Source organism: Myotis myotis, unplaced genomic scaffold, assembly GCF_014108235.1.
Source record: "Myotis myotis isolate mMyoMyo1 unplaced genomic scaffold, mMyoMyo1.p scaffold_m19_p_29, whole genome shotgun sequence".
Classification (NCBI taxonomy): domain Eukaryota; kingdom Metazoa; phylum Chordata; class Mammalia; order Chiroptera; family Vespertilionidae; genus Myotis; species Myotis myotis.
The window spans coordinates 75,042-144,662 of record NW_023416334.1 but is presented as its reverse complement, the minus strand read 5'-3'; the positions used below and the strand labels follow the sequence as shown (position 1 = coordinate 144,662).

At 52.6% G+C, this 69,621-nt stretch overlaps 3 protein-coding genes across 7 annotated transcripts in view; 1 reads left to right on the top strand and 2 right to left on the bottom strand.

The window, feature by feature from the left end:
• DHRS7B (dehydrogenase/reductase 7B) overlaps positions 1-31,403 on the top strand; it is an 83,574-nt gene extending 52,171 nt beyond the window's left edge. For 2 of the 3 annotated variants that reach the window (XM_036296452.1, XM_036296454.1), the window contains exons 2-7: positions 3,154-3,332; positions 18,429-18,538; positions 24,845-25,061; positions 25,808-25,900; positions 29,107-29,259; positions 30,984-31,403. In XM_036296452.1, the coding sequence (XP_036152345.1) occupies positions 3,154-3,332; positions 18,429-18,538; positions 24,845-25,061; positions 25,808-25,900; positions 29,107-29,259; positions 30,984-31,189 (958 nt within the window). In that variant the 3' untranslated portion in view covers positions 31,190-31,403. Of the gene's footprint in view, positions 1-3,153; positions 3,333-18,428; positions 18,539-24,844; positions 25,062-25,807; positions 25,901-29,106; positions 29,260-30,983 lie in introns of those variants that run through there. The other variant, XM_036296453.1, reaches the window with a different exon arrangement.
• LOC118649415 (uncharacterized protein C9orf85-like) lies at positions 14,057-14,290 on the bottom strand. The gene has a single exon (XM_036296455.1). It carries the CDS (start codon positions 14,288-14,290, stop codon positions 14,057-14,059), a length of 234 nt encoding a protein of 77 aa, XP_036152348.1.
• Positions 31,404-35,800: 4,397 nt separating the features above from the next.
• On the bottom strand, positions 35,801-49,301 carry TMEM11 (transmembrane protein 11). Of its 3 annotated transcripts, XM_036296379.1 has the most exons (3): positions 48,332-49,100; positions 46,400-46,560; positions 35,801-36,680 (listed from the first exon to the last, which is right to left on the bottom strand). In XM_036296379.1, the coding sequence occupies exons 1-3, from the start codon at positions 48,332-48,334 to the stop codon at positions 36,164-36,166; spliced, it is 681 nt and encodes a 226-aa protein (XP_036152272.1). In that variant the 5' UTR covers positions 48,335-49,100; the 3' UTR covers positions 35,801-36,163. The 3 variants fall into 3 exon arrangements, with proteins under 3 accessions (XP_036152272.1, XP_036152273.1, XP_036152274.1); XM_036296380.1 differs by lacking the exons at positions 46,400-46,560; positions 48,332-49,100 and adding an exon at positions 49,173-49,301; XM_036296381.1 differs by lacking the exon at positions 48,332-49,100 and having other exon boundaries at positions 46,270-46,560.
• Between the last annotated feature and the right edge of the window lie 20,320 nt (positions 49,302-69,621).

Here is a 69,621-nt window from a genome sequence, read left to right as displayed (position 1 = left end):
GTGAGATCCCCCCCAACTCCTTTTTGTACCATTCATCTTACCTTCCCAGTTACATCTGAAGCCAGCAGTTAAAAAGCCTTTTGGTATAAAATGCAACATTTATAAACATATTAAAGTTCTTCTTGTAGCCGTTTTCAGAGAAAACAGGCCCCCTTTGAACTTGCTGCACAAGCAGGTTTATTTCCGTACCTGGACTGTGGTCAGCCCGTACGCAGCGCTTCTTCCACCTGGGAGCTTTGCTGGAGAAGGCCCCCGGGACGCAGCCCAGCAGTGGGCTGAGCCAGCTCTGTGTCTTGCTCTCTTGGCCATGGTGACTGCCAAGGGTGAGACAGGAAGGGTTGGCACGGCTGCCTCTAATTGTCTAGGGAGGCCCAGTGGTCCTGGGCACATTGGGGTGACCACAAGCACTGCAGAGGGGAATAAAAGTTGGTCCATAAGAGTTGGAAAAACTCCCAGAAAGAGTTGACATTGCTAATATGACCAGCTTCACCTGGTCAGGAAGGTTACCCTGAAATTGAACATGATTCTCTCAAATTAATGGCTTGCTCTCGAGTGTCTTCCCACCATGCATCCTCATCTTGAGGGAGCTGGCACGTCTGTGCTGATTTCCAGCTTCCTTGGCCTTCTGATTCTGTGACCCTTTGTCAGCCTGAAGGCAGATGTGTGCTGTCCCCATAGGAAGCTGGCCTGTGGGCGAGGTGGATCCTACTCGGCCTGGGTGCCCCGTTGGCCGGTGCCAGGAGGTTCTGGCTGGAGGCACTGTGGGCAGGTGCCCAGGGAACCTGGAAGTGGACACACTGTGTGCAGCTTCTCCTTCCCTTGTGTTGGAGATGGTTGGCTTGGGTGCAGACACGGCAGGTGCATGCAGTGCCGTTCGCTAGCTTTGCCGCTGCTCCAGCGGGAGCCTTGCTGGGGGTTTGTCTTCCTCCCGCTCCGCCCTGGCGAGGAGGAGGTAGCAGAGGCAGGTCACAGCTGGTCTGCCCTCCTGCCTGTTGGCCTTAGTGGCTTCACAGCAGCCCAGTTTCTGGAACAAACCTTGGGACATGGGATCCTGACGTTTGACAAGTTGTGTTTTTCCCCTATTTGTTGATGTAATTAAAGGTGTAAAGGTATGAGATGTAATTAAAACCACAGAAAAGTATATGAGTTCCCTTTATTGAGAAGAAACCAGTGTTCATAAACTAGGGACTCGTGGACAAGCTTCAGATGGGCTGCTCTGAAACCGGTGCCTGGGCCAGGACTGAGTGAGGCGGTGGGATGATGTGACAGCAGCTCCGCTTCCTGGCATCACCTGCACCAGGGCCGGGCACACCTTTTCGTGAGCCAGCTCCTCGGACTCACAGCAAACCTGCGAGTGGGACACGCACCCTCATTCACAGGTGAGGGTCCTCAGGCTCCGAGCCGTGGAGTCCCTCACCTGGTGGGTAGTGGCTGAGCCTCCTGTGGCCCTGCACTGCCTTCCCTCACACAGAGTGCTGCTTCCAGGTGGGCTCTGACACCTCTGAGTTTCAGGAGGCAACAGGCTTGTTATCCTCCCCCCACACCTTTCAGTACAACACACACACACACACACACACACACACACACACACAGCCTTCCATGGAGCTTGCTCAGCCCCAGGCTGCAGGTGGGAGCAGGCAGACCCTGGGCCTGTGGTGGGGAGCAGGTGTAGTTTGTCGCACCTGCTGACCTAGTGGAGCTCTGGTTCCTTTCGTGAGCAGTGTCCCCACCCCCTGGGTATCCAGGCCATAGCTGGCCCCCAGCTGGTTCTGGGCCAGGCAGGGTGGTTCCCTTTGGGACCTGCCTCACATGAGGACCTGGGTTGCAGTGTGGAAAAAGCTCTTCCCAAATAGCTACCCACTGGGTTGGAATCCTGTCCCATCCCCTCTCTCCACGTTTATTACCTAAAACTTCGGAGCTACGATTGCCTTGGGGCCTACCTGTGTTTTCTGTCAGTTGCCATCATTTTCTGGTGAAGTGACACCAACAAACTGGCCCAGCAGTCGCTCCTCTGCTCCCAGGTGCCAGAGGGAGGGGGCTCAGCGCTACCCTGGGAGTCAGACTCCTGGCCTGTGCCTCCTGTTGGGGCGGGGTGCCCTCAGTGCCCAGGTGAAGAGTTTGACACCTTGGAAACCACTTCAGTGACCAGCTGGAGGCTTGACACAATGGAGGGTGAGAGCGAAACGCAGCCATGTAGCCGACAGTGGCTGGGGGTCTTTCAGAAGCAGATGAAGTGAGTGGATGGGAGTCGTTTTTACAGGTGTTTATGGTACCTGGGAATTGAAGTGCATTGGGAAAGCAAGTGAAAAATGAACACTAAACTAGCTGGGTTCACAGCTGAAGGTGGAGCGGAACCCTTTGCCGAAGAGCAGGTTCGTTCTGACAGGACGGCCCACCCCGACCCGGACTAGAGCAGCTGGGGGAGTGGGTCGCGCGGGCGCAGTGGGCGTCACAGGGCTGGCGTCCGGGGCAGGGAGCACAAGCGTTACGTCTGAGGAGCTGCCGGCGTTGGGAGGGGAGGGTGTTCCATGGTCACTCCCGGCGTGCTGAGTGAGCGGAAGCTCCAGGCGGTCACAGGAGCTGCCCCGGGCTTCCGGCCTCGTCCCTGGGGGGCTCCCGGCGCTCCTGCCGCCGCGTCCTGGAGGCGGGCTGCGGGGCCTCTGTGACAGACGCGGGTCCACCTGACAGGCGGCCCAACGGCATTGCTTTCAAAGTGACCAACACAGTGTTGGTGCCACTCACTCAGCCTTGACCGCTAAGTACCTCGTGTCTCCCCTCTTAGCTGTTGCTTTGGGCATAGGGGGTGGGTGAGTGACGGGGGAGCCTGAGGAGTAAGGACATTGGAGGCAGCTGTGGGGGAAACAGATATGGTTCCTCAGAATGGCCAGCACACCGTTCCCAAAGCAGCTGTGAGGAGAACCGGTGCGTCTGCCATGCTGGTGCCTCCTGGCACCGCCAGACCGTGGTCCTGTCACCTCAGCAGCATGCTCCAGGCCGGACACGAGGCCGGACCACAGGCCAGCAGGTGTCTGCTGGACGCCGAGCCCCAGTCCTCCCAGGAGAGCTCTGGGCCCTCGTCCGGCCGGGGCAGGAGGGTGGCAGGTTTCCCATTTCCCACGTTGCCACTCGTTGACTTGGTTTTGGTCCTTCCAGGAAGAGCTCGCTGACGGTGCGGGCCATGGACTGTGTCACCTCCACGGCCGTCCTGTCCCTGCTGCTCGGCTGCGTGGGCGTCTTCAGCCTCTTCAAGCTGCTGCGGTGCCTGCGGATGAAGGCCCGCCTCCAGGACGCTGTGGTGGTCATCACGGGCGCGACCTCGGGCCTGGGGCGAGGTGGGTCCCGGGGGCAGGGCTGTCGGGCGTGGAAGGTGGCCTGGCTGGAGGAGCCGCTCGGCGCCACGGGACAGAGCACAGGTGCACGTAGGAGGAGCTCTGGGGACTTGGGAACAAAGTCTGTCCCTGTGCTCAGTCCAGTGCCTAAAAGCAAGAGCTTCAGTGCAGGAGACTTCCGCCTCAGTGTGGGAGCAAAGGCTTGTGAGGAAGACCGTGGCCCCTGGAGGCGCATGTCCACCCAGCGGGCAGCCTTGCTCAGCTCCATGCTGGTTGAAATAGGGCTTTTTATGTAAAGACCTCCGATTTTCAAATATGGACAATTCAGGGCCTCTGTGAGGGCCACACAGAGAACCCCTGGTTTATAGCCTTTCTGTTGTTGTTGTTAATCCTCATCTGAGGGTATTTTTTCCATTGATTTTAGAGAGAGGGAGAGAGCAATAGAGAAACATTGCTGTGAGAGAGACACATCGGTTGGTTGCCTCCCACATGTGCCCCAACTGGGGCCAGGGATTGAACCTGCAAACCAGGTACGTGCCCTTGACTGGGAATTGAACCCATGACCCTTTGGTGCTAAGGCGAATGCTCTAACCACTGAGCATGCTGGCCAGGGCTCCGCATCTTTTCTTGCCTGGAGATGTACCCGACATAGCTTGGCAGGGCTGGAACCAGGATGTGTGATGCCTCAGCTCCCCAGTTTCCTCAGTCTAATCCCATTCTAGTTCAGTGAGCACCCTGAGCTGCTGGATCCGTCAGCCACCGCCCCCGCCGCCCCCCCCCCCCCCCAAGCAGGTGAGTTTGTGGAGCTGTCACTGGTTCCCTTCCAAACATGTGAAGGGGGCAATATATGTCACCCCTAATTCACGCGCACCCCATGTGTCTTCATATAGAGATAGTGAGACAGGTAGCATCAGCCTCACACTGCTGGTATTCTGCCCCTTTGACATGGGAGGGACAGGACTCCATGTGTCTTTGTCCTTCCCGCAGGGGAAGTAGCCCAGGTTACTCTGAATGAAAGTTACTTTAGAAACAGCTGGTGCCAGAAGGACAGGCCACTCCGGCCTCCTCCGTGCCCTTGAAAGCAGGAACTACATCTCCCGGTGAGCAGCACCCGCCCTGGCAGTCAGTGATGTGATAGCTGTGTGTGGGGCCGGGTGGGCACTGGTAATATCTGAGAGCTTCATATTTGCGGGGAGGCTCCCGTACGTACAACATTACATTTTCCCCTGTAGCCTGTCTTACATCACGTTAATTACAGGACCAGCCACAGAACTGGGGCGGGCAGAGCGTGCACAGGGCCCCCGGCACGTGGGGAGCCCGGCCTCGTTCTCAGCACCTCACACACACCGCGTCACACAGCCCGTCGGCCACCCTCGCGCTCAGGTCCATGCAGGCTCAGAGGCCCCCACCTGTGGTGGGCCCCCCATTGCTGCCTCTTCAGCCGGTGATAGTGCAGCCGGCACTGATGGGCATCTTCTCCGGGCAAGGTTCTGGCAGGTGCTGGACAGACAGATAGAAGAGGGTCCTGTCCCTCAGGAGGGCGAGGCAGGGACTTGCTCAGGACACTGCCATTTCAGGCGTGGGTGATCCCAGCCAGGCCCGGGAGCGGGAGAGTACACGCATGAGCGCTGGCTGTGCTTTCTGTCTGTGCAGCGGAGTCAGGGAGGTCTGACCAGTCCTAGCACTTCGAGCCCGAAAGGGTGAAGCTGAGATTTAAACCCACATCTCTGACTTCAGAACTCAGTCTTGTCTGACCTGAGGGGGACATGGCTCAGGAAAAGGGAGGGAGGGCAGCGGGGAGGGCACTGCAGGCCAGGCCCAAAGCTGGGCAGTACAGCATGCGGGGCTGTGAGCTCTGGTGCTGCAGGAACACGGGAGCAGGTGGGCCCGTCTGCAGGGTGGGTGGCTGTGGGGCCAGAGGAGGGGGAAGTTGTGGGGGAGGTCCCTCCAGGTGTCTGTGGTGCGGGCGATTCTCTCCGGGGACCCTGGCCTGTCCTGAGATCCGCAGACCTGCACGGGGCCGACTGCCCCCAGGCCCTGGGCCAGCCGGTCCTCTGACCTCCCTCAGCACTATATATAGGCCAGTCAGCAGCTGCTTCTCTCAATCCCAGAGAGAAGCCCTCCTTCCGAGAGTCCTCGAGGAGCATGTGAGGGTTGGGTGGTGCAACTTTACCCTTTACCAGTTGCAGGTGCTCCAGTTCTCATCGTCGTTCTGCACTTCCTCTTCCAGACACCCCGTGAAGGGAGTAGAAAATGTAATTGAAAAAAGCGCCCACCCCGCGTGTATTCATATGGAGATAGTGAGACAGGTAACGCCAGCCTTTTCCGAGTCCCAGCTCACGGTAGGGACGGGACTCCATGTAGCTCTGTCCCTCCAGCCAGGAGAAGTAGGCCCAGATCAGGCCTGGCTGGTGTGCTCAGTGGTTAGAGCGTTGGCTCACACATCAAAGGGTTGCGGGTTTGATTCCCAGTCAAGAGCGCGTGCCTGGGTTGCAGGTTCATCCCTAGCCCCGGTGGGGTCAGTGCAGGAGGCAACCCATCGATGTGTCTCTCTCGCATCACTGTTTCTCTCCCCTGCACCCCCTTGCCACTCTCTTAAAATCAATGGGAAAATATCCTCGGGTGAGGATTAACAACCACAAAATAGGAACCACGTCTCACCCAGGCATCGCAGCCGCTGCGAGGAGGGCCTGCAGCCCTGCGGTGGCTCTGCCCGTGTTAGCCGCTCCGGGCTGCGCCCTGGCCGGGCAGCCTTTTGCTCTGCGTCTCCCATTTGTGTGGTGAGGTTCCACGGGTGTCCTTGTGCCATGGCAGGCGCGGTCCCGAGGGGCAGCGTGTTCTGGAGGCCCCTCGCCAGCCTGAGCCCTGAAGCAGCGAGCTGCCTTCTTGATCTGCAAGCCAGGAGGGCGCCCGAAGCCTAGATACATGGCCCTGAGACTCCCTTTTCCCCCGATGCCCCTGCCTCCCTGGGGCAGCTCTTTCAGACATGAAGATGGAGCCCTTCCGGCTGGCGTCTGCCTCCCTGTCACTCCCTACACGGCTTTATGTCTCCCTGCTCGGCCAGGGCCCTTGTCTGGAACCTCACCCAGCAGGGGCCTCCCTTCCCCTCTGGCTCTGCGTGTCTGTTCCCATGCCTGTGCCCTTCAGTGGCACCTCATAAAGTGTCCGCCGTGTGGGCCAGGCCAGGGCCAGATGGGGCGAGGAAGCCAGCAGAACTGGAAATTCCTCATCTTGGGAATGGTTTGGTAGACTGGGGAGCAGTCCTGGCCTCAGGAATGCTGCCTCCGCATCCCCTAGGCATTGTTGCCTGGTGAGAACAGCGATCATGGAGATGGGCTGTGGCTCTGGCCAGACCTCCCAGGGGCAGGGGCAGGGGCAGGACAGGCTGAGAGGGCTGCTGGCCAGGCCGGGGTAGGCCGGGCAGGGGCTGGCCGGGCAGGGCAGGGCAGGCTGAGAGGGCTGCTGGCCAGGCAGGGGTAGGCCGGGCAGGGGCTGGCCGGGCAGGGCAGGGCAGGCTGAGAGGGCTGCTGGCCAGGCTGGGGTAGGCCGGGCAGGGGCTGGCCGGGGAGGGCAGGGCAGGCTGAGAGGGCTGCTGGCGGCTGGATCTGTGCCCTTTGTCGGGAGGAGCCAGTGAACGACCAGCCGGAGCCTTGCCGGAGAACGTACTGATTTAGTCACTTAGCACCTCCGTCCCTACGGCTCCACCTGTGCAGGAGGCGCAGGCCTGGGTTTGGCAAAGTAAACGCTGAAGAAGCGACAGGAGGGCTGCAGGGCATAAAGGAAGGCTTCGCTCCGGGGCGGTCCAGAGGCCAGCCTCCCTCTTCCCAAGGGCCCTGGCCTTTCTTTGCCGGTGTCTGTGGCCTCTTAGCTGTCAGGAGGGCTTCTCTCTGGGACTAAGAGAAGGGCTGTCAGACCAGTGACCCTGCGTCCCTCCGGAGAGGTGACAGCCTGACCCTCACCCTCTCTGAGCGCCCGCCCCCCGCTGTGAGCAGAGGGCAGAGGACACCCCTGGGCTGCCCGCCTTGGAGCGCTGCCTGACCCGCACAACCAGGGCGGAGGGAGGGCCTGTGCTGACTGGGTGGGCGGCCGCTGAGGGGCACGGACTCGGGGCGCCGTGAGGACAGGCACGGGTGCCTCCTAAACCCAGGCCTTGCAGCTTCACCAGCAGTCGGTTTACTGGAAGAGCGCTTCAGAGGCGGCTGCGGGTGCAGAGCAGTGCTGTCGTACTTTCTAAGGCGTGTTTGTCCCCACCGCGCCATCTCCTTCGCTCCTTCATCTCCAGGGCCGTTTCTGTCTATCTTACATGTGAGGAAAGTGAGACACAGAGGGTATCGCCTAACCCAAGGCCACAGAACCAGGTGAGCACAGCGGGTCAAACACGTCCTCCGGAGCCCTGGGTGGCGGTAGTTTCTAGAAGCTGCTCGTCTTCAGGGTCCTGAGCGTGTAGTTAGAGTGTGTTTGGGGCAGGCCTCGCCCTCTGCCTCCCTCTTCCTCTGCAGGTGGCCTGGGGGGCAGGGGCTGCCCTCCTCTTTGACTCAGGGGAGTATGTGGGACCCCTGCTGGGCCAGTCCTGTGGATGCTGCCCCCCAGGCTGACCACAGCCCTGCGTGCGCGAGACTTTGGCACCAGAGCTCGGAGGAGACCAGTCGGAGCCCCTGCCTGGCAGGGAGCTGTGTGGACGTGGCACAGCTGCCTGGAGCCTGCACAGCTGGTGAGGAGCCGGGCTGCAGAGGGCGAGAGGACGCCAGCCTGAGGGAGCGGCTTCCTGCTGCCACGGCCCTGGCGGCCACCACCCGCCCTCCCCTGTCCCGGCCCTTCAGCTGTAGTGTAGGGGCTGTACTGAGCCTCCTGATGAACCCTCGTGGCTTGGCCCCCGTGGGAGCCATGCCTCTTCTCGCACCGAAAGGATGTGACTAGCAGAGGCACCCACTTGGCTCTGGCTGCGCCTCCCTCGCCCTAGGGGCGTCCTCACCATCGTCACCTGGAAGGGTAGCGGGTGTGGTGCAGTCAGCCTGTCTGGTCTCCTCCCTTCCCCATGAGGAGGAGCCTTTAACATGCAGCCCCTTCCTACTGTGGCTGCTGTAGGCTCTCCAGGCTTCAGCTCTCTCCAGCTGTATCCTTTCCCACCCAGCAGCGGAGGGACTCCCCACTGTCTGCCTCCATCCTGCTCCTCAGTGCTCTGTGTGCTCTGCACCCTGCTCCCCCTGCCCCCATCCCCTCTACCCCCCGTCTGCACCCCTGCCCCCTCTGCTCCCCTGCCCTCCTGCCCCCTCTCCTCCCCCTTCCCCCTCTGCTCCCCTGCCCTCCCACCCCCTCTGCTCCCCTGCCCCCTCTGCTCCCCTGCCCTCCCGCCCCCTCTGCTCCCCCTACCCCATCCCCTCTACCCCCCCCCCCGTCTGCACCCCTGCTCCCTCTGCTCCTCCCGCCCCCTCTGCTCCCCTGCCCCCTCTGCTCCCCCACCCCATCCCCTCTACCCCCCCCCCCATCTGCACCCCTGCTCCCTCTGCTCCCCCTGCTCCCCCTGCCTCCTGTTAGGTGGCCAAAGAGGAAAGCAGGAGGCCAGAAAGGTGAGGGATTTTGAATTTATTTGATCATCTGCACACCAGGTGGCTGAGCTTGGATGGCTCCAGCACCCAGTGACAGGAGTCAGCGGCTTTTAAAGGACTTTGGGTGGCTTTATCTGGGCAGAGAATTCTCTGTGCAGGTCCAGAGGGAGAGATAATGGAATGTGGTCTCAGCAAGTAAAGTGTGGTGTCAGCAAAAGGGAATGTCTGTTGTGAAGTGGCCTAAAGGTCAGCTCCCAGGGGAGGGGTGTCCATTCAATGATCTGATCAGAGCGAACACCCCAGCCTGTCTGTTTTATGAAACAGGGACGAAGAGCATATCTTCCGTATTTACTTCCTGCTGAGGGGGACAGCGAGGTCCCAGGGGAATGGACTTGGACAGTCGGCTGGACGAGGGTCGCAGCAGCATGATCTCCCCGAGAGACTGACGGGTGGTGATGGCTGGAGAGCGTCCTGTTGAGGGACTGGGAGGTGAAGGCTGGTCCTGAGGCTGCCACAGTGTCACTCAGCTTCTCTGAGCCCGGAGCTGAAATACAACTGAGGCCTAGACGTGATCTTTAGGGAGGAAAAGGTCAGGGGTCTAAGGTGCCTGGCTAGTGAAATGAAAGGGAGAATAGACTATCCTGGGGATGAGGATCTTTTTCCCAGCTTTGCCCCTTGCTGGCATCCACATGTGTCCTGTAGGTCTTGAGACAGGGTTTCAAAATAGGTAGAGCAGTGGTTAAGCTCCCGATGGCAGTTCCAGCCCCTGCTGTGATGCCCAGGGTTATGAGGAGAGGGATTATCTGGACTGCCCTTTTGTGTCGGCTGTGATGGGTTATGGGGACAGGTTACATCTACACTGGGTGAGAGATAGACAAGGGTACCGGTTCCTGTCCAGCTGGTGGGAGGCAAATGTCTGTGTTCTCCCCACAGAGGAAGAAGAATCCCTGATCACAGAGTCAAGCTGAGGGGTAGGGAGAAGAGGTGACTAAAGGATGTGAGGGTCCCTTTCCTAGAGGGTCGTCGCCATGGTGCTACCGATAAGGGTGACAGATGAGTGGTTGAGATTCCATTGCAGTGAAAGGGAGGGAACGTGAGGATGGGCTGTTATCCAAGGGAAAAGAGAAAGGGAAGGAAGGGAGCAGTTGAAGCCTGGGGCCTGGATGGTTGGATAAGAAGTAAAAGGACTGGCTGTAGGAAATAACCATTGGCTTCCGGGGAGACCTGGTAGTCAACCCATTGGAATCAATGGCCGTTTGGTAGTTCTAGGTTAACTGTGGGGTTACAAGCTGATGATGGGAGTTGGTCCATTGATACCAGTATATTGCCCTGTGACCTTGTAAAGCATAAAGGGGCTTGGGCAATTGGTGGGGTGTGCAGGGTGTTAGGACCTGTGACGGGAGGGAGGAAGGAGCTGCCTTAGTAGGAGATGGAATATAAGAACAGAAAAGAAGGGAGGCTTGATGCCGGGGCTGCAGGATAATTACCTAGAGCAGGGGTCCTCAAACTTTTTAAACAGGGGGCCAGTTCACTGTCCCTCAGACCGCTGGAGGGCCGGACTGTAGTTTAAAAGAGAACTATGAACAAATTCCTATGCACACTGCACATATATTATTTTGAAATAAAAAACCAAAAACGGGAACAAATACAATATTTGTGTTTGCATGTGGCCCGCGGGCCGTAGTTTGAGGACCCCTGACCTAGAGGGTGTCTGCCTTTTTGAGAAACATAGTTCCCTTTTTATCAGCTAGAGTGATGTCTGCCTGATTCCACGTCTCGATTGGGATAGGGTTGGTGGTGGACGCTGGAGAGGAGGGGAAGGCAGGGCCAGCGGCCCTGGCTCAGGAGGGAATGGGCGAGGATAAGTGTTGGTCGGAGACAGTGGAGGTGGGAAGGTTCCCTATGGGTGGTGGAGAGGAGGGCGGGGATAGGGTGAGAAGGAGAGCTAAGCCCCACTCCAGGGCAGAGATGGTCCCCAGGGGGAAAGGGTATATTTAGGATCTAGAAAGGAGGAAATCTGCCCCATGGGTAATCCAAGTCCCTTTGTAGAAGGCAGTCCCATGGGAAGGTGAGAGCCCTGCTGTGAAGGGAGGGGCAGTAGCTAGGATTTTCCTGGGAGAGGAGGTGGGCTTTCAGGGAAGTCAGAGGTACTGGGGGCACGTGCAGGGGTGCTCACGCATTCGTCCTCTTCTGGGATGCGGGGTCCGGTGGGCCCGACCTGGTGGCTGTAATCTAGGGGACTCCAGCTCCGGTGATGGAGGTGCTCCTGAGGTGGGTTTGGTCTGGGAAGGTGGGACCATGGGGGTGCCCTGAGGGTTCAGCTGCAGGGGGCGGTTAAGAGCACCCGGTAAGGGCCTGCCTCCAGCGCTTGAATTATGATGGGTTTCCTTTAGGAGGAGTAGGGGGATGTCTCCTGTGAAAGGTCGAGGGAGGACCTGATCAGCATGTTCTCCAGTAATTGTCAGATGAGATTTAAAACGCAGACATAGTCTCTGTGGAAGGGAAGTTTCCGAATAAGAAGGGTCTTCCATACAGGAGTTCAAAGGGACTAAGAAAGGAGGGTGCGGGGGAGGGGGGCGGTGTTGCCCTGATGCGCATAAGGGCTAGAGGTAGGAGAGTAGTTTGAGATGCTTTAGTTTCGAGAGTTAATTTAGTGAGGTGGGACTTACTTAAGAATTTGCCTTTTCTACCCGCCTGAAATCGGGGCTGGTGGGGGGTGTAAGTTCCACTGGAGTTCAGAGTGGAGGAGACCTGTGGAGTCATTTGAGATCGGAAAGCAGGTCCATTTTCTGATTGTAATGAGGTGGGTCAGACGCAGTGGGGAATGGCCTCTACCCACCCTGAGACAGTATCTATGAGGGTTCAAAGATATTTGTTCTTTTAATAGGAGGCATGTGAGTGCGGTCAGTCTGCCAGTCCTGTCCAGGGACTTGGCCCCTCGCCTGATGAGCGGGGAAAGGAGGTCTAACCTACCCTGACCCGAGGGAGATGCTGAGTAACAAGTGGAACAGGTTTTGGTATATCTTGCAGTAGGGAGGCCTGGCTAGGATGTGCTGGGGGTTAGGAGTTGTAGAAGCGGTCTGTATCCTATATGTAGGGAATTGTGAATAGGCCGTAAGATACCGCGGGCCTGTCCCTGGGGAAGGATATATTTCCCCGGAAATTTTGACCATGGATCTTCCTGAGTGGCCCCCAGAGCTGCTAGGGACTGAGCTCCTCTGGAGTGTGTTAGGGCGTTATATGGGGTGTAGCTAAGAGTTGGGGAGACGGGGGCTTCCCCGAGCCACTGTCTTGGCCTCCTGGTCTGCTCTGTTATTTCCCTGTATTACAGGATCATTCCTTACTTGGTGTCCTTTGCAGTGTATGACTTTTAAGAAGGCTAGAAAAGGGGAGAGAATTTCCTAGATACCAAGCAGGAAGACCTGTGAGGCTTTCAATGATAGTGTCCAGGACGGAATGAGCGGTGCAAATAAAGAAAGTCTAGGCTCAGGTATAAATAAGGACCTAAGCAACAGGAGAGCCTGCGTGGGGCTACTTTAGCTCACAAGGAGAGAAGGGGTCCCTTCGGAAGTCAGGGGTGACCAGGTTGTGTTGTCCTGACTCACTGGACAGCACAAACCTTCTACCCAGGCACCAGATCACCAGCTGTAGTCAGAGAGTACACAGCTGGCGTTTACATTCATGAACACACTTCCCCACAGCAGCATTGTTTTTAATAGGGAAGCACTGAGATAACTCCAGTGTCCCTCAACATGCGAGTATAAAATAGATGGTGGTATGTAATGCAATAGGGTAAAACAGAGACATGTAAAATGTACTGGTAACAGCTTTTGCAACAACCTGAATCAATCTCACTAGTTTCATAATAATAAAATAGAGAAGAGCTACACAATAACGTGCATAAGTGTCTTCAAAACTAATGCCTGCCATTATTTTTAAATGGTTCAGCAAATAAAAGATATATCCATATCCACCTATTCAGATACAAACAAAACATGGCAACTGTTAATAAATATGGATCTAGGTAGGAGTATACAAAGGTTCATTGTATTATTTTGCTACTTTTCTTTAGGTTTGAGATTTTCCATAATAAGCCCGGCCGGCGTGGCTCAGTGGTTGAGCGTCAACCTGTGAACCAGGAGGTCATAGTTCGATTCCCGGTCAGGGCACATGCCAGCCTGTGCTGGATCCCCAGTGTGGGGCATGCGGGAGGCAGCCAATCATTGGTTCTCTCTCATCATTGATGTTTCTGTCTCTTTCACTTCCTCTCTGAAATCAATAAAAGTTATTTAAAAAAATAATAAAAAAATAAAAAGAAAAAAGTTCAAATATCAGATAAAGCTAATTTATATTGTTTAGGAGTAGTTCTTCATCTGGGATGTATGAGTTTTCTTTATAAGTATTTACTAAACTATACATATATTTTATGCATTTTTGTATGTATATTTTATAAAACAAAAAAGGTTAAAAATGTGATGATATATTTTTAAAAACTGCTACATACTTGTTAGACATTATTATTAAAAAAAATTAACTTTTTGCTTTATAAAGCAACCAAACATTAAGTTAAGGGGGCTTTTGTTTATGGGTCATTTACTTGAGATAAATTTATCAAAAGGTACATACCCGAGGACCAATTTTTGAGTCTAGCAGTAATGTCATATGATTTTTCCCATGAGGTAGTTCTTATAAAACCATCAGTTCTGAATCTTGTTTACTTTGATATTCTAAAATGCTCATTTGGCAGATCTTCTAGCATATGCTACTTGGAAATTTATTGTAAGAAAACTGCATAAGTTTTATAATTGTTCAAATACCATACACAATTTATATTGTTCATGTATAAATGTTATTGTTATTCTAAATTCTTATTAGGATTTCACAGTATTTTTCTGTATAACCCTCAAAGTCTAAAGTTGTTCAGAATTTTATGTTTTCACACTGACTTTTAATATGTTAATCTATGTGATTGTCATCTAAATCAATATCAAAATCTAAATCATCACTTTCTTCTTTATTTCTACTGCAGCTTCTTCTATAATTGGAATGCGGATTATTTTAAATGTTTTCTGTCTTTTCTGGTTCTTTATTAAACGGAGTAACAATGTCTTCTTTCCACATTTTGCACAAACTTCAAGTTCACAGGCACATGGTCTCTACAAATTATGTGAAAAGAACCTTTCACTGTCGTTTGTAAACATTTAACACAGTTTTAGGCTTTGACAATGGTTTGTATTTGCTGTATTTTACACGCCATTTAAGAACTTCTTTGCAGCGCTGACATACTCCATCAAGAAGTTTTGTATTAATTTTCTTGGTCTGAACACTCTTATCAAACTTGTCATTTTTGAAGCTAAACGTATTTTGATGTCTCTGAGGCCTGGAACAGGCCATGTTCCCTCTCTGGGAGCTCATCGCCGAAATCACAATCACCAAACTCTGGGACAAGGAAGATTCCTATGAACGCACTTTAAACACACTCTTACTTTCAAGAAAATATACATTCAACAAAGTACAAGAAACCTCTGTAATAAAATCTAAGAGCAGCCCTAGCCAGTGTGGCTCAGTGGATGGAGCCTTGGCCTGCAGACTGAAGGGTCCGGGTTCGATTCTGGTCAGGGGCACATGCTTGGGTTGCGGGCTCGACCCCCAGTTGGGGGGGCATGCAGGAGGCAGCCAGTCAATGATTCTCTCATCATTGATGTTTCTCTCTCTCTCTCCCTCTCCCTTCCTCTCTGAAATCAATAAAAATATATTTTAAAAAAACAAAAAAAAACTAAGAGCAGGCAAGTTAAAACGTGTCTAGCAATCAATGTTTCAGTATTGTATGCTATTTTAAAATATTTAGATGTTTATTATTTAACTCAGCAACACTCCAAAGTTTTTAAGTTAATACAAACGTTGGAAAATTATGTATAGGCACATGAGGCTGGAGAAAGGTGGTGGGGGGGGGGGAGAGCAGCTCTCTAGCGGCTTGGATTTAAAACTGCCACGTTTTTCCTTAGAGATAACATGCTAAGGTTGGGGAGATAATGAGCTCAGCTTCTGATAGTAGCCGGACTGTTAAGTAAACGTGTGCAGTAAAGAAAGTTGTTCTTTGGGAAAGATGGGGTGGGAGGGTGAGAAGGCGCTGAGTTTTCAGAGCATTAAAGGGGTGAGAATGTTGGCCTTGGGACCTAAAGGCTCAGTGAGGGGCCCCTTTGCCATAGAGGAGCTTTGCAAGAAGACTACAGTTGTGAACCCAGAGGCGAGAGTACCCAGTGAGCCTGAGGAAGGAGAAAATTTCTTGTTCAGAGGAGGGGACAGTCATGGAGGAGATAAGGAGATAAGGCGTTTACAGTTCCAGAATGGCTGGGCCATGTGGGGTGAGACAGTGAAACTGAGGTTGGTGACCGAGGTTTGGGACAACTGGGCTTTATGAGGGGATGCACAGTAGCCCTGGCCGGGCACCGAGGTAGAATAAGAAAAGAGGATAAAGGGGGTGTCTAGTAAGATGCAGTGTAGAGGTGAGGTGGCTCATGGCTGTGAGACTAATCTGTCAACCCCCATAATAGAGACTGAGGAGGGAACAAGGGTCCCAGTGAATTCGGGGACGGCAGAATGAGTGGCCCCAGTGTCACTTAAAAAGGAGATCGGCTTATCTGCCACCACAGTCGTTCCCCGAGGCTCTGTCCTGGTGATGTAAGTCTGTGGGGCCCTGTCAGGGCCTGGGCAGCTTCTTCAGTGCCCAGTCCCAGGAGGTCTGGGAGCCTTAAACCGGATCCAGAGGGCTGCCTTGCTGGACTGGCTGAGGTCCGACCCGGAGGCCCAGACCACAGTCTGATTTCCGGTGGCCTTCCCTTCCACATTTTGGGCAGGGCCCAGGCGGGGGTCTCGGGTTTGAGCAGGACTTGGCCCTGTGTCCTTCCTTGCTGCATTTGAAGCATGGGCCCGGAGGAGGCTTAGCCCTGACTTACCCGCAGTTGGAGGACCGGCACTTCGTTTGGGGTTCATGAGAGCGATGCTAGGAGCTGGAAGGCCTCCTAATGGGCCTCAGCCTTGGCCTGATCACGCTTTTGTTTTTGGATTTGGGTCTCCTCATCTCTATTATTAAAGATCTTAAAGGCCAGGTTAATGAGGTATCTTTGAGGGGTTTGTAGACTTGTGTCTATTTTTTGAAGTTTGCGGCATATATCAGGAGCTGATCCTATATAATAAAAGCCTGATATGCAAATTGTCCCCTCTACCGGGAGTTTGACCACTCACTATGACGTGCGCTGATCACCAGGGGGCAGTGCAGAACATGGCAGGTGTCCAACACGCGGTGCTGGCAGCAGGTGGCAGTGGAGGCACTGCTGGCCCCGGCCAGCTGGGGCCTGCCCTTCCATGCCATCCCTCTGGGGGTGGGGCCTAAGTGGTCAATTTCTGCAAGGCCTCCGTGAGGCGGGAGAGGAGGAGAGCTGGGCTTTCATCAGGGCCCTGAGTGACTTCATTAAGTTTGTCATAATTGACCACAATACCCTCAGTTCCTGCCGCGTCCCTTGGGTAGAATGGGAGTGGGAATAAAAGGCTGTTGAGGGTGGTCTTTGGGTGGCCCGAGAGCGAGTGTATGGTGGGAAAAGGCTGTTTTGGAGCTTGAGTTCTTGGGAGTTGGGCTCTCAGGGGCCGGGAGGTGGCTGCTGGTTAGGAGGGTCTGGGTTTTGGGAATCTGCAGGTGAGGGAGGCGGTGTGTAAGGGGGTGGAGGTCGGTGGTCTGCTGGGTCAAACGTAGATTCAGAATCAGAAGTGTTAGGTGGTGATGTTTTGTGTGAAGGAGAAGGATCTGACGGGTAGAGCAGGACGGAGAGAGAGGGCTGGGACTGAAGGGTGAAAAGGCCTGGATGGAGGGAATCTCTGACCATTTTGCATTGCGGTGACAGCAATTATCTAAGTTGCTCAGTGTGTTAAAATTGAAAGCGCTGTTTTCAGGCCATTGAGACTTATTATCTAGTTTTTGTTGTGGCCAAACAGTGTTACAGAATACAGTGAGGTGGTTGCGCATGATCTCCCCCGTGAGTGTGCAGAGGGAGTGGGCATGGGGCACGAGAGAGGAAGGGTGAGTGACAGACCACAGATCCAAAGGGGACTGTTTAGGGCAGGCGTCCCTGCTGCTAAACAAATCACCATGAGAAACGAGAGGTGACCCTCCAGACTGGGCGTCCCCAATCCAGAAGGACCCAAGTCAAACGGCTGAGGAGGCTTCTGGCCCAGCGCTAGGACTTTTGAGATGAGAGGCTTCCGAAAAGTCAGTGAGAGAGAGTGGGCAGAGGATTCGAGATGAGGAGAATTGTGGGACGTCACTCACCTAGAGGAGACTGGCCGGTGTGGGATGGAGGGTCAGCAATGGAGAAGGAGAGATTCCCCCTCTGCTCCGCCCCCCCTTACCTCTGTTCCCGCTGTCCCCTCTGCTCCCGCTGCCCCCTCTGCTCCCTCTGTCCCCTCTGCTCGCCCTGCCCCTGTTGCACGAGAGAATAATCAGCCGGGCACTCAGAGGATTCAGAAGAGGAGCCTTTCATGCAGAACCGCAGGTGCACTAGTGCGGGGGGGGGGGGGGGGGGAGGACTCAGGGGAATTGGCCTCCAGAGCCTGAGTGATGAGTGTGGAGGAAGCCTTCCTTTCATCCCCTCAGTTTCTTTGCCCCCCACATAGGGACCAGGCTTCCGGTTTTCGCGTGGGCTTCGCAGCCCCCCGTGGGTTGGGATGGGGGAAGTGAGGTTACGCCCAATGGCCTGGCCTGGCCTGGCTGGCCACAGTGCTGACAGCCCTCTGGGGGTGTGTATGGTTCATGGTTTATGGCCTCTGTGAAATGGGAGTGTTCCGGGAGCAGGTTCTGCAAGGCAGGACAGGCAGCCAGGTAAGAATGGAGCTAATTACCAGTAAGAAGGTGCGTCAGAATGCTGATCACTGGCACAGATTCAGAATGCCAGCCTCCCTATTATCTTATGTTCCCCTTCACCCACTGCTTCCCCTGCCCCTTCTGCTCCCCCTGACCCCTCTGCCTTATCCAGAAAAGAGCCCCTCAGGCCTCCAGCCCCTCTCAACAGAGCCCTGTGTCTCTGTGTTTCCACAGACCCGTGTGAGTGCCCCTGGTAGATATATGCCTGTTGCATTAAAATGACTTGGGCAGCATCTGGGTTGTGCTAGAAAGTAGGCCTAGACCAGCACAGCACAGTAGCTGGCACTGCCTGGTTGACCTGCTGAACTTGCTCTGTCGTGAACATGGCGGTGAGCTCACAGGTTCTTCAGAGCTAAAGAAGATGAAGGAAAGTTCTGAGCACAGCACCTAGCAGTCTGTCAGCCAGGCCGGCCTCCCCTCGCCCTGTGATGCCTGTCCCGCCCCAGATGCGAGCTCTCTGGGGCTCCTTCATCACTGGACCCCAGTTCCTGGCTCCATGCTTGGCCCGTCACTGGGGCTAGCACATACATGTTCTATGCGTGTAGAAACAAGACAGATGATGGAACATGGGGTAAGTGGGAGCTGCACGGGGAGGCAGGCTCTGGACTGTCTCAGACATCAGGTTCTCTTCTTCCTCAGAGTGCGCCAAGGTCTTCCACGCCGTGGGCGCGAAGCTGGTGCTCTGCGGCCGGAACAGAGAGGCCCTGGGGCAGCTCGCCAAAGAACTCGCCGCTTCTCGGGCCTCCGAGGTGAGCCCACGGGCGCGTCTTCTGGGGAGAAGGGTCAGACTGTCCTCTGCTGAGATAGTGGCCCCTGGGCTACTGGACGTGGTCCCTGTACAGGTGGCCGCAGGCTGCCACAGCAGCTGCTCCGCAGCCGGCCAAGGCAGGGCTGCCATGGTCAGACCCACCACCGCCTGTTAGCACTGCTGCCTCCCCTTCACCCGCTGGCACCCGCTCGGCTCTTCTGTTGGGCAGGACGAGGGCAGGTTAGTGATGACTTTTACGATTTTAATTATGGAGAAATAGGTATAACACAGTATCAGTTACCCACTTATAAGTGTACCATGAAATACACTCACAATGTACGTAATTATCACCACTGTCTCTACCCAAACCTGTCTCATCATCCCTGACAAAATTTGTACCCATTAAAGTTAATCCGTTCGTACCGCCTCCCCAGCCCCTCTGTGCTGCTTTCTGTCTCTGAATCTGCCTGTTCTAGATCCCTCATGTAAGTGGAAAAAGACAGTATTTGTCCTTTTATGTCTGGCTACTTCACTAAGCATAATGTTTTTAAAGTTCATCCATATTGTAGCATGTATCAACACTTCATCCTTTGCCCTGGCCTGTGCGGTTCAGTTGGTTGGATGTCCCGTGCACCAGAAGGTTGCCGGTTTGATTCCCAGTCAGGGCACATACCTGGAGTGCGGGCTCAGGCCCCGGTAGAGGACAGGCAGCTGATCAGTTTCATTCTCACATTGATGTTTTTCTCTCTCCCTCTCCCTTCTTCTGTCTCTAAAAATCAATTAAAATGTTTTTTTAAATTTCATCACTTTTTATGGCAGAAAAATATTTCATTGTATGTGTACACCACGTTTTGTTTATTGATTTATTTGTTGATGGACACTATGGTTGTTTCTACTTTTTGGCTATTGTGAATGCTACTGTGAACATTGGTGTGCATGTATCTGTTTGAGTCCCTGCTTTCAATTTTTTTGGATATACTAGGTGTACCAGTTAATAATGCGGATTTTTTTCAATAGATGGAGTTACACATATATTGATATATATTATTTGACATATGTTATTTTATTGTATTGACAGCAAGCTTCAAAACTTCATATGTCAAACTTGCTGAAGGTGTTAACATCATAGATATTTTTACGCTTAAAAATGTTGAATTTCATGCCAAAAAAAGAGCATTTGCGGGAAGTTTTAATTCATTACTTTATTTTGAAGAAAAAGTTATTGAATATTTCGGGAAGCTTATGGGGAACATGCTCCATCTCAAGATACCTGTGAGCGCTGGTTTAAACGCTTTAAAAGTGATGATTTCGATGTGAAAGACAAAGAACGTCCAGGTCAACCAAAAAAGTTTGAAGACCAACAATTACAAGCATTATTGGATGAAGATGCGTGTCAAACTCTAAAACAACTTGCAGAAAGATGAAACGTTGCTCAGCAAACAATTTCTGATCGTTTACAAGCAATGGGAACGATCTTAAAGGAAGGAAAATGGTGCCACATCAACTGAACAAAGGACAAATGGAAAACCGAAAAGTCATCAGTAAAATGTTGCTTCAACAGCACGAAAGTCTTTTTTTTCTTTTTTTTTAAAATTAAATCTTTATTGTTCAGATTATTACAGTTGTTCCTCTTTTTCCCCCCTATAGCTCCCCTCCACCTAGTTCCCACCCCACCCTCTGCTCTTACCCCCTCCACCCACTGTCCTCATCTATAGGTATATGATTTTTGTCCAGTCTCTTCCCGCACCCCCCACACACACCCTGCCCCCCCCAACCCCCGTGAATAGTCAGTCCACCCCCTTTCTATGCCCCTGATTCTATTATATTCACCAGTTTACTCTGTTCATCAGATTTTTTATTCACTTGTTTTTTAGATTCACTTGTTGATAGATGTGTATTTGTTGTTCATAATTTGTATCTTTACTTTTTTCTTCTTCTTCCTCTTCTTAAAAGATACCTTTCAGCATTTCATATAATACTGGTTTGGTGGTGATGAACTCCTTTAGCTTTTTCTTATCTGTGAAGCTCTTTATCTGACCTTCAATTCTGAATGATAGCTTTGCTGGGTAAAGTAATCTTGGTTGTAGGTTCTTGCTATTCATCACTTTGAATATTTCTTGCCACTCCCTTCTGGCCTGCATAGTTTCTGTTGAGAAATCAGCTGACAGTCGTATGGATACTCCCTTGTAGGTAACTGACTTTTTTTCTCTTGCTGCTTTTAAGATTCTCTCTTTGTCTTTTGCTCTTGGCATTTTAATTATGATGTGTCTTGGTGTGGTCCTCTTTGGATTCCTTTTGTTTGGGGTTCTGTGCACTTCCTGGACTTGTAAGTCTATTTCTTTCACCAGGTGGGGGAAGTTTTCTGTCATTATTTCTTCAAATAGGTTTTCAATATCTTGCTCTCTCTCTTCTTCTGGCACCCCCATAATTCGGATGTTGGTACGCTTGAAGTTGTCCCAGAGGCTCCTTACACTATCTTCATATTTTTGGATTCTTTTTTCTTTTTGATTTTCCGGTTGGGTGTTTTTTGCTTCTTTGTATTTCAAATCTTTGACTTGATTCTTGTGATCCTCTAGTCTGCTGTTGGAGCTCTGTATAATATTCTTTATTTCAGTCATTGTATGCTTAATTTCTAGTTGGTCCTTTTTCATAACCTCGAGGGTCTCACTAGATTTCTTGAGGGTCTCACTAAATTTATTGGCGGTTTCTAGAAAATTCTTGAAAAACCTTAAAAGTGTGGTTTTGAACTCTATATCCAGTTGTTTGCTTTCCTCCATTTCTGTCATTTGTGACCTGTTTCTTTGTCTCCGTATTTTTTTATGCTTCGCTGTGTTGATAGAGTGGCGTTCTGTGCTAGGTGTCCTATAGGGTCCAGTGTTCCTCCCCAATTACCTGAGGTGGACACTCTTGGTGCACCCCTTTGTGGGCTTTGTGCACAGTCTTGTTGTAGTTAAGCCTTGATTGTTGTAGGTATCACTGGGAGGAATTGACCTCCAGGCCAATTGGCTGTGAGAATCAGCTGTGTCTGCAGTGGGAGAACTTCTGTGCTGGAGACACCCTTATGAGGCAAGACTTGCTTCAGTAGGGCTTTGGTGCTCACTGAGTCTGCCCCCTGAGTGTGTCCCTTATGGATCTGAGGAGTTGTAATCTGGATGGTCCCAATCTGACCACTGGGTACACTGGCTCTAGGATCTCTAAGGAGGTGCTAATTTAACCTCTGCCTGAGGCTACCCAGCAGGAGCTATGGAGAGATCTGCAGGTTCCTCTTCTTTGTTTGGGGTTTGGAGGTGCCTGTATGAGGCCCAGCTGTGCAGCAATGCAAGCTGCTGTGGGGCCTTGGGCCTTCTTTTGGAAGTTCTGTGTCTCTCTGACCCAGCCGCAGTTTGTTAGGTAATTTTAGATCTCAAAGGGCTGGGGCATTCATATGCAAAAGCCTCTGCTCATAGCTTGGGTGGGGTGGGGTCTCAGGGAATCAACAGGGCGGAGCAAACAGCTATGGCTGCTCCTCAGCCCTGCCCTAAGAGGCCCCGGGTCTCAGTGTCCTGTGGTAATCACTACAAGCACCTCTGAGAGAAAGCTACCCTCGATTTCCGCCCGCTGCCAAACAGTCCAGTTTCTCCCCGTATGGGTCTGGGTCCCCAGAGACTCACCTGGAACTGGAGTCAGGGCCATTGGGAGCTTGTGCCTCCCTCCTGATTGCAAAAGACACCGGCGTCCTCCGTTGCCAGCCCCTTTCCGCACGCACTTGAGCCTCCGTACCTCTGCACTTTACTTCCGCACCTCCTGAGTCTCAGTGTGCTTTTCTCTTTCCTTCTAGTTGTAGAATTTCCACTCAGACAGCCTTCCTGTGGTGTGGGTGATGTCTGTTTTGTCTTTTAGTTGTATTTTTGAAGTGGTTGTACGAGGCGGCAATTTCAGGTGTTTACCTATGCTGCCATCTTGGTTTCTCCTTGAAAAGTGGATTTATTTTGAGAATCCCAGATGCACAGAATCATGGGTTGATCCAGGTCAACCATCAACATCGACTGCAAGGCCAAATTGCTTCGGAAAGAAGACATTGCTTTGTGTTTGGTGGGATCAGGAAGGTGTGGTGTATTATGAGCTTCTAAAACCAGGTGAAACTGTTAGTACTGATCGCTACTGACAACAAATAATCAATTTGAACCACGCTTTAATCATGAAACGACCAGAATGTGCCAGAAGACACGGCAAAGTAATTTTGCTTCATGATGACGCACCATACACACCTCAAAAGCAGTTAAAGACACGTTAAAAGATCTTGCCTGGGAAGTATGAACCCACCCGCCGTACTCACCAGACCTTTCTCCTTCAGATTACCACTATGTTGTACTCCTGAAATTAATACAAAATAATACTGAATGTAAACTGTAATTGAAAAATAAAATTTAAAAGAGTAGCAAAAAAATTAAGTTGTCATACCTCTTGGAAAAGTATAATTTTAAAAAACAACAGAAAATAACAAGTGTTGGCAAGTATGTACAGAAATTTGGAAACTTGTGCATTGCTGGTGGAAATATAAAATGGTACAGTTGCTGTGGAAAATAGTTCGGCAGTTCCTCAAAAGGTTAAAAAGAAAACTACTATATCCACACATTCCCACTCCTAGGTGTACCAGTTAATAATGTGGATTTTGTAATCAAAGAAAACACGATAATTTCAAGAGAAACATCAAAAGTGCTTTATTCAAAGTAATGTGCATCGCCAGCTACACATTTCCCCCATCTTTCAGGTAATTTGTGGATACCGTCCCAGTAAAACTTTTCTTGTTTTGAAGCAAACCATTCAGAGACCCAACTTGCCACTTCTTCGTACATCTTGAAGTGCTGCTCAGAAAGTGCGTGTGCCGTCGATCGGAACAAGTGGTAATCTGAAGGAGCAAGGTCTGGTGAATAGGGCGGGTGGGTTCATACTTCCCAGGCAAGATCTTTTAACGTGTCTTTAACTGCTTTTGAGGTGTGTATGGTGCGTCATCATGAAGCAAAATTACTTTGTCGTGTCTTCTGGCACATTCTGGTCGTTTCATGATTACGTTACTCACATGGAGCACAGACACAGCAGTAATGAAGGGAAACAGTAAAAAAAAATTAAAAGAAAGATAACAATTCCTGACCTTTGCTTGTGGTAAATAAATAATAAAAAACAGCCCTGGCCGACTTGGCTCAGTGGATAGAGTGTTGGCCTGCGGACTGAAGGGTCCCAGGTTCGATTCCGGCCAAGGGCACATTCCTGGGTTGCGGGCTCAATCCCCAGTGGGGGGCGTGCAGGAGGCAGCCAATCAATGATTCTCTCTCATCATTGATGTTTCTATCGCTCTCTCCTTCTCCCTTCCTCTCTGAAACCAATAAATACATTTAAAAAGAAAAAAGTTTAAAAAAAAAAACACACATATGTACATATGTCGAAATGACGGAACTTTTTTTTTTTTATAAATAAATGGGAGATGGTGATTTAACCGGGAAACGATGTGCGTCGAGTCTGACGTCACCGGAGGACTGCCTGTCTTCTGTGAGCCCCAGAATGTGGCTCTGCCAGGGCTGTTGTCTCCAGTGGAGCCCCGTTCTCTGAGGTCCTGAGAAGCAGAGTGCATTGGTCCTCGGGCCTCAGGAAAGGGGCGGGGGTCCCATTGGGTGGAACACAGGTGGCCCCAAACCTGGGGGTAGGGCGGGGCAATTTCAGGGGTGGCGCCAGGCGGTGTTCCCTACAGCCAGAGGCCTGGGCGGGTTGAAGTAGCTGCTGAGGCTGCTTCTGCAGCAGGAGGAGGAGAGCTCCTGGCAGGCCTTGGCCGGGCTCCGCTTGATGCCAGAGTCTGTGGTTCTGTCTCTTTTCTTTTCCTTGGGCTGCTTGGGACCTTTCCCATGGCACGTCGCGGTGACAGCCATTGGCCATCAGCTTAAAGGACTTCCCTGCAGCCGTTGCGGCCGCCTACCTTGTGGCAAACTGCTGTCTGCACCACGGCCATCGCCCAGATCTCTCTGAACGGGTTGCGATGACTTCTGCGGTCTGTCTCAGGAATGGATCGCCCAGATCAGCAGTGCGTAGTGGGGACAGGCTTGTCCTCTGGCAGGTCAGACGGGCGCTGTCGAAGCCGCCTGGAAGCTTGGATGCCACAGGGTCGGTCCCGAGGCTCTGATCACTGGGGCCCCCGGGTCCCCAGGCTTCTCATGTCTGTGTGGCTCCTCCTCTCTCAATGCTCCTTCCGCCTGGGCAGGCATGAACTCTGGCAGGGTGCCCCGCGGCCTGTGCTCTGTCACTCTGAGGTGTGTTCGTTTCTGTCATGTCTGACCAGGTGCAGACACACACGCCTCGCATGGTGACCTTCGACCTGGCGGACACCGGGGCCACCGTCGCGGCCGCAGCTGAAATCCTGCAGTGCTTCGGCCACGTGGACGTGCTCATCAACAACGCGGGGGTCAGCTACCGTGGCACCATCCTGGACACCCCCGTGGACGTGGACAGGAGAGTCATGGAGACCAACTACTTCGGCCCCGTCGCTCTGACGAAAGGTAGCGTCTCCGGTGGAAGAGAGAAGCACACGGACATGTTGTTTGTGTGTTTTCACTTGGTTCCTCCTCCATTTCACCCTGGAAACGAGCTGTCATTGACAGCCCGGGGCTGGCTTTCCCAGATGTTAAAAATACCTCTTATGGATTTCAGGGAGGAAGAGAGAGGGAGAGGGAGAGAGAAACATCAATGATGAGAACCCTTGATCGGCTGCCTCCCTCACACTTCCCACTGAGGATCGAGCCCACAACCCGGGCATGTGCCCCTGACCAGAAGTGAACCCTGGACCCTTCGGTCCGCAGGCCAGCGCTCTATCCACTGAGCACACCGGCCAGGGCAGCTTTTTCAGACTTTTATTTGCCTTTCTGGTCTGAAGTCCTGATGGTCTCTGCAGTGGCACTTCATTTGTAGAGCATCGCGCCCTTTCCTCCTGGTGGCGCTGTGAACCCCGCAGAGTGGAGATGTCCTTGTGCCTGGCCTGGGCTCCGGGGGAGGCTCTCCCCTGAAAAGGAGGGTCCACTGCGGTGAGAGGCCGGTGTGCGAGCTCTGTCTCTGCCTCCCTCTGCGGGGTCTGCGGGTGCAGGAGGCCCAGAAGCTCCCGGAACACGCTCCTCCCCACTGAGGGCCTCACCGGGCACCTCCGGGTGCCTGTGAAATCCAATGGGAGGCCGCCTCCTCTCGCGGGGGGCGGGGGGCGGGGGGCGGCGACCAGAGGAAGTCCTCTCCTGAAGCCCCAACTCTCCCGCAGCGCTCCTGCCCTCCATGGTCCAGCGACGGCGGGGCCACGTGGTCGCCATCAGCAGCGTGCAGGGCAAGATCAGCGTTCCCTTCCGGTCTGCCTGTGAGTCTCCGCCCCGCTGGGTGCGCTGTTTGTCCTGAGGCTGGGAGTCCCGCGCTGTCAGCCCAGGACGCAGCCTTGGGAAATGCTCGGTGCACCGTGAGCAGCCTCCGCAGTGCCCTGCTGAGCGGATGCTGGATTCACGCGGGCCCAGCTCTGCTCCTGGCCCCCTCGCCCCCCTGGCTCCATCACCCCCGGCTCCATCACCCTCATCTCCGTGGGGGCGGGGCAGTCAGCCCTGCGAAACCCAGGACTGTGAGCTGCTTAGTGAAGCGGGGCAGCCGCGCAGCGTCCCCACGTCAATTCCATGGCCCCCAGGCCCTGTCACCTCACGTCCCGGGCGTTTATGCCTCCAGACCTACTAAGGCACAGAAGTGGAGTCCTGCTACGCACACTGGTTTGCGGTTTGCTCATTTCACGTGGCAGTTACCTTTTTACAGTAGTGCATAGGGATTTACCTAGTCCTTTTACGTGGATATATAGTAATTCACTGAGTAGATATATGACAATTTAGCCATTTTCCTGGGTATCTCATTTTCTCCCCTTCAGTCTTTGACCATTTACAGTGATGCACTACATAGAACATGGTAAATACTTGTATCTCTAGGCCATGGGTCCTCAAACTTTTTAAACAGGGGGCCAGTTCACTGTCCCTCAGACCGTTAGAGGGCCGGACTATAGTTTTAAAAAAACCTATGAACAAATTCCTATGCACACTGCACATATCTTATTTTGAAGTAAAAAAACAAAATGGGAACAAATACAATATTTGTATTTGCATGTGGCCCGCAGGCCGTAGTTTGAAGACCCCTGCTCTAGGCACTTGGGAGGGTTCGGTGAGATGAATTCCCGAAAGTGGAAACAGGTCAGAACCAAATAATTAAAGCTTCCAAATGACCTCCAGTGCACACTCTCACCTCCGTGTGTGGGCGTGGCTGTGCTGGAAACTTGAGATATCATCTCATTAATCCGTCTGCCATCATGTAGCACCAGCAAGCACACTGAATCTAGTTTTTCAAATTTATTTAAGAAGTATATTTTTATTGATTTCAGAAAAGAAGGGAGAGGGAGAGAGAGATAGAAACATCAATGATGAGAATCATTGACTGGCTGCCTCCTGCACGCCCCCGACTGCGGATGGAGCCCCACCCCGGGTATGTGCCCTGGCCGGGAATCGAATCCGGGACCCTTCAGTCTGCAGGCTGATTCTCTATCCACTGAGCCAAACCAGCTCGGGCAGAATCTAGTTTTCTTAAGTTAAAAGATTTCAGAGGTAATTTCTGTCCTAGTAACTCCTTCCTTTACTCCACCCTCTGGAAGTAAATACTTATAACCGACCCCTCTGCTCTCACCACCTCCCCGCTGGGCTGCGCCCGCCCCGCAGAGCACAGGAGCGGCTGGCAGAGGCTCGCTGTCCTTCTGCACCCAGCTCGCCGCTTGGTTCTAGTTGTCTGTCCTCAGGCAAGTTGTTTAACCCTCGTTTCCCTTCTTATAAAACGAGACTTACAGCCGTGATGTGCCCCGCAAAGCTGTTCTGCAGGGAAATGAGACTTCGATGTGAAAAGGCCCCTGTGAATTTCAAAGCCCTGTTTCCACACTTGCTTCTAGGGTGGTGTTCTGTGTCAGCGCCAGGGACATAGGACAGCCATCTAAGGTTGCTCTGATGGCCCAGGGATGATTATGTACATAAATCGCAAATGGTAAAGCACATGATAAACAGTTAATAACAGGATAACGTCAGAATTAGGATATGCCATGTTCCTGGTACAAAATGATTTCCAAACTTTACTTTGATGTAATCTGAGTTTTGTTCTCCACTTGGCCTGTGACTAACGGAGGGCATAGTGGTTGGTCTGGGCACTGTGTAATGACCAGACTAAATGTGGGGGCTCGGCCCGTCAGTGAACCCCGATGAGTAGCCGTCTCCCCCACTCTGAGCCGCTTTCATGGGGACGAGGTGAGAGGAGCCACGGTGTGCTGAGCAGGTGCCTGTGGGCAGCCTCCTGGAACCACGGCTGGGGAGCGGTTCTCGCCACACCTGCCCGCCGGCTCCTCGGGCAGCCCCAGCCCTGGCCTGCCTCGAAGAATCTGGCCCCGCGGCTTGGGGCAGGTCAGACACTTGAGTTTCTCATGGGACTTGCTGCACCATGTCCTGGGTTTCCCCTCCTGTTTTATTGGCTGATGGATCCCCCTTTCCTAAGGCTGGAGCACGTGGAAGTCTGAGTTGGAGGAAACTGTTTTCAGTGGAGATGCCACGTGCTTCCCGAGACTGTCCAGCAGGGCTCCGTCCCCTTTGGAGGACCTGTCCTCAGGCTTGAGCAGCCGGAGGAGCAGAGGGGCTCCGTGGCGGAGGTGGAGCCAGCTGGGTAGCTCTTCCAGGTGAACGCACTGCGTGGAAGCTCATCAGACAAGATACGTGGGAGAGCCGGCCGCGGCTTTCCTGAGCGCATGCCAGGTGCTCACTGGGAGCCGGCCTCCGTGACAAACTCGGGGCAGCCGTGATGGCGCCCTGGGCCGGCGCCTCGTCAGTGACTTGTGGGGAGCGGGCAGGTCTGCGTGGCCGGCATGAAAGCCGTCTGTCCAGTCTGCTGCCACCAGGTGTAAAAAGCTACTTGCAGGAATAACATGAACAGTATGAGCTCATTCTGTAAAGAAATTACTTACATGTAAAGTCACATGTGTGTACATAGGATATAAAAAATAAGTCCCCAGAGACCATTCGCATCAGCTCCCTCTGGAGAGTGAAATTGGAAGGCAGAGGAAATTATTCATATCCTCTGTCCTATTGAATATTGTACCCATTAGGCATGAAGTGGGGTTTTTCCTTTTAAAGTAGAATAATTTCTGTCTAAGAAAAGTTGCAGGAACAGAATAAAGAGCCCCCGTTGTGCCAGTTGTTAACATTTACATGTTTGCTTCATGTTCACTGTGTGCGCACACATATGTATACATGAAGTTTATACTCTTTCTTTCCTGAACCATTTGGAAAGAGTTGGAGACAGGCTGCTCCTTTCCTCCGAAATACTTGAGGCAGAATCCTGATGGCGGGGGTGCCATCTGGTTCCCTAAGGAAGGGTGTTGCTGTGACACTGCACTGTCTAAGCTTAAATTACAGGGCCAGTTTCCTAAGTAGAGAATGAACCTGTGGTCTCACCCCAGGCCATGCCCCACCCCAACTCACACCCTGCCTCTGGCCACCACCTTTGCAGATGCAGCCTCCAAACATGCAACCCAGGCCTTCTGTGACTGTCTGCGCGCAGAGCTGGAACAGCACGGGGTCGCCGTGACCGTGCTCAGCCCCGGCTACATCCGCACCAACCTCTCCCTCAACGCCATCGCCGCCGACGGCTCCAGATATGGAGGTGAGGCTCCAGTTCCTCTTCTTTTATAGAAAGCTCTTAGCTGATGATTGTTTGCTCACTCATTTGAATGTAATTTTAAAAATGAAGACACACTGGGTGTTGGTCACATGTACTGCCTACCAGGTAACCTTCTTTTAACCCGGACCACCCACTGCGCCATCGGGGCAGGACTTGTCGGCTGGACGGAGGTCCCCAAGCTGAGATGCTGCCAGTCTTCCAGCGAACCCATCTCAGTGCATTGCTTGACCCAAGAGTTCCCTACCCACCATGCTTGAGAAGTAACTGATTTCAGGGCACTCAAAGCAGTGAGCTTCCGGGGTGAGGTGGGCGCATCCCTCAGAACCTCCCTCTGGCTTCAGCCGAAGAGAGCCGAGCTGGCCTGTCACCTCAGTGGCCCAGCTGCGGCCCAGATGCAGGCTCAGGCCAGCAGAGACCCGTGGGTTTTGCCTCTCAGGTATGCTGGCCCATGGGTGTGCTGCTGCGGGAGCCAGCTCTGCTTCCCCCAGCGCGACAGGCCTGCTGGCCCCGAGCGCCCTCCGTGTGCTGCCTCCCTGGCCCTGCACGCTCCCCAGCTGGCCTGAGCCAAGACGGCCCATGCCCGGAGGGCAGTGGCTCTCACTCACGAGGCAAGACGGAGGCATAGACCCAGAGAGATTCATTTTTATATTACTTCTACTTAGAAGAATCTTTTTTAAAAACTCCCCCTGGAATTTGAAAAATAAGCAACAATCAGAAACCTGCTATTCTTCTGTGTTAACAAAAACACAATGAGAACGGATGCTGGTAGGAAGCGCAGGCGGTTTGGACAACGTGCGAGCGGTTTCTAATGGCCTGTGATAGTGGCCTCCTCAGTGCCTGCCCTGGGTCCTACTTTTTTGGCAAAATTGTCATGATGAGGGAAGAAGGAACCAGTTACTGTTAACCAGCCTAACACCCCGGCTCCCACAGCTGTCACTGACCCTAACCCAGATTCCTTCCTGCGCCGCGTGCAGTGAGCACCTGACCCCTGAGTAGTGGGAGTGCATGTGGCCAGGGCCTCCCCCACTGGCTGACCTCAGCAGCCGCCCATGCTGGCTGGCGGCTCACCTTCTGGAGTCATTGGTGCTTTCGAAGGCGCAGATTCTTTTTTTTTTTTTTTTTTCCTTGTATTATTTTTATTTATTTATTATTATTTTTTTTTTTTGGATTTTTTTTTTTTTTTATTAGTTAAGGTATTACAAATGTGTCCTCATCCCCCCCATTAACCCCCAACCTCCCCCCCACACACACTCATGCTCCCATCCCCCCGTTGTCCATGTCCATTGGTTTGGCTTATATACATGTATACAAGTCCTTCGGTTGATCTCTTCCCCTTACCCCCGCCCTCCCCTACTTTCCTTCTGGGGATTGATAGCCTGATCGCTGTTTCTCAGTCTTTGGGTCTGAAGGCGCAGATTCTTAAGGTCGGGAAGCCCTCGGCTGTGGTGAGCGCCTGACTGACTCCACTTGGACTGGCCCTGAGCACTGGCGGGCTCCACCTCCGTCCCACGTCCCGCCCACAGGTCTCTGACCCCGGCTCACACCCTGAGCCACGGAGGGGTCCCCCTGTCCTGGGTGCAGGGGAGCTGGGATGGTGGGTGCACGGTGGAAAGCTGGGGAGCTGGCCGCACCACGGTCTGGTCCACACAGCTCAGCCGGGAGGGACTTGTGCTTTCAAGCTCACGGGTTTCTTTTGTCCACTTTAGTTATGGACGAGACCACCGCCCAGGGCCGAGTGCCTGCGGACGTGGCCCGAGACGTCCTGGCTGCCGTGGCGAAGAAGAAGGAGGACGTGGTCCTGGCCAGCCTGGCGCCTTCCTTGGCCATTTACCTGCGAACGCTGGCCCCCGCGCTCTTCTTCCGCCTCATGGCCTCCCGGGCCCGGAAGGAGCAGAAGCCCAAGGACTCCTAGTGCCACCGCAGGGCTATTGTCCTGGGTGCTTGTCGGGGTGGAGGCCGGAGGCACTTCCCCTGCAGAGCCCTGGCCGGCCTGCTGGGCGAGACCGGAACACAGCGGCAACAGGCCTCCCGCCGCGAGGCTGGCCCTGAGGAGTAAGGAGCTGGGTTTTAATGCTGAGAACATGAAATAAACAAATGGACACATGAGCCCTAGTCCTTGAGGGCTAGATAACTGTGCCTCCTTCAGTTCCCAGCTTCCGCCAGCTCCCAGAACGGGTTTCCGTCTGGAAACCAGCAGACATCCTGACGGCGCCTCGGCCTCGCTGTCCACGTCTGATTCACCAGGACCACTCTCCTAATGGCTCGGCCCCAAGGGAGAAGCCTGTGTGTAAGAGCCGTCCTTCCCTCCGCCCCAGGCCCTGCAGTGTCCCCTTCAGCCCAGCGGGGGCTAATGTGACCATCACTGACCTCCCAGTGGCACCAGCTCTAGGACCAGAAAAGGGTTCCCATTTCCCTACTGACCACCCCACCCCCCGCCCGCCCCCCAGCCCTGCAGGACCAGGCACCACTCCCAGAGGAGACGCACTAAGGAGACCGCGTCTACGGGAAAAGGACACGTGGTCCACGTGTCCTCTGGTGTGAGGCTCAGAATCCGGTCGGGGCAGGGACTCTTTTTAAAAAAATATTTTTGGCCGAAGCCGGTTTGGCTCAGTGGATAGAGCGTCGGCCTGCGGACTGGAGGGTCCCGGGTTCGATTCCAGTCAAGGGCATGTGCCTGGGTTGCGGGCACATCCCCAGTGGGAGATGTGCAGGAGGCAGCTGATCGATGTTTCTCTCTCATCGATGTTTCTGACTTTCTGTCTCTTTCCCTTCCTTTCTGTGAAAAATCAATAAAATATATTTAAAAATATATATATATATTTTTGATTTCAGAGAGAAAGGGGGAGGGAGAGAGATAGAAACACCAATGATGGGAGAGAATCATGGATCGGCTACGTCCTGCACTTTCCCCACTGGGGATCGAGCCCGCAACCCAGGCATGTGCCCTGACGGAATGAACTGTGGTCTCCTGGTTCACAGGTCGACGCTCAGCCTCTGAGCCACGTGGCCGGGCTGGGGGCGCTCTCTGCAGCAGCGTCTGCTCCCTGGTGGAAGCAGCCACTTCTTGGCTGTGACGGTTGAGAGTAGCCAGAGAGGGTGCCTGTGGCAGACTTACTAACACTCCACGGTTGAGGTTCCTTCGGTCAGCTTCACACCTCAGTTCAGAACGAAACTTCCCCCTATTGGAGCTGACAGTGGAAATGGGGGTCCACTGTATAGGCTTCCCCGCCTTGGAGTAAGTCCCTCGCACGTCACACTGTACCCTGCCCTCCGTCCTAACTGGACTATGGAGCTTGCCGTTTCAGCTGCTACTCCCCAATGACAACGGCCAGAGCAGCCTGTGAGTCGGTGTTCAAGGCTCGCAAGTTTCCTGAAAGTTGGAGGATGTGCTGACCTACCCCAGGGCCCACGCGCCCACACATCCATCCTAGGACCCGTGGCTGGAATGTGACACATGGCTTTTCACTTTCCTCAGAAACCAGCTCCCTCCCTCCTGGTGTCGGGAAAGGCTCCTTCCATACGAGGAAAGAGTGGACTAGAGTGGACTAGAGCCGGCAGTGGCGCCACGCTGGTCAGACATGCCAACGCCAGCATCCCTCAGAGGCAGCCAGGAAGCTGTCTCTGTAGATGGGATGACAACAGCTCTCCCTGGACACTGCTTGGCTGGTACTTTCTAAAGGGCCCTGTCTGGGTGCTGTCCTTTCCTCTCCATTAAGTAAATGGCCAGCAGCTGGGGCCAATGGGGTGCACTGCCCTCCAGGCGGCGGCCATGGTGGTGGCTGTGTGTGGAGGTGAGTGGTTTGGGAGCAGCTGCAACAGTGGCCTCAGGTGTAGGCTGGGAAGCAGCTTGGAGCAGACAAAAAGGGTCTCAACCTATATATGACACGTGAATCACATTGAATATCACTGAGTGTTTACTTGCCTAACGTTCTTCTATGGTTTTTAAAATATATTTTTATTGATTTCAGAGAGAGGGGGAGAGAAACATTGAAAAGAGTCATTGATCAGCTGCCTTCTGCACCCCTCACACTGGGGATGGAACCTGCAACCCGCATATGTGCTGACTGGGGCATCAAGCCTCCTGGCTCATAGGTCAGTGCTCAACCACTGAGCCCCATGGGCTCAGCTGCCTAACATTTTTTTACATATGCAGCTCACTGTCTAAGGCTTATTATAGAAACTTTGTATTCTGCCGCATAAATAGATAGAATACAAACAAATCCATTAAACTAGCTAGGTCCACCGTCTGCCTGGCTCTCGGGTCGGCAGGGTCTGAGGTACCACAGGTGTGCTCGCACCACAGATGCTCTGCCCTCAGCAACTAGGAAGCGGACTAAGGGGCCAGTGGCTCAGAGCTCTCTGATGCCCAGGTTGCACCTAAGCCCTCCTGGGTGCCGCTCCCTGGAGAGCAGGTTTGGTAAAGGTGGGGCCTGTGGAGCTGTGACGTGGATGGCAGTGAGCACCTGTCTGAGGGTGAGTGCACCCCGCACAAGAGCATCCCAAAGAGGGGAGCTGGGCCAGGCATGGCCTCTGGCTCAAACCCACGTTTGAATGTCTGCCCCAGGGGTAGTGGTGTCCAGTTTCTCTCTTCCATCCTTGAAGGTGGTTTTCCCATCTTTTATTCTTGCTTCTGATGGGTAGGTTGGAAAAGCACATTCTTAGTTCTGCCTTCAGATAAAGTTCAAAGACACCTTCCACTTTACAAGATTCTTGGTGTTTCACTGTCCTATGCTTTATGCCAAAATCAGAGTCTGAAAAACAAAACCGAATGAGTTTTTCCCGACAGAGGCTGTGCACACCTGTGCCGAGGGATAGCGCTCGTGCGAGGTGCAGAGGGCGCAGCTGCCGGACACTCGGCCTGGCTACCAGCAGCACTGAGCAGAGAGCTTCCCTTCTCCCCCTCAGGGACTGACAGCTGCCGAACCAGATGTGCACACTGCTCTGGAGGGAGCTGACAGACGGGACCAAGGAGAGAGACTGTCCAAGTTTGCTCTTCTCTGAAATTGGAGGGAGGCAGGTAGTTAAAACCAGACTTGGGTACTAGGTCAACGGCATGACCCAGTCACAAGCACACACACGGGGCTCCTGCCTGTGGACTCGGCAGAGGAGGCCCACCTCACCTGGCCTCTGCTTCCTCTCAGGTGGCAGCGACTTCGTTTCTTCAAGAGCGCTGTGGCCTGGTAACTTGAGCATGACCCGTGTCAGCCGTGTCTAGGTGGAAGGTGGCAGAATAGGTACGTCGGGCACCAGCAGAGGGCCGGACACCCAATGTGGGAGGTGGCTCTGCGGCTCCTTCCCTGCCTGGGGCACCGCTCAGCTAGAGTCTGTGCTCACTCCGCACGGACAGTTAAGGTGGCGTTTCAGACCCGGGGCTGGTCCACCGACAGCCATCACTGTGCCGCGCACCTGGCCTCCGTTTCTGGCGAGGGCTGCTGCTCAGCAGGCCTGGGATGGCACTGCTTGTCTGCGTCGTCTATCTGCCTCCCCCATGAGACCTGATTTGCAGGCAGGACATGGGGCTCCCTGTCCAAATCTGGGCTATTACACCACCTACCCTTCCCGCCCAGCAGGCTCAGGGGCCAGCAGTCAGGCACCCCAGTCGTGGGCATCGCACAGTTGGGCTGAGGTCTGTCTGGGATCACTGCCAGTTTGCCGGGTTCCAGTGACCAGACCACCATGGAAACAGTAGTGTTTACCCAACGTGGTTTCTGGCCCCTGGCACTCAACCGAGTGATTAGCGTCTCCAGGGCCCTTAGAGTTCAAGCAGTCTCTCCAGCTGGTGGCCATGGGCTCCTTGTTTTGTTTTTGAATTTCTGTGAGTTTATCTGATCCAGGCTGCCCAGGACCAAGACCTCAAGGGCTTGCCCCACCATGGGTCCCTTTCACCTTTAAAGCTCTGGGTCTAGAAAAAATGTCCGTCGCCCGAGGCCTTCGTACAGATCGGCATTGCTCTCCAGGACGACCTTGCGGATGGGCCCTGACCCTTCCGTAGCTCAAGGATGGCTGAGAGCAGGTCTTGGGAAAGCTGCCGTTAAGGCAGGGGCCCAACTTCTTCGCGGAGGGGTAAGTCCACTTACGCAAAGGCTTAGAGGGAAGGTGGTGCCCACAGGCCTTTCGATGTGCAAGCAGCACAGGACTCAATGCCTGCGGAACAGGCCTGCTCGGGGCACGTGAAGAACAGCTCCAGTGCTTAAACAGGTGCAGACGTGAGCTTCTCGGGTCCTAAATCCAAGCCTGGGCCAGACGTCAGACCCCAGTTGTGCACATGCACCAGGGGCCCGGCGACCTCCAGGCCTGTCACCTCCCCGCCCCGTCCCTGCACGGCGCTGAGCAGTCTAGCCTGGGAAGCAGGGCCGGGTGAGACAGGAGATGTCCTGGGTGGGTCTAAGCCTGCCCTGTCCAGGGCCTGCTCTACTCACACGCCAACACCGGCTGCAGCCAGACACAGGGTGGCCTCTGGTGCCACCCACAGGCCGACTGCAGCAGCTACTGGCACAGCCACGAAAAGCAAAGACACCTGGAGTTGAAATTCTCATCATTTTAATGGTCAATTGCTTCTGGTTGGCTCTGGAAGGTAGTTAAACAATAAACTTCAAGACCCCACCCCAGCACACTCACCCCCCTCAGCTCCCATCAACATTCTATGCCCAGTCAGAATCCCATGGCCTCAGACTCCCTGTGGGTTGCAGAAATCCACAGCTTAGTGTGGCGAGTTGAAAAAACCCTTGGTACATTTGTGATCTGTGTTATTTTTAAAAAATAACAACTATTAAACCAAACACCTTCCCGGGCTCCATTGCCTCATGGAGCAAAAAAATGTTCCTGTGCGACCTGCATACTCTGCTGTCTCCTGTGGGCCGGCTGCCTGCTCCCTCGGGGCGTGCGATCATACGGCGTAGAGCTCGTACACCTTCTTTACACAGTACACCAGGGCGGCGAGCGCTATCGTGTTGTGCAGTCTCTTTCTGTGCAAGTCGTCCTTCCGGACCAGCACCACGGGGGTGGAGGAGGTGAGTGTGTGCAGGGGCAGGCGGGACAGTTTATAGGCGTCGTACTCCACTTGGTACTTGCAGCAGGGGTCAAACTGCCAGGAGATGCCGTAGAGGGTGCAGCAGGCCAGGCTCAGCACGCCCGCGGGCAGGGAGATGTAGTGGGAGTAATCTAGGGGCAGTGCCAGTGGGGTGAAGAGGCAAGCGGTGCCCGCCAGCACGGTGGTCTTGTGCAGACAGTTGCCCACGGTGATCCAGCGTGCGGTCTCATCGCCGATGCGGGTGGGCTCGATCACGATGTACTTGTACTGGGCTTCCAGGGCCTGCTCCAGCTCATACTCAAACTGGTCTTGCGCGTTCTCCCCATTGTAGATCTCGTGCACAATGTAACAGTCTGTGGCCGACAAGCTCACCCTTAGGAGGGAGGGGCAAGAAAAAGACAAGAGTTAGCTGGGAGCACTTCCTAGGTTTCTTTGCTGAGACACTGAGGGGAAGACACCGAGGGAGTCTGGCCTCAGCGCGGCCAAGAGCCTGCGCTCTTGAAAACACGTCTCACTTAAGTTTCTATCCCCCTCAGAACCCAATACTCAGGATCATCAGTGAAGAATTGTTTTTCTGAAAGAAACTAACGGTCTATGAAAAGGTGCAGGAGTACCCTAATCTCTAAAATGACAACCTGCAGTATACACTGCGCCAGGCAGTTGGTCTGCTGCAGGGGATGGACAGGTCTGAGTTAGCTGAGCTCCCAGGAAACAAGGACGAGGTCAGCCCCGAATCGCATTAACACCCTGAACACAGAAGCCCAGGTCAGCAGGGTGAAGTCAGCGCAACCGCAGGGCCCGAGGCAGGGACCACCCAACACCCTGCCCCTGCACGGCTCACAACCAGTCCCCTCTGGCCTGCAGGGCCCTTCTGCCCTGGGCGACTGAGAACCAAACTCCCCTGACCCTTGTGGAAGGGCACGCTGCACAAAGTCCCCTGGCCCTCCCCAGCTCAGCACCCCCAGCACCCCAGCACACTGCTTAGCGAGCAAGCCCTTTATTTAATCAGGAAAAGAGACATCTCAAAACCAGCAATGACGACACTTGGTGGACCTGGGAGCCCACGCTGACCTGTAAGCCCAGGACTGGATTTAGTCTCACAAAGACCCACTCCCAGGGGCTGAGCTGATCGGACCCCCCCCCACCCCCCCACCCCCACCCCCGGACCAGGGATGGGTAACAGGATCCTCAAAGTGGAGCCTTACACATCAAGGCCAAACAGCAGCAGGGAGGCAGTTTCCAGATTCTCAGCCTGAGGCCTCTCTAATGCACTCTTCCCACACCCGACGGCAAACCTCATTGCAAACCTGTACACACCTGTCATTTTCGTTTGGCTTGTTGCGGCCTGTCCTGATCTTTCTGAATCTCCACACAGCTGTCCAGCACAGCTACTCTTCTCCTAGCTCTGTGTTATCTGTTCATCTGATCAGAAGCCTTCTTTAGCCCAGCCTCTGACAGGACACTGCTAGACACAGCTCTTGAGGCCGGATCAAGCTGCTTAATCCCTATGACCACCAGGCTGTGCAGAGCCTCGGTGAAAAGCAGCCCTTTGCCCTGGCCAGTCGGTTGGGTATCGTCCCAGGCACCGAAGGGCTGCTGGTTCTATTCCCAGTCAGGGCACATGCCTGGGTTTTTGGGCTCAATCCCTGGTGGGGTGTGTGCAGGAGGCAGCTCATCAATGTTTTACTCTCACATAAATGTTTCTCTCCCTCTCTCTCTAAAAATCAATAAAAATCTTAAAACAACAGCCCTAGCTGGTTTGGCTCAGGGGTTAGAAGTGTTGGCCCACAGACCGGGTTTGATTCTGGTCATGTACCTCAGTTGCAGGTTTGATCCCCGGTTGGGGCATGTGCAGGAGGCAACCAATCGATGTATCTCTCTCGCATCAACATTTCCCTCTCTCTGCAACCCCCAAACCCCGCCTGCTCCACTCTCTAAAAAAAGAAAAACCCTGACTGGCTCGGTGGATAGAGCATTGCCCTGCGGACTCAAGGGTCCCAGGTTCGATTCTGGTAAGGGGCATGTACCTTGGTTGCAAGCACATACCAAGTGGGGGGTGTGCAGGAGGCAGCTGATCGATGTTTCTCTCTCATCGATGTTTCTAACTCTCTATCCCTCTCCCTTCCTCTCTGTAAAAAAAAATCAATAAAATATATATTTTTTTAAAAAAGAAAAAAAATTCAATGGGAAAATTATCCTTGGGTGAGGATAAACAACAATAAAATAGTAATAAGTCAGTAATCATCGCCCAGACCTGAGTGCAGCAGGAAGGGCGTCCCAGGCCCCTTCCAAGATGAAAGCGACTCCATGGTAGGGCGGGTGGGGACGGGACTGCTGGGCAGACGCTAAGGAGCAAGGACCAGAGCGGAGAGCGAGACTGTCCAGCGATACACAGGCATGATCCGCAGAGGCAGGTTCTCGCTCTGGCTGCTGTCTCGCTCTCCTGTGGTCACGTCAGAAATGAGGAGTCACTGGGGCTGGGCTGGCAGTGCCACCAAGGGCAGTGGGAGGAGCTCCGCTGAGGGCCCTGCATGCCTGGGGCTCAGGCAGAGGGAGCTCTGATCTGCGTTCAGCGAGGCTCAAGGAAGCCGCCTCCGTAGGGAAGTCACCAGCCTCATGAAGCTGGGCACTGGGAGCAGTCCTTCCCCGGGGGTCAGACAAGCTCCTAAACATGGGACGCTGTCAAAGCTCCTGCTGTGTGTGCCCGTGGCCAGGGCTGCCTTTCCGGTGCGGTGACGAGCGTTTCTGTAAGAACCCACCGGAAGTTTATGAAACAGGAAATGTTGGGTTTTCCCTGGGAAGGCCTTTATGGAGTTTTTCCAGTTGATTTTAATTCAGAGAGATAAACAAGAGGCCATTTCAATTATTACTCCCAGGCAGGGTTCAGCACTGAAGGTGGCAAAGAAGAAACCCTACGCGGACCACCTGGAACAGGCTGCCTGTCCCCGTTACCCGGGGACAGAGGAGACTGGTTTCCAGGCGATCACCCCTGGCCCAGAGGCTTCCTTTGTGTTCTCAAGTTCATTAGCCAAGAGAGGCAGAGGGAGAGACAAGAACAAGGGAATGGGGGGTCGGGGGGAGACGGAGGCCAACTCATTCATGAAGAGGCAATACTTCAAAGTCAGCTGTGTGTCCGGCTAACTACCACGGTGAGGCCGGGACAGAGGCTGCTGCGGGCATCTGAGGCGAGCTTTCTGGCCACGGAGTCCTCTGGGACACTCAAAACAAAATGCAGGTGTCAAGGCTGAGATTACAGAGTGTTCTTGACAAACCCCGAAGCTACCTTAGTCACGTAGTGCCCTTCTGTACCCAGCAGATTATAGCCATTCTGTTAGGAAAAAGTACTATTGGACTCAAAAGAAAATGCTAGTTGGAACCACAGCACCTGGATACCCTACTTCATTTGGAAACACACAGTGGGCAGATCCCACCCCACCCCATGCTAACTGAGCCCTTCCCAGTTCCTTCCCCGCTGCCCTGGCTCTGTAAGCCCAGCTGCACCCACACCCGCCCAGGCCCGCCTTCCCAGCCATCCGAGTGGGCTCTCTTGGGTTCCTCAGGTAGGAGCGGGAGGCAAGGCCCTCCCGTCATTGTCAACACAGATGAGTGTGTCCCTGGGTCCCACGGAGCCCGGAGGATGTGAGTTCGCCCACTGTCAGCCCAACAGCACAGGAGCGACGGCGAGCACACAGGCCTTCAGCTGCGGGCATTCCCGAACACCATGGCTCTGAGGAGCATGCGTGGGCACAGCGCACTCACCTCGTGCACACAGCCTGTCAAAGCGTCTGCACTCCTACCGTCATCGCAAACCAACTCTCCACAGTGCAGACAAGAGCACAACCACACTGAGTAACCTCCCGGCACCTTCACACCAGGCAGGCCCGCGGCCAGCCCAATGGGAGGTGCCCACACACGGCCAGAGCCGCCACCCCCAGTGCAGCGAGGGATGTGTCCACTGGAAAGCATGGAATCTGGAGCCCAGAGAAGATTCCTAGGACCCCTATGTACAAAAAGGAAACAGCACGGCTCAAAACAAACCTGCACAGACAACCAGGAGGCCCCTTTTGCCAGAGGCCAGCCACCAAGCAGTCAGCACCTGCCCCTCCACCTGGGCTGTGGCAGTTGGGACACCATCAGACCCTGCAAATGTAGGTTTTAAAAACTTCCCCAATCACCAGATTCCATTCTGCATGGCGGGCACTTCAGAAACCTGGTGGCGAAGGATGCCCAGGAGAGTCATGTCTACAACAGCCCAGCTACCCAGCGCCCCTGCTACCCACACCCACACCCACACCCACACACACGGCTTGGCTGTTTCTGGGTCAAATGTAACCCAAGCAGGAAAGCATCCAATCAGAAGGTTGCCTTGAACCAGTTCAGCCAACCCCCATGAACCTAGCCCACGAGAGAAGATTGCAGAAAAGCTCATGTGATCCAGGCTTCCTAAGAGACTGTATTTTAGCTTTTTACTGCAGTTGTGAAATTACCAGTAAGAGAGCATAATAAAGTGTTCTAAAAAAAGAGAGAAAGCACTGAGAATGGAAAAGTCTCTAAGAAAGGAAGTTAAGCGTCAGTTACATGGCAGTGTTTATGGTATACTGCCTTTAGTGAATTTTTTAAACGGTATACATTTGCTTTTATATGCACAGGACCCTCCTGGACAGATAAACAAATACCTGAGGACTATGTCACTGGGGAGGGGACGGAAGCACTTCAGTCAGTACTTGCAGAGCAGGGCTGCTCTCCCAGACACCTCTCCCAGGCTGGCCTCACTGCCTGGCCAACAGCCGGGGGAGCCACTCCCACCTATTGGAGATCGAGCGGCAGCTGCAGACACTACACCAGGACAGGCTCTTGAACCTGCTCCTCCTCCACCTTCAACGGGTCAGCCGAGACCCTCCCTCCTCCTCGGAACCGGCTCCAGTTCGGGCAGTGCTGGGAAACACTCATCAGAGGGGCCCACAAACACCGCCGTCCCAGGACAAGGCGCCGCGAGGAGGATCAGCCACGAGGGCTGCAAGACAGACTCCGCTTCCCCTGGGATCTGAGCCCCTCCTGGTCCCCTGACCCACTGCAAGGACGATTCCAAAGGCATCTGGGATTGCAGAAGTAGTCACCAATATGGGGTCCCCAAATCTAGCTGCACAGGATGCTCAGAGCAGCACTGTCTGGCCCCCATCAATGTGCCGTCCTCCAGACGAAGGTGGAGGAGTTCTGGCTGCACACTGGCAGTGCACCCCTCAGGTGAGGCGGAGGCAGAGGCGGAGCAGGTGCGGGACCCACGCAGAGGCATTTCACACTCAATCCCAAAGCACAGACTAAAGGGTTTCTGTGTGCTGACTGCGAAGAGAAGCAAGCAGAGGACAGACAACTCAGAAGAGCAAGGTGCCTCTGCCTGGGGGGAGACACATGGGCCAGGGTGATGCCAGTTTTCTATTTCTTAAGCTTAGCGGTGAGTACATAGGTTTATTAATTTTTAAAAATATGGTAAAATACACACACAAAAATGTACTATCTTAACCACTTTTAATGTGTTCAGTATTGGTAAGTACATTCATATTGTCGTGCAGCCTGCCTCCAGAACCTTTTCATCTTGCAAAACTAAAACTCTGTCCCCATCAAACAACTCCCACCCACCCTGCCGTTCCACTTCTGTCTTTATGAATGTGAGTGACTGTTCTAGGCACCGTGTGTAAGTGGAATCATACGGGTTTGTCCTCTTGTGACTGGCTTACTTCACTTGGCACAATGTTTTCAAGGTTCATCTGTTATACAGCACGTGTCAGAACTTCCTTCCTTTAAGTGTGAATAATATTCCAATGTATGTATAAACCACATTTTGTTTCTCTCTCCATCCATCAATGGACACTTTTAAGTTATTTCCACCTTCCAGCTATCTATCCTATATAATAAAAGGGTAATATGCAAATTGACCCTAATGGCAGAACCACCAAGAATGACTGGTTGCTATGATGTGCACTGACCACCAGGGGGCACACACTCAATTCAGGAGCTGTCCCCTGGTGGTCAATGCACTTCCACAGGGGGAGCTCTGCTCGGCCACAAGCCGGGATGATGGCTGCGAGTGCAGTGGCGGTGGCAGGAGCCTCTCCCACCTCAACAGTGCTAAGGATGTCAGACTGCAGCTTAGGCCCAATCCTGTGGGGAGCGAGCCTAAGCCACAGTCAGACATCCCCCAAGGGCTCCCAGCTGCCAGAGGGATGTCTGACTTCCAGCTTAGGCCCAATCTCCCAGAGAACAGGCCTAAGCCACAGTCAGACATCCCCCATGGGGTCCCAGACTGTGAGAGGGTGCAGGCTGGGCTGAGGGATGCCCACCAACCCCCCAGCCCCGAGTGCACGAATGTTCGTGCACCGGGCCTCTAGTATATATATATAAAAGCCTAAGTGACCGTTACAACCGGTCAACCTGACTGGTTGACCCGTCGCTATGATGACGCACTGACCACCATGGGGCAGACGCTCAACACAGGAGCTGCCCATGGGGGTCAGTGCGCTCCCATAGCTAACCTCCCGTGGTGGGCCAACCTCCCACAGTCCTTTCCCACGGCAGGCTGGTCCTGATCGGCCATGATCGCCGGCCCGGCCGAGGGACCCCACCCGTGCACAAATTTGTGCACTGGGCCTTTAGTTGTGAATAATGCTGTGAACATGGATGTAAAAATATGTTTGAGTCTCTGCTTTCAATCTCTTTGGATATATACCTAGAAATGGAATTGTTAGGTGGTAGTTCTATTTTCCCTTTTCTGAGGAACCGCCATCCTGCTCTCCACAGTGCCGCACCACATGACATTCTCAGCACCAGTGCAGGAGGGTCCCACCTCCCCACAGCCTCACCCACACGGTTGTGTTTCATAGTAGCCATCCTGATGGTGTGAGATGGGAGCTCACTGTGGATCTGATTTGTACTTTTTAAGATAATGGCTTTATTGAGACAAAATGCACACACCATGGGATTCACCCACTTGAGTGTACAATTCAACGGCTCAGCACTTTCACCCAGTTGTGCAATGACCACAATCAATTTTAGGACATTTCATCACCCTGAAGAGCCCTATCATTCCTCATTCCCCACCTCCCCAGCCCTTGGCAACATCCATCTACTGCTTGACTCTGTGGGCTGCCTAGTCTGGACCCTCCATGTACCTGCACTCATCCGTGCACTGCTTTTGTGACCAGCTTCTATCATTTAGCATAACAGTTTCAAGGATCATACATATGGTAGCTAGTTTCAGACTTGTCAGAAATATACTTCTGATGTGTTTAATTTTTTAAAATTCAAGAAAAATTATATGGGGGGGGGGGCCATCAAAGGTGCTATACACAAAAATGGTCAATAATGGTTTCGTTTAAATAGTGGCCTAGCAGGTGATTCTTAATTTTTTCCTCATACTTAGAATTCTGTATTAAAAAAATATAAATATGTGCTTCTTTTATAATGGGAACATTATAAAAATTTTCAGGGAGAAATATTGTTCAACAGCCCTTATATCCTTGGGGTGAAGACACCAGAGAGCCACGGGGCCCCCAAAACCCAGGGAACAGGAGCAGCGCTCCGCTTGGGCAGCGAGTGCCTGCGAGAAGCCTGCATGGGGAGCAGCCCCAGCCCGGCGAGCCGAGCGCAGCTTCCAGCTGAGGTGCGTGTCGGCCTCACTCCCCGGTCCTCAGTGCGGAGGAAGAGATCCCAGCTCTGTTCACGCAAGTAAGCACTGCCCGATGCCCTTTCCTAGAACCAGAGCCAAATGTCACCAGGGTGGAGCACTTGCTTTCGGCCCATTTCCTCCGGGCCCCGGGCTCACAGGCAGGACTGAGGTGTGAGCTCCCATCCAAACTACAAAAGGCTGTTGATTCTGGTCTCTGAAAGCAGAGGAAGTATTTTCACCCCAGGATCCCAGCACTGGGCCTGAATGTGACAGGCATTAGCAGAAGTACACTTGAAATGAGTGACGGGAGAAAAACAACTAGTCATTAAGACAACGGGTGGCTGAAAATTAAACCAGGTCCATATGTCATGTTGCTTCCTAAATAAGAAGCACATGGTCGCCCTAACCCGTTTGGCTCAGCGGATAGAGCATCGGCCTGCAGACTCAAGGGTCCCAGGTTCGATTCCAGTCAAGGGCATGTACCTTGGTTGCAGGCACATCCTCAGTGGGGAGTGTGCAGGAGGCAGCTGATCAATGTTTCTAACTCTCTATCCCTCTCCCTTCCTCTCTGTAAAAAAAAATCAATAAAATATATTAAAAAAAAAAGAAAAAAAGAAGAAGCACATGGTCACTCGGTCACCCATGATACATGAGGTGCTGGATTCTAGCTCTACTCCCTAAGTCTAGGAAAACGCACTGTTGGCTAACCAAAAATTGCTTCCTCCATCCAGAGCCAAAGAAAGCAGTAAAATTCTATGCTTGGATTTAAGGGCCAGATAGGACAAAAAGGCACAGGCATGCAGCCCCAATATGGAGGACAGTTCCAAACAGGTCAAGGAACTTCCTCTCACAGGGCACCTGGCACCTGCATTTCCACGTGCAAGAGAACACCTTCCTCCTCTGTGCTCTGGTAACTGAGCAGCTCTCTGCTGAGAACAAGAACACAGCGCATCCAGTGTGGAATCGAGAGGCCTGCCTTCAAGTTCCCTCTCAGTCACTCCCTGGCTTTGTGTTCAAGGGCAAACCCCCTGGCTACTCTGAGCCAGCTTTGCGGTGTCAAGTGGGCAAAGGCCTAGCTCTCCCAAGCTGCTGCAGCGGAGGGGAGGGGCTGGGTGTCCAAACCAGTGACCGCTGCGAAGCACCACCCAGTGTTTACATTAAGTAAAATTAAAGCATTGTTCCTCAGACACATGAGCCACACTTCAAATGCTTTAAAGTCACGAGTGGCTGTGGCTACCCTAACGAACAGCCCTGAGTAAGGAACTGTTCGGACTACTAAGTGGTTCTGGGCTTTCCCAAGAACTCTGGGCCCGTATGGTTGCCGCTGGCACCAGGGACAGAACGCCGTGGCAGCTGGAGGGTCCTGTGTGCTCCCTCTGTGGAGTCCTTCCCCTTCCCTCCCACTATCCTCACTCACTGAGGTGCATGCAGAAGCCCACGCACGCACGCGCACACGTACACACACGCATGCAGATGCACACACACACACGCATGCATGCACGCACACAGAGGCTTGGGGCAGAGAAGCCAAACTCAGCCTTCTTCTTATCTCCCTGGACATAAGATCATTCCTCTTCTTCAGAAAGTTGGGCCTGAACTGGAATGCAGCCTAACAAGTTACTACAGCTGGAATTCCAGGTTGCTCAAATGAATCAAGGGAAACAAATTTATGCCTAAGAGGATGCACCCCAGCAGACCCTAACCCACAATGCCCAACTTCTGGGATCAGAATGTGTGGCCAGCTGGACCGGACCCACCACCCTCCTGGTTGCGCATGTACAGACCTGGGTGCAGAGGCTGTGAGCACGGCTCATCTGGACCAGGCGGAAACAAACATTTCAACCACACAGCAGAGCCATATGGGAGTCTCTCAGGAGAAATAAAACACAAACCCCTAAGGCTCTTCAGCGCTAAAAGGAAAGGATCAGGTCAGAATGAGGGGAGTGCGCCACCTGCCACAGGGCACCTGGGCCTTCCGTGCAGCTGGACTGGGAACCGAACCCTCCACAGCCCTCCAGAGCCACATCGTCTGAGTCACAGGTTAAAGCAGAGCTGTCCAAAGATCAAGTACCAAGGAACAGAGCGTGAAAGACATGCAAGGAATCCCCGCACGGGCTGCCTGAAAACGCTGCACAACCAGGGGAGGGCCAGGACACAGAGTGATTCACCCTGAAAGCCGAGCATTCAGTCCAGCGGGCCTGGCCCTCGGAACACCCCAGGCCTGCACACAGTGCTGCTGCCTCAAGTCATGATCGGAATCAGATAAACGCAGGAACTGAGAGCATGTGGCTGTACTCACATTCCAGCAAGCACGGAGACTCAGGGTGCGCAGGGCCCCGAGAGAATGAAGACAAGGAGCCCAAGGGGACCGGCGGGGCCGTCTGTGAGCTGATCCGGGCTGGCACCCAAGTGGCAGAACACACAGGTACCTGCACTGTGCCTTCCTAGGTGGGCAAGTGTGTCTCAAAGACGTCGACAGGCCAAGTGGCAGTCTGTGTCGTGTGCTCGCTGCCAGTGTGCTGAATTTTGGACAAGAATTCAGGTTACAGCTCAGAGTCTGATGTTCTTCATTACAAACATTGTTGATTTCCTAGATTTAATGGAGTGGAGAGAAAAATCAACATGCAAGCAGCTTTCATTTTGCTATTTCCACCCTCTCCTAGTTCAGTCTAGACCAGTGGGGTCCTGTCGCTAGGACTTCCTGCACTGAAGCCCATGGTCTGTATCTCTACCCACGACAGTCACAGCCACGGGTGGCTGCCAGCACCTGAAATGTGACTAGTGTGACTGAGGAGCTGAATTTTTCATTTTACTTAATTTTAATTAATTTAAATGTAACTATCACATGTGACTAGTGGCTACTGAAGTAACAGTTCTAGACTCAAGAACCAGGTGAAGCAAGAATCCATATACTGTGTATTCTAAACTCGACCATCATAACACACAGCTGATAACAGAAATTCTCATGGACAGCCTGGCACTGGAGGCTTTAGGTGCAAGGCCTGCTGTGGAGTCTGCAGCCACTGGCAATTCTGGAAAGTCTCCCAACATATTGCTCTGCTCAGCCCGTGCACCGAGCAAGACCGTTTCCTTCAGTTTCAGCATAAAGCAGCTGCCAACCAGGTTTGTGCAGCAACTCAGGGAAGTGGTCTTACAACGTGGAGCTGAGATTTGAGTCAGCACAGATGTGACACGGAGCAACGTCATTTAAGTGAGCAGTAAACAGCCACATTTCAGTTTTAAGAGCCAATAATACACGTGGGCCTCATAATCTATGGTGCCTGCCAATCCATTAATCCAGCCTGCCCCACCCAGTCTGCCCACCCACAGCGCAGGAATGGAGGGATGCCCAGGAGTCAGCTAGCTGGCAGGGGTGAGAGCGTGTGGGAAGATTATGTTTCCATTCCTTGCTCACATGGGACACGAAGGGAAACCAGGTCCCCAGCTAGGGCCTCACAGCCAAGGCAAATGAAGCCCCCATGTCCTCCCACCCCCGCGGCACCTGGAAGGCCGACGGCAAACAGAGGGGCCCCCTTCAATGGTGCATTATGCAGAAGGAGAGCTGGTGCCACCCAACCACCACACCAGATGCCACTGCTGGCGAACACATCTGCAGGTGCGAGCAGGGCCTCCGCTCCGGCCAAAGGCTGCAACCTGACACCTGAGGAGACCAGGCAGGTAACAGCCCTGAGTCAAAGCGTCAGGTGAGGGGTGAGGGGTGAACCAGAAAGCACTGGACCTGACCAAGAGTCGGCACCACGCAGCTTTTCGAGGGGAGGGTGTGTGTGTGTGAGAAATCCCTCAATTTGAAAGTGCTGGCAACTAATTAAATTCTCTTAAAAACGGAGGCCCTATAATCAAGGAATGGATTAATGATTGTCTCAAACCAAGGAGAAAAAATCCCCAATATCTCATTTATTTTCTTTTAATGTTTTTTTAATTGGTTTCAGGGAGAGGGAGAGTTAGAAACATCCAAGAGAGAATCACTGTTCGGCCGCCTCCTGCGAGCCTCACATGGGGACCGAGCCCCAACCCCTGCTCGGGCGCGGGAGCCCCGGCCCCCGGGTCCCGCTCGGCCCCCGGGTCCCGCTCGGCCGCAAGCGGCGGGCCCGCATCTATTGCTCAGGTCAGCGAAGCTGAAGCCCCGCCGGGGCGTCCCCACACGCCCTTTCCGCTGCTCCCACCCAGGATTCTGACAGGCTATTTCCTACGGCTGAAGGGCTGACCTTTGCACGAAAGGCCTTGACACGCTCCCTAGCTTTTGGGGACCACTGGGGAGATCCTCGAGGCCACGTCTGTCCATGTCTGACCTAAGAAACGCACGGTCGGAGTTGGGGAAGAACAAAAATACATCTGCTCGCCATTCACTGCTTTTCCAAGAAGCGGAAGGCAGAGCCCGGGGATCGAGGCGGCCGGGACCGCTCCCAGGGCCGCCGGAGACGATGGACGAGCCGCCCGGAGAGCAGGACGCACAGGACGGAGCGGGAGAGGGCGGCGGGGGGGCGCCTCCCGACAATCTTCACCGAAGACCAAGCAGCCACAGCACGGCTCCTCCCTGACCAGCGCGGGCCTCCCCCGCGCCCCGCCAAGGCCGGGCACACCCTCCCGGAGCAGAACCCGCGCGTCCGCGCAGCCGCGCCAGCCGCGCCCCGAAGCCAGTCCTCCCCGGAGTCCGCGGAGGCAGGGACGCGCCGCTCCCGCCCGCGCCATTCATTGGAAAGGTCACTCAGGACTTCCCCGCCGGCGCGCGCGGAGCCGCCCGAAAGGAGGCCGAGTCCCCTCCCGCGGCCTCGGGGGAGGGCGGAGGCCGCCGGCCAGAGCGGACCGCGTCCCCCGCGGCGCCCTCCCTCGGAGTCCGTCCGCGCCACGTCAGGGCCGCAGCCGGGAGGCCAGCGTGGCCGGCGCGACGGGAGCCGGACGCCGCTCGGCCCGCGGGCAGCAGGCGGGCCCCGTGGGCCTGCGCGGCCCGGTCCGGCCTCGCTCCAGAGCCCGAGCCCCGCGGAGGCCGCTTCGGCACGGCTCCCACGCGGCTGCGGGTCGGCCTGCACCGGAGCCCCGCGTGCCCGGCGGAGGAACGGGAGGGAGGTGGGAGGGAAGGGGGCGCCCGGGGACGAGGGCAGGGACGGCGCCGCAGCCACAGGCGGCCTCGCTGGCCACGCGCGCTGCGCCTCACGCCGGGGCGGCCGCCAGCGCCGGGCTCACCTCTCTCGGGCGCCTCCGCTGCCCGGGCCCAGGCGCCTCCGTCCCCACGCGGCCATCTTGCAGACTCTCGGCTCGCGGACGCCTCGCGCGGCGGCCTGGGCGGCGCGCGGGCCGACGGGAGATGTAGTCCAGACCGCTGCCTGGGACGGCGCGGGAGGCGGGGCCGAGCCACCCAGGACTACAATGCCCACAATGCACCGGGCCGGCAGCCCCCAACCCGCGACGCTTGGGAAAGGTGGTCCTTGGTGCGGGCCGGTGAGGCGGTGGCCTCGGCAGAGTGCGGTTCGGCCGCCTCCTTAGAGATCGAAGTTCTTCTAGTTCCTGGCCTGGGAGTCAGGCCGTACCCGCTCGGACGTCCCGGGGTTGCGGGAGGGCGGAAAGGGGGCGCCCGGCTTCCCTGCCCGCCGCTTCCTGGCGGGCCCGGCGTCTTGCTCCCTCCGCGAGCGGCCCTCCTGCCCTTCCCGGCCCCCTGACCGTTAAGGTCACCGGGCGGCAGGCGCTGCTCCTCCTGCTTCATCCCCCAAATTACCTGGGTTCGGGGGATCCTTTGGAGACCAGACAGGCGGGGGCCCCGCTGCACGGAGGTCCTGCTCGCAGGGGTGGGGGGCTGACAGCACAGGAGGAGCGCGCCTGTGGTCCAGGCGCGAGGGAGAAGCCCACTCGGGGCCTCGGGCCCCCGGCCCGCCTCGCACCGGGGCGTCATCTCCTCCTCTGGTGCCTGTGAGGGTCGGTGCTGAGCGGGTCACCCCCCTGATGGCATATGTTGTGATGGGTCACGGAAGGAGCAGGGAGGCCGGCATTGCAGGAGGCGTTTGGGCAGCTTCCCCGGGAAGCCGCCACCTCACGCCCCAGCCAGGGAAGAGGGGCGCGTGCCAGTCAAGGTGGGGCGGCGAGAGGGGACTTGTCTGTCCATTAAACCGGGCCTGGGCACGGTTGGCCCGAATGGGCGTGGCCACTGCGAGCTCAGCGGCCTAACAGAAGCGGCTCTCATTGCTCTTCCCGTGGCTCTCGGCTCTTGCTGCTCCAGGCGTGTCCTCTTGCATTCCGACCCCGCGCACATGGCCTGAAGGACTGCCCGGCCTGATGCTGAACTGGACTTTGTGAATATGGGCGGAAACTGGACCCTGGCTCCGACTTCAGCCCCACTGACGCCCCGCTGCACTTGGATGACTGGACGGAGGGAAGCCCAGCGTGTGATTCCACAGAAATGAAGCTTCTCCACATCACACCCTCCGTGGGGGCCCCTGGGTGAAAGGCGCACCGCCCGCCTCTCGGGTGCGGGAGGAGGAGTCCGGCCGCTGGGCTCTGGGATCCCTCCGCGCCGCCGTAGGGCCTGGCCTCCCCGGAGCGGCTGCGTGGCGGGAGGTCGTGGGAGCGGAGGCCTCACCGCCTGGCTCTTTCCTCCCTTCCCCCGTGGTCGGGGAGCCCTCCGGGCCGGTCACAGGGGCCAGGCCCCATGAGGCACAGCCCAGCCGTGCTGCTGGCGGCCTCGGGCATCGGCTCCCCGGCCCACAGCGGGAGCCCAGCGCCGGCTGCCACCCGCCCCCTGCCCCCCCCCACCAGGCGTCGGCGCGGGCCGCGTGGACCCCCGGCCCCAGGGCGGCAGCGGCAGCAGCGGAGTGGGGCGCGTGCCCTAGCCCGGGGAGGCCGCCGTGCTGAGGTGCCACGGCCTCGTGGGCCGGGCCTGCTCCGAGCGGATGGTGCTCTTCCGGAGCTGGGCCGCTCCGCCGGCCGCACCCCGTGTGCTGGGCCTGTGCCGCCCAGACGGGCCACAGCGGGAGTCCCGGTCCGCCCGCAGGCCGGCTGCAGGTGCTGTGCCGGAGGGCCATCCTGCCTTTCGGTGTTCGAGCGGCAGCAGCGGGAGCCGGGCGGGGACTGCGCCCTCCATCTTGCCTTGGGTCCTCCATTTTGGGACGGTGCCATGTGCTTCTTCCCGGAAGACACGGCTGCTAGCCACACCCAGGATTTCTCTGGACTAACCAATAATCAAGGGAAGTGCACGCCATCACTATGACCACATCCTGTACCGACTCGCGCCTGGCCAATCGGCGGGGCCCACAGTCCCCTCTCCTGCCCTCACTCCACCCCCTATAAAACCCCCTGTCCCATCAGGCCTCCCTCTCTCGGCCACTGGACTTTCCGTTGTGTCGGTGGGTCTAGTGAACGGGGAGCGCAAACCGGCTTGCATTAAAAGGACTCTGCTTTTGCATCGGACTGACTGGCTCCCTGGGGGTCTTGGGAACCTTGAAATCTGGGCACAACACTGGGAATGCCTCTCAGGTGGGGCCCTAAGGCCCCCACTTCCAACAGCACCGGGAGACAAGCCCCTCCTACGGGAATGACGGGACCTGTGCAGAACCTGGCCTTTCCCACCAAACGAAGCAGCGATTCCCAGAGACGGCTGGCTAATTTGGGGGGAATCCTTTGCAGGTTTTGAACTCTAGTCCCTCCCCTGCTTTCCCTGGGCAGCATTGCTAGACATTAATTGGCTTCATAAGTGTTTGAGCAACGCATGCCTAGACCTCCGGATTCAGAGACAGGAAGAAGCGCAGCGCCTGCTCTCAGGCCCACGTGTGGGAGAGCTCAGCCAGCGGTGTAGAAGCAGCGGCCATGAGGACTCCTGGGTTTCCTTCCCGTTCATGTTCTACACGTGTGTGCCGGCCTCTCAGTTCCTCATTACCTACACAGTGAAAGTCACGCTCAGCACAATCCAGGAACTCCTCCACAGTTTGGAGGCTGCTTACCTCTCCAGCATCTCTTACCTGCCCAAAACCTGCCAGACGGGCCAATGCGGAGGGCTTGCAGGGCGGGCAGTCGGTGCTTTGCCTAAATGCCTCTCTCAGTCAACTATGCTTCTTGGCCAGCCATTTTCAGCCTGTGTGTTGCAGCATTTTCTTTTTAATCCTCACCTGGGGATATTTTTCCATTGATATTTAGAGAGAGGAAAAGACAGAAATATCAACATGAGAGAAACATATAGATAGGTTGTCTTCTGTATGCGCCCTAAGCAGGGCCCGGGCTGGGGAGGAGCCTGCAACCGAAGTATGTGCCCTTGACTGCAGTCGAACCCAGGACCCTTCAGTCTGCAGGCTGACGCTCTGCAGGGGTGGGCAAACTTTTTGACTCGAGGGCCACAATGGGTTCTTTTTTTTTTGTTCTTTTTTTAAAAATATATTTTATTGAATTTTTACAGAGAGGAAGGGAGAGAGATAGAGAGTTAGAAACATCGATGAGAGAGAAACATCGATCAGCTGACTCCTGCACATCTCCTACTAGGGATGTGCCCGCAACCAAGGTACATGCCCTTGACTGGAATCGAACCCGGGACCCTTCAGTCCACAGGCCAACGCTCTATCCACTGAGCCAAACCGGTTTCGGCAACACAATGGGTTCTTAAACTGGACCGGAGAGGGCCGGAACAAAAGCATGGATGGAGTGTTTGTGTGAACTAATATAAATTCAAAGTAAACATCATTACATAAAAGGGTATGGTCTTTTTTTTTTTTTTTTTTTTAGTTTTATTCATTTCAAACGGGCCGGATCCGGCCCTCGGGCCGTAGTTTGCCCACAGCTGCTCTATGGGCTGAGTCAAACCAATACCTGACAGTTGAGTCAGGGACACGGACCCTGAGATTGTCAAATAAAAAAAAAAAAGTGTCAACATCCAACACAACAATTGCCCTCTGTGTGAATGCCTTGTCTAAATATCCTATCTAATAAAGAGGGATATGCTAATTGCTGCCCCGCCCTCAAAGATGGCAGCACCCACAGCCACAAGATGGCACGCCTGCCTCCGGAGTCCCCCAGTCCCCTCAGCCGCCCAGCCGCCCAGGGCTACCCAAGGCTCAGGTAACCAGGGCCCGCTGAGGTTTGTGCTGCCAGCAGTGGCAGCAGCAGAGGTGTGATGGGGCGTCGCCTTCCCCTGATCGCCGGGTCGCCTCCCGCCCCTGAGGGCTCCCAGACTGTGAGAGGGGGCAGGCCAGGCTGAAGGATCCCCCTCCAGTGCATGAATTTTCATGCACCGGGCCTCTAGTATCTCATATAATAGGATTGCACTTTATTGATCACGTCGCATAATAAGGTTGCGTCTAATTAGTTAATTTTTGGTACTGAAATCCTTATATACAAGATTAGACACCTGAGTTTTTTTAAAAAATCACTTTGGAGCAAAAAGGATAGGTAATTACTATTATTATTTTGTAAATAAAAAGTACACCTTTAAAAAAAAAAGTACACCTTTTTTTGGTCAGATTGGCCAAAAAAAAATTTTTTTTTTGATGTGCAGCAGAATTTTAGTGATTATGTGCCATGAGATGAAGAAGATGGACTATTGCTGTTTCTAGATCTCAGGCCTGTCTCAGAGAACACACCTGTTTTCCTGCAGGGTGCGCTAGAGGGCTCTGGACAATTGCCATGCTGCCTGTCACTCCCTGCAGGTAGGTCTGGTTTTTGCTGGACCCGTGTGCTGATGAAGAGGGCTCCTAGGGACTGGAGAGCAGCTGGGTGGGAAGCCTCACTCCACACTCTGGTCTGGGGCTGCTTGCACACCAGCTCCGTTGCCCCGCTTCCTTGTTGGTAGCAGGAGGCTGGTGTCAGTACCTCTCTTCAGGGACTGCTCTGAGTGTAACCTGGATGGTGATACATGTCTCGGACTCGGAGCAGCACACAAGGCAACAATGAGAACTTGTCAATGTCAAATCTTGTTCTAAATAGTTTAAGTTATTTAACTGGATCTTCACAACAACACTATGACGGTGATACTGTTATTACCAACGGTCTCATTTTGCAAAGAAGGTAACCAAGTTCCAGGGGACCTGAGTGCCTTGCCAAGGTCGGATGCCCGTCAGGAACAGCATCAGGATTTGAACTCGAGCCGTCTGGTTCTAGAGGTTCCAATAGGCTACGGTGCCGCTCAGGAAGAGCCGGGAAGTGCCGCTGTTCTTGTTGAGAGGACGGTCCAGGCCAATGTCTGGCACACTGAGGACATGTAAGCGCTCGAACAGCGGCGGGTGCAGGATGATTTCCCATCGCCTGTGCTCTTGCACTTAACCGCTAACATGCCATCTGCTTCCGGTCTCCTGACTTGAGCTGAGAACCCCCAGAATGTTGCCTCTGGATCACTGTTAGGACTCACCTTCTGGAAGGTTTACAGCAGGTTCACTCAGCATGTAGTAACAGCACCCACGAGGGCACGACCTGAACCATGGGCACTGGGCTCCCATGGGCTCCTGTACAGTGGAAACTCCTGGCGAGACCCCTGAACTGGCAGAGAGGCAGCCGTGGGAAGGCGGCCCTGCCGGGTCCTCAGAAACCACCTGTCACTTCTCTCTCTACCCTTTTCACTCGTTCATTCTTCGAGCAAATACTTGCTGAGCGCATACCGGTCCGGTCCTCAGGCACAGAGCCCCCGCAGCTGGTAAGACACAGTGTTCCTGCACAGACAATACTCCTGGGAGGCTTTCAGGTACGCACCTGTCATCCACAGGATAAAACAGTGGCCACAGTTTTGCAGCATGAGCCTGCGAAACACATAAATTGCTCCTGACTTAGCCTGTGTGCTGCTCAGCGGCAGCCGGCAGGAGTAATGACCCACTCAGCAGGCATGGGGGTCTTTGGGGGAGGTGCTACTCATTTGCACATCACCAGACCTTCATGAGCACCTGCCCTCGTGGCAGAGGAATAAATGGACAAGCCCCCCGCCTTCCACCATCCCACGTGGTGACCCCTAGTTCAGGGCTGTGGGCAAGCACAGAACATAGATACAGAGGGTGACATGGGAAAATCAGGTTTAATACGGGGAAGGTCCTGGGCACCTGGGCCATGCTTACACGAGTGGCATGAGCAAGGCGAGGTGGGCTGATAATAACAGTGCCTTTGCATATCCCACTTTCTAACTCCTGGCACCCTCTCAACAAGCCATGGAGGTAGGTGAGACATTTATTAATATTAATATTTTGATTTCACAAACAGACTGGGTCTGTGGGATGGCCAGGGAAGTAGAGAAATTTAAGATATTCTCAGGGCATTGAAACATATTCGTATTCCTTTGCTAGGGCTTTCATAACTACCCAACTAAACAACAGAAATTTATTGTCTTAGGATGCTAGAGGCCGGAAGTTCAAGATCAAGATGCTGGCAGGGCACCTCTCCTTGGCTTGCAGACCACTGCCTTCCTGCTGTGTCCTCACATGGCCACTCCTCTGTGTATGTGCACCCAGGGTGTCTCCTTGTGTGTCCAAATTTACTCTTCTTATGAGGACACCAGTCAGATTGGATTAGGTCCACCAATGTGACCTCATTTCACCTTAAATACCTCTTTAAAGATACTATCTCCAAATATAGTCACACTGAGAGGTACTGGGGGTTAGGACTTCAACATATGAATTTTGGGGGAACACAATTCAGCCCAGAATACACTCTTTCCCAGGTTGGACTGAGGCCACAAACTGAAGCGAGGCCCTTCCTCACCTGTGTCCGGACCAGAAGATGTTTAAGGTCAAAAGGAAGATTGATTTGGGACAAGGACACACGGGGCCAGGACACTGATTCTGGGTTTCCCAGATTGGGGCACAGTGAGTGGTGGGTGGCCACATGCAGAGGCACCTAAAGGGGAGACGTTACCCTGGTGCCTGCGGAGCTGAACACAGGGAGGGGTCTGTGCTGGAGCGGATTCCATTCCCCAGCTGGGCAGAGGGAGATGGGCCCATTCCATCCCCCAGCTGGGCAGAGGGAGATGGGCCCATTCCATCCCCCAGCTGGGCAGAGGGAGATGGGCGTGAGACTCTGTTTCAAACTCTGTCCTGCCATAGGGGACACCTGAGGCATAAGGGCCCCCGCTGGGAAGACGGCCCAGGTTCTGAGGCTGGAAAGAAGAACCGAAAGGCTGGCCATCACAGGAAGCGGCAGGAAGAGCCTTGGGGGGGACCTCTGCGAAGGCAGGGCAGTGACCATTCAGAGCCGTGTTCACAGCGATGCCTGTCCACTCTGCCCTCAGCAGCACTGTGCGATCGCCGAAAGGTGGGACAACCCAAATGTCCATCCATGGGTGCTGAGCCAACAAAATGGAATAAAAAGGAATGAAGTACTGACACATGTTGCTGCGTGAACAAACCTGAAGAATATTTTGCTGAGTGAAAGAAGCCAGTCACAATAGAAAATAGTGTGAGATGTTACACACGGGACATGCCCACGATAGGCAGATCCGTAGAAACAGAAAGGAGATTAGTGGGGCTGGGGCTGGGAGGGGCGTGCGGAGGGGCTGCTGATGGGAACCAGGTTTCTGTGGGAATGAAGAAAATGTTCGAAACTAGAGAGAAGGGGTGGCTGCACAACAATATGTATGCACGATAAGCCACTGTACAGCAGTCTTGAAATGGTTAATTTTGTTATGTGAATTTCACCTCAATTTTTTTAAAAAGTTACCATGGGAGTGAAATTCAGCTTTAAACATCTGCTTTGCCAAGGAGACCACCGAGGGCTCAGGGGGAGTTCTTGGCCCCTCACTCATCTCCCTCCCACCCTGTCCACCAAAATGCCTGGCTGTGGAGTACTATGGGGTGGCACGCCTCACTCACTCACTCACTCACTCGCTCACTCACTGCTGGAGGCTAAGTCCAGCGGGTCATAATAAAGGCAGAAGTCCTCAAAAGGTGAGTGGACTCACTCAGCAGGGCTGAAAATCTGCCTGTTATTACCTGCTGCTGGAACAGCCGAAGGCAGTCCCCCAACCTGATGGTCCTTTATTGTTTGATATGTATATCTGCTTTGTTAGACCGCAAAATGTGTGAATAAAAAGCCCTGGGTCCCCATTCGAGAGCCCACTTCACTAGAAAGTGAAGCCTCCCCTGGCTCCCCATGACTCCCAAATTTATATCCCATGTCTAGTTTTTCCATTTATGTTGCAGCTCCTTCTCCAGATCCCTGAATCCTTGCAGCAAAAAAAGACCCTAGCATTTATGGCTCCTCAACAAGTGACATCTGGAGGAGAAGATTCGCCAGAGCGAAGAAAAGAAGTTAATCACCTGTAAAAATGGGCATGGATCACCAGTAGAGGTGGGGTCACCGAAAATTCAGTGGGGAGATTCACTGCACGTAAAGCCTGTACCAAGCTTTGGAATTTGAGATCCAGAGTGGGCCGGAACGTTTTTTTGTTGTTGTTGTTTGTTGTTTGTCTTGTTTTTTAAATATATTTTATTGATTTTTTACAGAGAGCAAGGGAGAGGGACAGAGAGCTAGAAACATCCATGAGAGAAACATCAATCAGCTGCCTCCTGCACACCCCCCACTGGGGATGTGTCCGCAACCAAGGTACATGCCCTTGACCAGAATCGAACCTGGGACTCTTCAGTCCACAGGTGGACGCTCTAGCCACTGAGCCAAACTGGTCAGGGCTAGGAATGTTTTTTGTTTCAAGCCAAGCCATAATGGGGAAAGATTCTACCAAAAGACAAAAATATTATTGTAAATTTTTAGCTTCCATGCTCAAAGATAAAGAAATTAAAATACCAAAAGGTACTTTCTTAAATCAGACTCAAGGAAAAAGACTGCCATTGTCATATTTTACTATGTGGGTTCTTGTTCAAATTGCAAAATGCCTAATTTGTATTGGGGACTGTTGTGCCCAGATTTCAAGATCCCCAAGAAAACCACACCAGGGAGCCGGCAGTCCGATGCAGAAGCAGAGGGTCCTGTATTGAGCTGGCTCGCTCTGCCTCCTGGCCGATGCAGCCACCGGAAGCAGAGAGCCCCCGCCGTGGGAAAAACAGGGTTTTAACAGGGGGTAGAGTGAGGGGAGGGGAGCTGACTGTGGGCCCTGCCGATTGGCCAGGCGCCAGTCGGGTCTTCTTACACAGGATGTGGTCATCTCTATGGCGCGCGTCCCTTGATTGTCATTGGTTAGTTTAAAGAAATCCTGGGCGTGGCCAGCAGGGGCCTGGGCTTCCGGGAAGAAGGTACTCTCCTGAGCACATGGTGGCTGCCCCAAAATGGAGGGTACGGGGCAAGATGGAGGGCATCACCCTCGCCCTTTCAGGGATCAAAAGTCTGTAAAAATTATAAAGGCCCAGGATCCTTTGCTTCTAGTGTGGAAAGACTCAGCAGCTAGAGAGGGTGGAGCTGTTAGTCCTCTCACCAGGGAGCTCTCTGATGCTTTGTTTAAAAATTACCATAGGACGCCTTGGGACAGGCAGATTTGTAGCTAAAATAACTTTAAAGGCCAGTCTATGCTATGGAGAGCAGAGTAGGAATAGATTCAGGAAAAGAGCTGTGATTTGTTGCGTCTTATATATTTTTTTTATTGTGGTTTTTATCTGTCATTTTTATTTAGTTTAATGTGTGTATTGTTAGTTTATTAAGCATGCCTTTAGTTTAATTAGGAAAAGAAACGTGGCCAGACCATTTACTGAATTTCCCCAGAGGAAACAGGATGTGGGGGTGGGGAGACACGTGGTAATCCTGTAAAATGGATGCCCACTCCCTAGAGTACTATTAGAAAAGTCTCATTTCTGCCATGTTTTTTATTTCCCGGTAAAATTTTGCAGAATTTAAGGGATGCATCTGGGATTTCTGTACTTGTAAAGAGAAAAAGACTGGCTTAAGAAAAATGGCGCACCCTGTCCGATCTTGGATGGCCTCTTAGACTAAGTTTAATCTCTTTATGGATGCTATAGAATAAACCCCAAAACTGTTCTTTTTCTCAAAAGAAGATGATGAAAATGATCCAAAAGAAAAAATACAGGCTGAGTTTGGGCAATAAGATTGGTATTTCCATAATAAAGGGTAGTTTTTAAATAATAATGGACCACATTCCAAAGTTAACCTTAAGGCCATTGAAAGTCAGTAAGTTTTCTCTGTTACAGAATTTGCCAAAGTAAATGCCTTCGATAATAATAATTGGCTTTAAAAATCTCAAAATTGTTGAAACATGGATGTAACTAAAATGGAGGATTTGTAGTAAAGCTTTTCAGTAATAATGTATTAATAATGAAGGTCCAGTCACCTAGGGGAAACTGGCTTCGCTCTTTGCTGAAGGAGGGGGCTGGTCGCCCTTCCCCCAGCAGAAAAAATGTGGGCGTTTAACAACAAGCCAGAAACGTGGTTTTCCAGAGCCTTTGCCAACGTGGAGCTTTGGAGTTTGCCAAATTAAATGATAAAAATTTATTGAATGTCTAGGTATTTTAGGATAACAAAATACTGAAATGTTTTTAATCTGAGTTTGCCTCATATGAAAAATCTAGAGGATAGAAATGAATCTATTAATTAAATATGTCTTGTATTTTTAAAAAATGTAAAGTTATTACTAATCTGAGAAATGCCTAAGTATTTAACTTGCCACCTAAAATTTAAGGCTTCTAAGAGTTTAAAGTTCAAATTAAGCTGGTAAAAGTCATATAGTTGTGATAACAAAATGCATAAAGTGTAGAAATTTATTTTTGAGAAAATAATTCTTGTATTTTCTCTAGAGAAATTAGTATTTTAAAATATATTATAGTCTTTATATATAGTAAAATTTCAACCTAGGTCTAATTAATAAAAGAGAATTAATTCTATGGTCGGAACCAAATTTTTAATATAAAAACCAGTTTAAATTTAAATGATGTCTTTTAGAATAATTACAAAAAGTATATGATGTAACGTTTGAATTATATGTATATATATTTGATAGTCTTTCCAAATTAAATTTCAAGACTTTAACTGTGAGATGGCTTTGAAGCATTCCAAGGGCCCTGGAGTGATTCAAACATTTACTCTCTCTTCCTAAAGGAAATATTTTTTAATTAGGCTGATTTAATATACTTGAAATCACATGGAAAACTTTATCAAATAAAAATTAATAAATATATTTTATTTCTATACATATATTTTAAATATTATAAAGATTTTAACCTCTAAGGGAGGGTAAGGCAAAATTGCAGAATATTTCTTTTTTTTTTTTTTTAATTGCTTAAAGTAATACAAAGGGTATTACATATGTGTCCATTTTTTTCCCCACCGCCCTAGACAGTCCCCTAGCCTCCCCTATCCCCCAGTGTCTTATGTGCATTGGTTATGCTTATATGCATGCATACAAGTCCTTTGGTTGATCTCTTACCCCCCTCCCTCCTGTCCTCCACCCCTCCCCAGACTTCCCGCTGCGGTTTGACAATCTGTTTGAGGCAGCTCTGCCTCTGTATCTATTATTGTTCAAAAGTTTATAATGGTCTCTATTATCCATGAATGAGTGAGATCATGTGGTATTTTTCCTTCATTGACTGGCTTATTTCACTTAGCATAATGCTCTCCAGTTCCATCCATGCCGTTGCAAATGGTAAGAGTTCCTTCCTTTTTAGAGCAGCATAGTATTCCATTGTGTAGATGTACCACAGTTTTCTAATCCATTCATCTACTGATGGGCACTTAAATAGAGCCAGATTACTCAACAACAGAATTTAAAAAACAAAAGCCCTGGCAGCCTGCTCTTTAATAAGCTGGGGGATGGGGCGGCATCTGCACTTCACAGGTCAGGCATATAATTTTGCTTGCTTTGTTTTTTCAATAAAGATGCCTACTTTAATTACTTAATAAACTAGCTTTTAAAATATAATCAAGGCCTCATATAATTTCAGTTATATGAGAAGCAAATATTTTTATAAACAATTAGATTCTAGTAAAGTCCTCTGAAACAGTTACTGATATAGAGTTCAGAATAAACATGGTAAAGATGCTCAACAGCTTGAGAAATGATATAGTAACAATGAAAACAGAAATAAAGAATGACATGACACAAAGAACACATTGGAAAGAATACACAGCAGGGGAAGCTGAGGATTGAATCAGTGATTTAGAAGACAAGGTAGAAAGAAATCACTCAATCAGAGATCCAAAAAGAAAAGACAATTAAAAAACAGGAGGACAACTTAAGGGAGCTGTGGGACAACATGAAACATAACAATATTCTAATAGGTGTGCCAGAAGAGGCAGAAAGGGAGAAAGGGATAGAGAATATGTTTGAAGAAATAATAGCAGAAAACTTCTCTAACCTGGTGAAGGAAGAAGTCACACAAGTTCAGGGTACACAGATGAAGTATGGTAGCAATCATCTTAAGTAGAAACTGTAGTTTAACTTTAACCCTGATGTTTGGCTTCTGTACATATTTGCTTGCTAAAACAACAGAAAAGTTACTTTGATTTTCAGAACTTATGTATGCTATCCCAATCGATGAATACTCCGCTGTTGGTGGTGTGAATATATCCCATTGATTGTGATCTTACTGGTTATTGAAGCACATTCTTCTGTACCTGGGAACCAGGACAGCACAATTACCCTAAATGGCCTCAGTGGCTCCAGATAATGTGTTCCTGTCAACTCAGTGGTCCCAAGACCCATGGCTCCAGGCAATGTGTTTCCATTGATTCAGTGATCTGGAGACCCAAAACTATAATTTAACTAACATGCTCAATTCTGCTTCTGTAACTGCTTTGTGCAAACCAGGTTCCTCATTCCAAATGTTATGGGTTTAATCAGCGAGATCGACCACCGACTCAGAAATTAAATTTAGGAGTCTTTATTAAGCTGGCCAGCTGACTACAGCGTGTCCCTCCCGTAAGAGCCTCACAGCTTGTAGTGCCGACCGAGGGTCCCACAAGGCCTTTTATTTTCGAGAACTACAAAGCATTAACTGGCAGGGTTAAAAGTTCAGTAGGAAAACAGGGTCACACCTGGCTGGAGCATATCATAACACTTTGTTTCTTAAGACAATTAGTAATTTTTCTCTGCCATGGTCCCTGACCCTAACACAATCGGTAACCTTTCCATGCCTTAGTCCCTCCCCCTAGCACATTCCGTAACCCTTCCATGCCTCAGTCCCTCACCCTAGCACATTCCCTACTGGTCTTATGCCAGAATCAAATCTTTGATTCAGCGCCCTCCTCTACGATATGAAATTGAGGAGGCATTTGGCAATGTAGGGGTCGAGCTGCCGGGGAAGAGTCCGGCATTGGATGGTGAAGAATTGGCCAGGGTCTCAGCCGCTGACATAGAGTCTTAGTCCCCACGTCTTTCTCCTTCCCATTGGTCAGTCCACCAGGCGAGAGGCATGAGGGGGACGGGGTTACAATTTCCAGTGCCTCTTTCCTGCGACTTTGATGGCGGTTGGAGTGCTCAGTACCACCTGGTAGGGTCCATCCCATCTAGGTTCCAGGCTGCTAGGGTCATGGCACTTCACCCAGACGAGATCACCCAGAGAGAAGGCAGGCTGTGTTGGACTGGATCTCAGCACGTCCTCCTCCCGTATGGCTCTCACTACCCGCTGTGCTGACGTGGCGCTGCTCTGCAAAGCCTATAAGGACTTAAGCAAATTTTGGGTAGACAGCCAGGCAAGATCTTCCTCCCTTAGGTGGGGAAGGAGAGGTGGCAGCCTGCCAAACATACGGGATGTACCTAGCTCTGAAGAGAGCAAAAGGAAGGAGACTTACCCAGTTTTCGCCAGTCTCTAATTTTAACTTACTTAATGTTTCCTTTAAGATCCGATTCATCCTCTCTACCTGTCTAGAACTCTGTGGTCTATAAACACAATGCAATTTCCAGGTAACCCTTAGGCCCTTAACTATGGATTATGTAACTTTGTCGATAAACGCCAGGCCATCGTCGGACCCCATATATAGTGGTAGGCCAAACCGGGGGACAATTTCAGTGAGGAGTTTCCTAACTACTACCTGTGCTGTCTCTGCCTTGGTTGGGTATGCCTCAGGCCAGTCAGAGAAGGTATCAATGAAAACCAGCAGGTACTTATATCCTCCTTGTCCTCCTGGTAGCTCGGTGAAGTCCACTTCCCAGTGTTCTCCAGGGTTCTGACCTTGGAATCGCTGCCCCGGGGTGGCCACTACAGGGGGCCCTTGGTTCACTCGGGCACACACTTGGCACCTTCTAGCCAAGTCTTGGGATATTTTCTGGAGCCTTGGGATGTAAAATTCTCTTCCCAGTAGTTCTGATAGCTTCGTTCCCCCCAGGTGGGTGCTCTGGTGGGTCTGGGAAGCGATGGTCCGCCCCAGGACTTCTGGCACTATAGGCCTCCCGTCCGGCAGAATTAGCCATCCAGCTTCTCCTTCCCGGGCCCTTAGTTTCTCCGCTAGCCTCTGCTCCTCCGGCAGATGAGTAGGCTTCTCTGGGAGCCTTCGTGCTGGCAGGGCTACGAGACCTTCTAGGGGCCTTACTGGTCTTTTAGCCACGTCCTTGGCCCCTATGTGGCTGCCAGGAGGTTGAGTATCTCAGGAGCATTTTTAATGTCCTTTCCTCCTGAGGTCAGGAGACCTCTTTAAGGTGGCTCCCGTGTCCTCCTGTAAGGGCAGTGTGAGGAGATATATCCCTGCAGTCCCTGGGTAGGTCTGGCAGGGTGAGTGCCGGGGTGCTCACCGGGTCTTCTTTCTAATCCTGGCAGATTGTAGATCTCCCCTGGCTCCTCCTCATGTCACTGCTGCCGCCCCCGCATACCGGGTACCTTCCTCTACGAAGCTGCTCCTGTCCGTCCGTGTAGAGGGTCTCATCCGGATTCTGTAGGGGCTGGTCCGTAAGGTCCTCGCGGAGGGAAGTGAGGGTAGTCAGTGTCTCCTCACAGTCATGCAAAGGGGCCTCTGCCTCCTCATCAGGGAGGAGTGTGGCAGGGTTCAAGGCAGCTGTTTTCAGGAAGCTGAAATGTTTACTCTTTTTTTCCTTTCCCCACCAGAGGGTCTGAGTTAGTGCTGAGTTCCACAAGGAAGTCCACCTTTTGGCCCCCCACTGTCAGGGTTATCCTGGACTCTGGGGGGAGGGGGGAGAGGGGGGCCAGCTGAGCCCTGACAACCCTAATCCACCTCCTCCACTAACACGGGAGTCGGTTCCCCCGTACGTTCAGGGCACTCCCTTTTCCAATGTCCTTTCTTTATGCAAAATGCACACTGATTTTTCCCAAGCCGGGGTCGGACTCCTTTTCTCCCACGAGGCTTTTCTTGGCCCTTGTTGTTTCTCTGGCCTCTTGGGCCTTTTTCCTCACTTATGGCCAGGAGGACCTTCGCCATCCAGGTGTTTAAACCTGCCGTCGGGTCCTCCCGATTTTAAAAACCTTCTGGGCTACCTCAACCAACTCGGAGATTGATTTCTTCTCAAAGCCCTCTAACTTCTGCAATTTTTTTCTAATATTTGGGGCCGACTGGGAAACAAATGCAACATTGACAGCCCTCCGATTTTCCGGGGCATTTGGGTTAGGCCCCTGGACTGTCTCTGTCACTTTAGAGAGGTTTGTGGGTCTCTGAGCAGCAGTTCAGATGCCCCCTAATAGAGTCTGGCAATACCGATCGAGAGCCTCCTTTCCTCTCTCACTATTGGGGTTCCAGTTGGGTTGCCTGGAGGGAAACACAGCCTTTAATCTGTCTTTAAATGGTAAGAAGAAATTTACAATGTGTCTATATTTAAATAGATACAGCTGTCCCTGTAGTAGGGCTCCCCTTACTTGACTTGTTCTCTCAGAACGGACTAAAGGAGCTTTATTTCCTTACAGGATCTTACATGTCACAGGACCTCACAGGGTCTGTAATTCCTGTAACAGGGGGCTAGTATTCACCACTTTACTAACCCCCTCTGTTCTAGACAGGCCTTCCCCAGTTTTCTACATTTGAGTTTTTGTGCTACCCCTGACATGGGCATGGTCACACAGGCCTGCAAGACAGTATACAGGTTGCTAACTGTCAACTGTCTCTTAATAGAGACCAAAACCTAATGGGTATTCTTCTTTGCGCAGTTGGACACCTGTCCTCTCAGCAGCTAGGCACCCTCTACTTTAGGGGTTCACCCCACATAGCCCCCTTCCAGGACAGCTAACACATAGCCATAACAATGGCCCTCAGTGTGGGAGACTGGACACTTGCCAGTTACTCCCAAAGACTACTAAGGACTGTAGACCATCACCAGTCTACAGCAACTGCTGGCAGCTACAGCTACATTCAAACCTGTAAGAGAATCAAAGGTTAATACAACATATTAATACAGTGAAATATAATATTGGCACTATGGCCGCTTCAGGCAGCTAAATCTTCTGCTACTAAACATGACATATGGTAGGGCTATATATTTTAGGGAGGTGACTAAAGTCTATTCTTGACCTTCCTATATAAGGCAAAATTGTCCTTGTCTCTCTGGAGCTATGCCATGAAGATGCAGGCATCATCTGAGTCTGTTATACAGTTTTCTGCAGGCCACTGTCAGGGCTGTGTATTGCGGCCAGTTTTTCTTTCTAGCCACAAACACAGTCTGCCCAATTTCCTTAAAATGTATTCTGGCACAGGATAAAGTTTTTTGCTATACACAGGTAGCTTAACCCCGATATAACTGGGCTTGGACCTCTGCCTAGCAAACTGCAGTGTATAAGTTCAATATGCAGCCTCTAGTCCTCCTAACCCAATGAGGTTCCGGCCAGTCTCTGAGTCAGACTCCTCCTCTCTTGGAGAGTTTCAAAGTCCTGATGGCTCCCAGGTCCAGGGAGAGTGCCCTTTTCTTTGCCCTTTTGTTAACCCTGTTTATTAGTTACAGGGCCCTGCTATCCTTGTCTTCCTACGAGTCCCCTTTGTGGCAGAGCAACAACCAGGCCTCTTCCAAGGGAGTGCACTGGAGGGGGATATCAGCCCCTCCTGTAACAGCAGCAGCAGGTACTAAACCCTTTCAGCACATTTGCAAACAGGGACTTTTTACTAGCTCTATCTGTAGCTTTCATAGATCCTAGGCTCGCTGCTCTATTCCTGGTGCTGTATGAAGGCTAGTACCAGTCACTGGCTTCTGGCTTAACTGCTGTAGCCTGCAAGCCAAAGGCCCAAGTCTTGTATTGCTTGTTGTAAAACACTCATTTCTCACTGGGCAGCAGCGGGGCAGCTCTAGTGTCAGGTAAATTTCTGCTGTTCTCCACTTTCTCGCTGCTGCTGCTGCTTCTTTTTTCAGGGCCACTGCAGGCAGCTCAGGCATCCAGCCCCCCTTCTTTGATCATTCACTCCCCAATCTGGTCTGGAGCTGGGGAATAGCGCCTCAATCTGCCTTGCATCCCCAGAGGGTTGCCCATCTGGCCCCAGATCTAGAGGGCCTGCCTGCCGTAGTGGCAACATAGGAACTGCAGGACTGGCAGATGTCACAGGGTCCTGCAGGTTCTCCCCCTCTCTCTCAGTCTCCATACGCTGTCCCTGTCTAGTATGGGATGGACTGAAGGGGTTGAAGGACGACAAAGTCCCTCCCATCAGTGGGTCCGGAGGGAAGACAATTGGCATCAGGGGAGGCAGGGCTCCGGGTCAAGAGCTGGTGGCGTAGCCTGGGCCTGAGGCCGGGGCTCACCCGGATCCGGCGCCGGGGGACCATAGGAGGCGGCCGGCTAATGGGTTCTTCCTGCTCTCCCTGAAGGACCAGGGGAGCCTTTCCCTTCTGGGGCCCGGCTAAAAGAATTGTCTGTCTCTGTCCTGATTTTCCCCTCGGGAGGCATGCCCTCATCCACCAGGGTTTCTTGGACAATATGTCAACCCAAACCTGAATATAAGGAATTTGATCAGGATGCCCTGGGTGGCCGTATATGACATAATGGACCCGGTAGGCAGTGGTCAGATCAAAAGACCCTGCATCCGGCCACCCCTCCTGGAAAGTGGGCTACTCCCGTTCACAGAATCGCTGTAAATCAAAAGCATTAACATTATAACCTTTAAATCTACCCCAGAACTTCCATTTAATACAGTAAATTTACAACCTAGGTAAGAGCAACTGATAGACAGAAATCTTTATTAACTAAGTGGGCTGATTCCCCTTTAATAGTGAGCAAAAGACTCTGAGAAAAATAATTCTCGCAGCTGCCGAGAGACTTTTGCAGACCATTATGGGTCCAGCCCAAATGTTCAGCCAAGCGTATCAACAGAAAAGCAGAATAAATCAAAGTAGCTTTCACTTCACACAGACCAGTTAATGAGCAGATAAGGTAGACAAAACATCCATATTTACACTTTCTTAGTAGACTAGCCCAGGCTGAAGCTGTATCCAGTCCCCCTTCTCTGTAGTAAATTGGCTAGTCCCACACAAACAAACAGCTGTTTCCAACATGCAATTGAGAACAGTGGGTTTACTTTGTCCCGACCCCATGATGATCGGTGGCGAGAGACAGAGAAGGGAGGGGGTGACCTGTTTTCACAGATCCTCAGTCAGATGCCCGCCTGGCCATGTCCCTTGGGAGCTTAGATTCGTCTTAGCTAAGGTGCACCCATATAAACCCTGGGCCTGGTCACCTCCACGTGTGGGTAAGTTACCGTTATGCCATATGACGAATTGTGGAACCGCAGGTTGGGGCCCACTCGGACTCCGTAACCGAAGTCGTGGAGCCACATAAAGGAGAGGAGAGGGCAGGCCCCCTCCCTCCACACTCACACACTTTCACCAGACATTCACTCAGAGTTTAAACAACCCACCCAATTCCTAACAATTTCCCAATTCCTGAGGAAGCTCTATAGCTTCCCAGGAGGTGATCAAGCTCCCCTTCCACTCACTCAAAGTGGGCCTGACTGATAGGGGGTCGACGAAGATGACTGACCCTATCCCATTTTGACAAAGACAAAGACAACAAAGAACAAAGACAAAACAACCCAGACAAATGCAACCTAAGGTTGCCTGGAACCTGTAGCTCCCTCCTTGAAGTCCTGAAAATTTTTCAAAAAACATTGCAGTGGGGTGCACACAGAAGCAGACGACATTTTGATAACAAACACCAAGACAACAAACACCAGACAGACAAACCTGGTGCAGCCTACAGCTGCATGAACCAGGGACCCCGGCCACTGTCGTAGCTGTGGGTCAGGACCAGGAGTACCGCTGCGTCCACCCCTCGGTATAGGTCCTTTCATGGGACGTCCCAATTCCAGTTTAACGACCGGTCTTCCTTACCTCTCTCGAGAGTCCAGGTGGCTCGGTTTCTGAATTGAAAGGTTTGGGTGGAGTCTCCTCCGCCTCCCTGGGACCCAGGATGGAGACTGGAGGCCTCCTTGGTAGTCGTTCCCCACAGGTGTGGGGTATCATGCTGTGTGCCCAGCGATAAATGGAGGAGAGCCTCCTGCCCTAAATAAGGGGTCCCTCTCACCCCTGCCAGGTTTCTCGCTGCGGGCTCCAAATGTTATGGGTTCAATCAGCAAGATAGACCACTGACTCAGAATTTAAATTTAGGAGCCTTACTTAAGCTGGCCAGCTGACTACAGCGCGTCCCTCCCCACTCTGGGAGCCTCGCAGCTTGTAGTGCTGATCGAGGGTCCCGCAAGGCCTTTTATTTGCAACACTACAAAGCATTTCCTGGCACTGGCAGGGTTCACATAAAGTTTACAAGTATGAATGGGGAGGTAAACGGAGTCACACCTGGCTGGAGCATATCATAACACTTTGTTTCTTAAGACAATTAGTAATTTTTCTCTGCCACGGTCCCTGACCCTAACACAATCGGTAACCTTTCCATGCCTTAGTCCCTCCCCCTAGCACATTCCGTAACCCTTCCATGCCTCAGTCCCTCATCCTAGCACACCAAACCCTGAGGTGTAATCAATGCCTTTGTGATTTTTGCCTATATAAATCTGGTGTTGGGGCTAGGTAATTACTACAAGATTTGAGAGAGCAAAATGCCCCCTCATAGACCCGGATTTGCAATAAATGTGACTCCTTAATTCGACTTCTTGAGGCGTCCTTGTGTGGTTCATGGGATACATTACAACACAGACAGTTCCAAGCAAGAAGAAACCAAGCAGGCCCACGCATAGACATATTATAATTAAAATGCCAAAAATTAAAGACACAGAGAGAATCTTTATTTGATTTTATTTTAAATAACATTTTATTTTGCATATTAATAATATTGAGAAAAATGGTTGAATAGTTTTCATTACTTTTTTATTTTTTAATTTTGTTTTTTTTGCTTAAAGTATTACAAAGAGTATTACATATGTCTCCTTTTTTTCCCCCCTTGACCTTCTCCCGGCCTCCCCTACCTACCAGTGTCTTGTGTCCATTGGTTATGCTTATATGCATGCATACAAGTCCTTCGGTTGATCTCTTACCACCCTCTCAACCCTCCCCGGCCTTCCCGCTGTAGTTTGACAGTCTGTTCAATGCTGCTCTGCCTCTGTAACTATTTTTGTTCATCAGTTTATAATGGTCTTTATTATCCATAAATGAGTGAGATCATGTGGTATTTTTCTTTCATTGACTGGCTTATTTCACTTAGCATAATGCTCTCCAGTTCCATCCATGCTGTTGCAAATGGTAAGAATTCCTTCTTTTTTACAGCAGTATAGTATTCCATTGTGTAGATGTACCACAGGTTTCTAATCCATTCATCTGTTGATGGGCACTTAGGCTGTTTCCAAATCTTAGCTATGGTGAATTGTGCTGCTATGAACATAGGGGTGCATATATCCTTTCTGACTGGTGTTTCTGGTTTCTTGG

What these genes read in the sequence shown, in the direction of transcription:
- LOC118649415 (XM_036296455.1), bottom strand. Translation starts at nt 14,290, where the DNA reads ATGAGCTCCCAGAGAGGGAACATGGCCTGTTCCAGGCCTCAGAGACAT.
- TMEM11 (XM_036296379.1), bottom strand. An exon ending in CCTAGGAAGGCACAGTGCAG is followed by an intron (nt 36,681 to 46,399) that starts GTACCTGTGTGT and finishes CTCCCTCCTAAG; the next exon opens with GGTGAGCTTGTCGGCCACAG.